This window comes from Python bivittatus, unplaced genomic scaffold (assembly GCF_059951505.1).
Source record: "Python bivittatus isolate LINGU-HERP-01145 unplaced genomic scaffold, Pbiv_v1 ctg000050_np1212, whole genome shotgun sequence".
Lineage (NCBI taxonomy): Eukaryota > Metazoa > Chordata > Lepidosauria > Squamata > Pythonidae > Python > Python bivittatus.
This window is the reverse complement of record NW_028277033.1, coordinates 11,533,204-11,604,616: the sequence shown is the minus strand read 5'-3', so window position 1 is coordinate 11,604,616 and position 71,413 is coordinate 11,533,204. Positions and strand designations below refer to the sequence as shown.

At 47.7% G+C, this 71,413-nt stretch overlaps 1 protein-coding gene across 1 annotated transcript; it reads right to left on the bottom strand.

The window, feature by feature from the left end:
• Nucleotides 1-29,829: 29,829 nt before the first annotated feature.
• On the bottom strand, nucleotides 29,830-71,121 carry CABCOCO1 (ciliary associated calcium binding coiled-coil 1). The gene is made up of 9 exons (XM_088130231.1): nucleotides 71,000-71,121; nucleotides 67,974-68,077; nucleotides 66,871-67,040; nucleotides 63,421-63,565; nucleotides 59,697-59,769; nucleotides 36,405-36,527; nucleotides 35,671-35,805; nucleotides 33,188-33,286; nucleotides 29,830-30,065 (listed from the first exon to the last, which is right to left on the bottom strand). The coding sequence occupies exons 1-8, from the start codon at nucleotides 71,054-71,056 to the stop codon at nucleotides 33,212-33,214; spliced, it is 882 nt and encodes a 293-aa protein (XP_087986357.1). The 5' UTR covers nucleotides 71,057-71,121; the 3' UTR covers nucleotides 29,830-30,065; nucleotides 33,188-33,211.
• Between the last annotated feature and the right edge of the window lie 292 nt (nucleotides 71,122-71,413).

The window sequence follows — 71,413 nt, the reverse complement described above, 5'->3', positions numbered from 1 at the left end:
ATTGTAAGAGAAGGAAGACAACTTGAATGTAGCTTGGATTGATGACAAGAAGGCATTCGACTCCCTGCCGCATGACTGGATAATCAAGTGCCTAGAAATAACAGGAGTCAGAAGACACATCAGAAGCTTTGTGCCAAGATCAGTGGCACAATGGAAGACACAGTTGCTGGTCAATGGTGATAGACCAGGAGAGGTTAACATCAAGAGAGGAATCTTTCAGGGAGACTCACTATCACCACTACTGTTTGTCATGGCATTGATTCCTCTGTCAACAATACTGAACAAGTCAGGCCATGGCTATCAAACATCAAAAACATCTGCCAGGCTACCCCACCTCCTTTACACGGACAATCTGAAGCTGTATGAAAAAAACACCACCTGAAATGGAATCACTGCTCAACCCTGTCCAAATATACAGCCAAGATATTGCAATGGAGTATGGACTGGACAAATGTGCCACCCTTACCATCAACAGGGGAAAAATAGTGAAAACTGAGGGAATCGAAATGCTCAGTGGTAATAACATCAAGGGTCTGGATGAAAAAGATCACTACAAATACCTGGGCATCCTTCAGATTGACAACATCAAGCACACTGAAGTCAAGAAGAAGGTTAGTGGTGAATACATCAGAAGAGTGAAGAAGATCTTAAAGTCCAAACTCAGTGGAGGAAATACCATCAAGGCAATTAACACCTGGGCAATCCCAGTCATTAGATACACAGCTGGAATAGTGGACTGGTCTCAAGCTGAACGAAAAGCTCTGGATAGGAAGACCAGAAAAATAATGGCAATGAATCATGCCCTTCATCCACACAGCCATGTTGACAGACTCTACTTACCAAGGAGCATAGGTGGGCATGGAATGTGGCAAGTACACCAGACAGTTGCAGAAGAAAAAAGGGCATCGGAAGAATATCTGAAGGATAGTGAAGAAGATGCACTGGAGCTAGTACACCACGAAGGCTTACTGAATACCAAAGAGACCAGACTGGCCTATAAGAAAGACCAAATGAAGAATAAAAAGCGACATGGCAAGGCAAAGTATTACATGGCCAGTACACAAAAGAACTAGCAGGCAAAGCAGATAACAAGAAGACCTGGCAATGGCCAAGAGCAGGAAAGTTGAAGAAAGAGACAGAGGGGCTAATTCTGGCTGCACAAGACCCAGCCTTAAGAAGAAATGCACATAAAGCCAGAACTGAGGAGACAGCAAATGCCGCCTCTGCAAAGAAGCCGAAGAAACAGTGGACCCCCTAGTCAGCTGCTGCAAGAAGATCGCACAGACTGGACTTCCCAGATTATCTCCATCCATGTCCAACCTGTGGCTTCCTAGATCAACTGAGGTCAAATTGGTTCCATGAAGAGGCATCACTTACACACTGTAGAACACTGCAGAGGCTGATATCCTCCTTCTACCTGTAGTCCTTTTCAGTTCATCTGGGTGGACCTCCCAGCCTCAAAGACAATATGTAATGGGGTTCTGAGGTGCATGGACTCTACATTAATCCATTTACTGTGTTGATTCGTTTGGCCATCCACTAATATCTCACTTATGTGGACATGGAACACAAACCAAAGATGATAATGCAAACTAATAAAATATGAAATAAAGCAGTGCACAACAAAACCACAATAAAGCTCACAGCAGGAATCAAAATAAAGCAATACTCCAACTGAAAATATGCTCCAAAGGATCATGTGACTAAGCTCTCTTGGGATTTCAGAGTTCAGGAAGAGCAGTTGGTTGGTTGCCCCATGGAAGGCACTCCATGCACACAGAAAACTAGAAGTCAAGGAGAAGCTAGATCAGGACCTTTCAACCTGACCTTTGCAGAACGTTTGGGGTCACTTGCTGGAACTCGTGGGAAGTCTCTGGTCATCCAGTTCCCTCCTGCATTCCGAGTGGCTGCTCCTAAAGAAGCAAGACGAGCGGCCGCTGTTCCTACAGCCCTCTGGCCCAAACTGGGCCTTGCTTTGGCTTCCTTTATTCATCGTTAGCCATCTTCCACTTGGGACTCTAGTCCTGAGCCCCAGTTCTTGCCCTCCGATGCAGAATTGCTCAATCTACATTGCTGATTTTTCTTCTCTGATGCCAAAAGAGGAAATGAAAAATCTGAGGGTGTTTTTCCTTCATCCTACTATACAGCATACACTTCAACATATTCTGCTGCTTCCAATAAATTCATAAAAGTGCTTTTAAATATTTTTATTCTCTTGAGAGGCCCTTAGATGGTGAGCTAGAAGTAAATGAAATAAATGTATTCTAGCAGGAGAGGCTTCTAGTAGCCTTTTATATTTACAGCAAGGTAAACTATGGATTGAGGGACAATTTTCATTAACTTTGGACGTCTCATCTTACCTTTACATTTCTCGGATATTTCCATTTTTAATGAGCAGTTACCTCACTTAAATTCAGTCAGTGTCATTCTTACCAGAGTTTGACATATTCAGTAGGATTATGGGCTATTTCTGCAAAGCTAATTAACCCCAGAACCCCAGCAAACACACAACAGAAGGACAACAGCTCTTAAACACCCCTCTCTCTCTTTCTCTCTCCGTATCATACCTGGATATGATAAAAAAAAAAGATTCATTTTCCAAGAAAACAGCACTGCCCTGATGGAGCTGAATAGCCTCTTCCTACAATTTTGCATACTTAGGATGAATTCCATGAACGCAGTTTCTGAGTTAACTTGCGTAGACTTGCTCTGCAAATAAGGAAAAGAAGAACACGCTTGCTTAATTGGCAGAGATCACAGGCTTCTGCTTTTCTTCGTACAGCATTGGACCTTCTCTGTGAGGGACCTACTTTCAGAGAACAATATTTGACATCATTTAAGAGTGGGCTGGGCTGGCTAGGTCTGGTGTAAGGATAAAAGAGGAGGAGGAAAGCTCCGGTGTGGCTTGGTTGCCCATCATATTCCCTGGACACAGATCATCTTGTCACAGTTTTCTCCACTATAGTACAATGTCTAGAATTTCCACTGAAATTATTGAAACCGTGCCTAATTTTGCATGGCTATGAATAAACCAGTACACGTACATTTTATGCAGATTATGCCCTTTTTGTGGGGGAAGGAGGTGATGCTTAAATAGCCACTTGAATGGGTAAAGACTTAGGCTTGTAAAATCAATGAGTAGGTGTAGCCCAGACTATGACCAGCTATAAAAAATTGTCAATTACTAGAGAATGGAAAAGTTCTTTATTAGAAAATGGAGTCCTTGGGCTCTGTCCTGGCGGGTGGTAGCCCTTCACCAGCCTTGGTGTATCTCAGAAGCTAAGCAGGTCAGCCTTGGTTGGTCCTTGAAGGAGGACCCCTTAAGGCTCCCAGAACTCTTGGCAAGACCAGGAATGGGAAAACAACAACAAAAACCTTCTATAGAATTAGGAAGTTTGATGGGAATCCTTGCAATGGTGGAGAAAGGCAGCTCAATGGTGAGGAAAGAGCTCCTCCACATCGCATCTGAGAACGCCATTGAAAGGTTTGACAGGTGTGGGTGATCACCCTTGGTTCCTGGCCAGCAAAATTAATTTCCGAAAACTAATGCTCGCAGCTGTTCTCCTCCTCCTCCTCCTCCTCCTCCTCCTTTTAAGCACAAAACCAGAGAGGCGTTCCTTCTGGCCTCATCCAGAGATGTCCTATGTGAATGAGAGCCGGTCACCCCCGCTGGACAGGAACTGCCTGGAAGACACCGCCATGTGTAATGCCAGCTTCTGGGGTGGTCATGCTGCTCCACGCAGCAAGTATGGAAGAAGAGCAGCTGCCCTGAAGTGGCTGAGTGGTTAGAGCAGGCTGCTCTTCCTCTGGCTCAGCCCAGAGCCCCCGTGGTCAGGAGTGGGCAGCTGCTGGGAGAATCCGGGGTGTGATGGCGATGGACAGTCTCTTCAGCAGGGCATGCTTTGGGCCCCAGCACCAAGGACAACCAAACAGCGACATACCAGTCGGAAGGTATGACGGTGGGCCGAATAGCTCCTTAGTGGTCAGTTGTGGCTGTGGCTGTGGCTGTGGCTGTGGCTGTTCCTTCCCTTCCCTTCCCTTCCCTTCCCTTCCCTTCCCTTCCCTTCCCTTCCCTTCCCTTCCCTTCCCTTCCCTTCCCTTCCCTTCCCTTCCCTTCTTTCTTTCCACCATTCTGGTTGCATCAATTATTCTAACATTATTCTGCTCCTCACATGACATTGTGCAAGACTGTAAGACAGATTTTTTTAAAAAAGAAAAATCTGCAAAAAGTTAATGTTTAATGGCTCACTCGGGAATGCTGTTTGATGTTTACACTTCCTTTGACTAACCTAATTTATAGAGTGAATTAAGGTTATACAAGACCCTGGCTTGGCAAATTAGTTACTAGTATTTGTTGCCCAGAAACTATTATGTTCTTCAGCGCAGCATGCCTCCGAATAAACTATTTCAATTCTGCGCTCCGCTCTCCCCCGGTCCCCAGGACTGTCAATGCCCTTCGGAGCCACATCTGCAAGCAATTCTCTGGGAGCGCTTGTTACGCCTTGGGCAAAAATGGGGGCACACAGACCCCCCGGTCCCCGTGCACCGACAACAGGCCGGCTTTCAGCCAGGAACCCGTTAGGCGGCCTCTCCCGGGGCCAGGAGTCTCAGCGGGGGAGAATCGGGTGGGGAGCCGCAAAGGTCTTAGTGGCGGCCTGCCCCTGCGAAGTGGGGTCCTGCCCGGAGCGCTCTGCTCGGGAGGCGGCAAGGGCCAAAGCGGTGCTCGCTGGGCGATTCCTGGAAGAGAGCCCCTTTCGAAGCAAGAAAATGTCCGGCTCCCGTTCAGTAATGATTTATCATTATCACTGCCTGTACTGCATCGTCATCGTCATCGTCGTCATTTACACCTATTTCTAGGCCACCACAATCAAAACAACTCTCAGCGGCTCACATAGAAAAGACACCCTGTAAAGCAGATCCGGTAAAAAAAGGACCCCACAAGAGAGAAGGAGGACAAAAGGCGGCAGCATCAGATCAGATCAGATCAGGGGAAGCCTCTCCAGAGCAGCGCAGGGGGTGGCGGTTTCATTTCACGCACCGTACACTGAATCATCTGGTCAGCCAAAGGCATAGAAAATAAAATGCAAAATAAAACAAATTCTGGAATATTTTTAAAATTGCAGCGAATTACTCTAGGACGGCTCTCTCTATCCTGGGGCTGTAGCGCTACTCCCTGCATTCTTAGGCAAGACACGAAGGGCTGGAAGTTGCCCTTCCAAAACTAGTGGACAGAGACCCACCGGTCTAGAGCGGGGAATTGGAACTCAGGTCCCCGGCAGCGGCTAGCGTCCATCCAATGCGCTAATGCTCAGGGCCCCAGGGCTACCCTCCTTTTGATGACTAATCTAACAAGAAAGACATCGATGTGTGCCCCTCCCCATCGGCCAACCCCCCCGCGAGCCCCGCCTGTACCCCCAAAGTCGGTGGTGGCCACAGCGGGAGGAGCCGGACCCACGCCCTCCCTGTCCAAGCCTCCCAGTCCGGGGGACGGCAGGGTCGGTCCCTTCACTCCGCCCAAACGGGAGCTACAAACTCCGCAATGAACAGCCATGGCGGGGGGGGGGGGTAACCAGGCCGCAGCGGGACCTGCAGGAAAGACCTCCAGAGCGCGTCTTTTCTGCACATCAGGGAGATGGAGTTTCCGGCCAAGGAGGGGTTAATGTGAGAATCATACAAAAACATAAACACAAACCATCTCATTAAGATGCACAAAGGAGATCAATTATATTTCTCCATTTTCACTGATCAATTATGCCTCTGAATAATCCATTTTTTTGCTCCAACTAGGACTTTGCTTCTGCCCACCCTGAGAGACCCATTAAAACAAAGCAGGCTTTTAGAACAAAAATGAAGGGGGCCCTGTCTACCGGCCGATGTTCACGAAGGCGAAGAGGAGGGCATTCTCCTCCCCAAAAGCCCTGTCAGAACTTCAGGTTCTGCGTTTTGAAACATTAAAAAAAAATGTTTGGCTGACTCTAATATGCTTCCAAGAACGTTTAGCCAACCTAAGAACACAACGTTTCCAGGGTTAAATTATGTTCCTTGGGAATTAGTTCCTGCATTCTCTAAAGACCTGCTCCTAGCATCCAACCACTTTGATTGCTGAAAGCCCGCTCAAAGATTTCTAAATAGCCAAGAAATTCAGGAATAAAATAAAATAATGAGGGGGGGGGGCGGAGGGGGGAGCAAACATCGACTTTTGTTTAATATACCTCCTCTGTTTACCAGAAATGCTACTTTGCAGATTTTTACAATTAACATTCCTGCCATGTGTGCAACTCTGAGATGAAGCTAATAAATTCTTTCAAGCACAGATTCAGCTTATTTTTTCTAATCATTTAATGTCAGTTGTGGACTGTAACATTCCTCTGGGTCGCTCTTTTGCTTCCTTCTCAAAATTAAGATCTTATCTGCCCCCTCCCAGAAACGCCTTGGGATCAGCATCTTGGTAACACATTAATTTTAGGTTGTGAGAAGCATCATGTAGATTATTTTGGTTTGACATATGAGAAGCCTATTATAACGTTTTTAAAATATTAGGGACTGGGAGGGGGAATTAGAGCCAATTGTGGTTTATGGAAAGTATTTCTGTTCTAAACAGTCCTCTGTGATAAATGCCAATGTGAGTGAAAACGCACTGAATATACATTTTTTCAAAGATTATTCATGTTTTAAGCCTTCAAATGCAAAGCGGTTTAGCATTTGTGCCTAATAACAGAAGATAGCTATCACATTTCCAACCTTTATTTCAACCATCTTTGAAGTCCAGCCATATAAAGTCTGTTTGTAGAACCACAGGAAAGTTAAAGCAAATATGACGGGGTGATTCATCGGAGCAGGAATTTGCAATGAAATACAGGCTGGGGGTGGGGGGACGGGAGGGGAGGGGAGGGGAGGCCCTCACTTCTGTATCAAAGGAAATGAAATGTTTGCAATATTTTCCAGTTGATAAATTTATTAAAGCATTTTAGAATCATGTAGCTTGAACACTGCTGACATAAACAATCTTTGACCTGAATCAGATTATATCAGACTCTGTGGGGAGGCAGAATTAGAGGGGGGCAGAGGAGGGGAAGAATTAGGCTTGCTAGATTAAAAAAAAATGCCAGAAGGTCATTGCGACCCTTAATTGACTGCACCAGAGCGGAAATTTTTAAAGGGGAGTAAATGCAATCCTGTGTTTGCTGCCCGGGCCGGTGCGTATCAAACTTGCTTTCTTTGGGGAGGCCTGGCTCAGTGCAAAGCACCCTGGGACATGTCCGGCTGTCCTCCTCCAGGCCGCCCTCATGGACCTGCTTGTCCAGAGAAGGCCACCAAAGCCCCCCACCTTCCTGATGCACCTTGCATGGGAAAGCTAGGGAGGGGTGGGCAGGGTTTAGGGTTTCCAACTGTCTTCTTCAAAGGAACCCCAGGAAAATTGCTGGCTAAGGAAGCAGCCTCCTTTTGGACCTTTCTGAACGGTCCTTCTCTTTCATTCCCAAGTCCTTCTGGAAGGATCTCTCCAACTCTAATACTGCAAAAGAAATTAATTTGCTGCTTGTTATTACACATTGGCAAGCTTTCTGCTGCAAGAATGCAAGCAATCGTTCTTCGTTTTCCAGATTTAGTTAATCTGGCAGTTAAAATACTTTGGAAACATTTTGATGACTTATCTGGAAAAGTAGCTTTGGTGTTTTTCAAAAGAAAAGCTTAGCACGGTATGGAGGGGGAAGATAAAAGATAGAAGTGTTTGTTCTAAGTGATACTATTCATTTAGAGATCATAATGTAACCCAGCCCATGCAATTATTGTGCAAAGAAAAAGAGAAATCTGCTTATAGTGTTCTTTGATACAGTCTTGTCTTGGGAAGTCAAACACACAACAGACACACACACACACACACACACACACAGCATCAACCCATTATTACTGTGATGGCTTAGGGTGGTACAGGACTGTTTTGATTAGAGTCAGCTGAATCCTGTTTTGCATAAAAAAGTGGCCTGTCTGAAATCAAGAACACATTTCCATTAATACGACTTTGACAAAGTAAAATAAAATCGCATTAAGATGATGTAAGTACATTCGACAATGAAATCTCTGTAGCTAACTTTGGCTCAGCAATCGACAGCCAAGTCCCTACAGGAAGGAAAACAACAGAATTTTACACCAAGCTGTCTTGTATGCTGAACATTTTTAAAAGGCCCTGCAGTGAAATCCTTTGTCAGAAGTATCTGAGGGAAGGAGGAGACACTCGGCTCGGCTTGGCGGGGCCGCGACTGAATGGAAAAGAACATCGATGCTGGGTTGAGGGTTCTTTCTTTTTCTGTTCTGGCGAAAGGTAGCAGGAGATGGAGCGGGTTAGGGCTGTATTTTTGCCATAATACAAACATGTTTTGTTCTGGGGCCCGCTCTATAATCATCCTGCTCGTTTCAAGGGACTTTCCAACAGCAAGCATCTGACAACGAGGTTTTGCATTACATGGCAATTTAGGAATGCATGAAAAACTAAGCAGTTAATATAATGAAGTGTAGTCCTAAACTTTGTGAACTTTAGAGCAAAACAAGAAGTGAAATTTCAAAAACTTGTTTTACTTAATGCTTATGGATTTATCCAAATATTTCAGTTTACTCAAGCTACGTGTGTGTGTGTTTAAAAGAGATCTTTGATGTCTTTCTTGTTAGATTAGTCATTAAAAGGAAAGTATTGATGGCTCTTGATAATGCAGTGGATTTTATGACTAATCAGCCTTGGCAGTTGCTATATTTTCTTCCGTAGTGAAACTTTAATATTCTTTTGACCTTATATAAACTCCCCTCCCCCTTTAGAGCAGTTACACAAGCTACTTACTAAGTATTACAAAAGGCAGTGCACCGAAGGCAGCGTTTTGAATTTACACCTGATCAAATGAGGCAATGGTTCTGCTTTCTTCCTCTGGCAATATCCACGGAAGGCTGCCAGTTTCATCGGTCTAGAAGTAAACACTGCCGGGCCCAAAGGCTATGCGGGATTACAGCGCTGGACACCACAGCAGGGCTGCAGGACTCCATGTCCCCACCAGGGGGCAGCAAAACGATGCAGAAAACTCCAAGTCTTGGCTGGCATCTGGTGGTTGTCTGGAGTGTTGCAGTTCGAATTTGGTAGCCCAGAGAGCAAGTACCTTTCACAGACGATCAACGAGTTAATCAACTTGATTAACTTGTGCGTATATGTTTGCACATTCAGTTTTTAAAATTTATTTATTCAATTTGGATGCCGCCCAACTCCAACTGACTCTGGGCGGCTCACAACCACAGATCACATAAAAACAGCATACACAAAATTAACCAAAACAAGTACAAAAATAGCCACAAAACAATCACCAGATGGCGATCCAACAACAAAGCAAACATAAACATCCCAAACAGGGGAGTCCCCTCCACCCTAATCCAGGGCTGGGGAAATAGCCAGAACTTTAGGGTTGTTGGACTGCCACCAGGCGGGAGCCACAAGGGTCTCGGGGGGGCTCGTTCCAGAGGGCAGGGGCCACTCCAGGTGCCAAAAGATGACGCTGTTTTAATTTTAATTAATTTAATTAATTAATTTTAACGATCAGGCTGCAGTTTAGAGAGAACTGGTCTGTTTTTTAAAGCTATTTCTACCCTATGAATTAATATAATAAGGATAAAATGAGGATAAAATATGGCTGAACCATTCATTGATTAGACTGGGTTATTGCTGGCCTAACAATGCTAGAGGCAGCCCTTTAAAGCGTGTGTGTGTGTGTGTGTGTGTGTGTGTGTATCTCCATCTCTCTTTATTGCCTATATATCCCCCCGGAACCTAGTGGGGTTCAGCCAAAGAAAGACCACCCAGGTAGGACATCCTGAGTGAGTTCTCACCGCAGGGATGTCGCAGGCCCGGGGGGTAGGGCGCGTGGTCCTGCAGATGCTGCAGGTTTCCAGCCTCGTTTGGTCCCGGCCGGCACGCCCGAGGCCAGCCGTGATGGGAGTGCTTTCCAAGGTCTGCTCCTCCTCCTCCATGGTATGAGAAGTGGGACACATTGGATCTTTACGCGTAAGACTTCCTGGCTGCACCCCCCGGCTCTCCTTCCTACACCAAATGGAAGGATGGACTCCGCTGAAGGAGCCTGCCGTGAAAGGGTGGCAGTGGTAGGGACAGCCCAGAAAAGGAGGACAAGGACGGTATGCCCCTAGCCTGAAAACTCCCCTCGGGCTCTCCCAAAGCCCCTCCAGCTCCACTGAGGTTTGGGGTAGTGAAGGATGGGGCAACCAGTCGCTGTGTGCAGGTTGTGGAGACTCATCACTCTCTTAGCATCCCCATGTTATGCCATAACAGAACAGATTCATAAGCACAGCCAAGCATTTATTGTTAACGTGAGTTTAAATCTGAAGCATTCTTTACCCCACCCATCCTAAATATGTGAACATTCTGATGAATGAAGTTGCAAGGAGAAGCAGAGGTATCTCTTCTTTGCTGAGATGCTGCACAGATCTGGGGCGGGGGCGGGCATGAGGGAGCCAGAGGCTGAGCGGGCCCTGGCCCTTGTCCCTTTCCTTCAGCTCTGGCCCTGGATGAGCAAAAAGCCAGTGAGGGTGGTGTGCCCCATGGAGGTCACCCTTCTGTCCTTACAATTCAGTCAGGAAACCCCCCTCCCAGTCAGAGACGGGAAGGATTGGGGGGGGGCTTTACAGAATAACAGCCCTTTCAATAAAGGGGCTTCCTGTGCGACATCTGAAGACTGGTGAGCACACGTCTCCCAGACGCTGGTGTATTAGCTACTATAGAGAGACCTGCTAATTCTGTGGTTACTGGCTATGTGCTATGGGAGTCGGGCCAGCCCCAGATTGCACAGACCATGTGCTTAACGTGCCCATCAGAATCGGAGGGCGCCTGTTTCCCTGGACAGTGCCCTAAATCCACTCAGCTTTCTCGGGTGTTGAACGGGGTGATGGACACGTCAATGATTCGAAGGGGGGAGCTGCTGCTGCTGCTGCTGCTGCTGCTGCTGTGCAAGGGCATTGACCACCTGAAACGATTGCCCCCTGAGCACTGCGATCTTCCCTAATCATGGGCCACTCCAACAAGTGGGAGGACTGTACCCATAACTCCTGCTGGATGTGGCCATTCCTAAGGTGATCTGTGGGGTCCTCCCCTAGTCCTTAAGCACCAAGAAACCAAGCATCTACTGGGGTTCCGGAAGGGGCAGGCAAGGTGGGCTGGAGAACTGCCTCCTAAGTGCATTGCCCCCAGACAGCAACCAAAAGTTTCTTTTGTACTGACCAGATGGTGTGCACATGCTCACCTTGCACAGAGTGAGCCTGCTAAACAATGCTTGCTGAAAAATTTGCAAGAAAATACAAGCGTTGGTCTAAAATGGAACAGATTGTGGCAGCAACATCTTGCCTACATATGTTTCTAGAAACACCAATTGGCATCCAGATTAGTTTTCTAAATTGTCTGAGAGAGAGGAAGAAAAAGAGACAGAAGAGGAAAAGGCTCAGCTGGCCTCCCATTTTTGCTGCTTCAGTACCCATTGAAAACTTCCTTCCTTCCTTCCTTCCTTCCTTCCTTCCTTCCTTCCTTCCTTCCTTCCTTCCTTCCTTCCTTCCTTCCTTCCTTCCTTCCTTCCTTCCTTCCTTCCTTCCTTCCTTCCCTTCCTTCCTTCCTTCCTTCCTTCCTTCCTTTTCAAAAACCAGAAATGGCTATGGCTTTCTTTCAGGCAGTTTCAATTAGGAAGTGCTGATAAACTCCCAGTGGTCAGAATCCTTGAATGCTGAGGACACAAAGACATTACGTGGGGATCAAATTACCCTGCAAACAGGTCAAGGTGGTGTCACCATCACATCTGATCAAACATGAGATTCAATCAGCTCCCTTTCCACAGCCATTTCCAGCTTTGCCCTGAGAGTGTGAGAATTATTTGCTTCACCCTCAGTTTTCTGCCTTCTTGTTTGTTCCAGTGGGGAAAAGTCTCACCTTCTAATTGTTGCTCCTCTTCTGGGCAAAATGCCCACAATCCGTTCCAGGTCTTTTGGAGAATGAGGGGCTCAGAGCAGGGTGGACCTCCCTTCCATTGAATCCTTTCCGTTGCCTTCCCATTTACTTATTTTGCAATATTTATAGCCCACCTCAGTTGACCAGAACTCTAGGTGGGGGACATTTAAGCCATACCTGTAAAGAAGAAGAAGAAGAAAAGTAGAATATACATGTTGTTGAAACCCCCAAGAAAGAACTGCCTCTTTGGTGCCCAATGGCTCAAGCAGCTATCAGGGCCCAAGGCCTGTTGGAACTCAACTGTTCTGGCTAGTTTGCGAGATGCCCGCTGGGTGAGGCTGCTGGGTAGGCACCCTGCAGAGAAGAACTTGGCTGCTCTGATCGCCGCCAAGGGGACTGGGGCACCTGTGCTTGGTCCCCTCCTCTTCTCATTGTTGCCATTCCTCCAGGGGTCTCTTCAGGCATTTCAGACCCTCAGTTCCTTGGCAACCCTGGAGACCTCGCTTATGCCCTTATCCAGACAGCCCACTCCTCACTCCTGCCTCCTCCCATGGCCCACTCCTCACACTCAGCTCCTATCTGCTAGAGTGCCTCTTAAGATGCCCTGCTTTTGGAACCCGAATTTCCTTTCCTCCTGATACTGCTTTCGTGGGCACAGGGCCCACTTCTGACATCCCATTGACTCATCTTGGGACACACAGCTTGGGCAGGAGAAGGACCGGTCTGTGCATGCCAGGACCAGGAGGTGGAGCAGTGGGTGAGTAGCCCCAGGCAATGGGCTCTGGAGGCAGCAGTTTGGAAAGGGTTGACCAAGACAGCCAGCCGAACCCTCGGCTCCTCCTCCCTGGCTCACCCTCTGGCTGAAGGGGTTGGACATGCGTGGGATCTGGGCCCACCTGTCCTCCCCAGCCCCTTCCTTGAGAGAAATGGCCGCTGTGCTCCTCCAGGAAGGGGGGCTGTGCGTCTCAGAGGAGTCAGTCACGTGACACGCATAAACAGCGGTGACAGAACTTTTGCACTTCATGGCCCAAAATAGCAAACTCCTGATTCATGTGTGATCACCGCTATTTGGATGGTTCTAAAGGACCGCAGGTTCGCATTTAGCCTTTTGCAGGGAAAGTTGGTCATTTTCTCTGTGAATCCACTGTTGAGATGCTTTCACTTTTCCAGAAGACCTTTGCCATTTAAGAGGACTTAAAAAAAGAGAGAGATTTCAATCATTTCCTGCTCAATTCTCCATGCAACATAAATTAGGAGTAAAGACTCAGTGAAATCAGTAGAAGACCTTGAAGCTTGAAAGCATTCTTTTTCTACGCCAGCAGAGCAAGCACTGAAAAGGAGATGGGCACCTAAGTGCCAGATGATTGGCAAACCCATCTGCAGACAAACGTGCCCAGCCCCCTCCCCAAGGATCACATCGGCAGGCACGGGACCCATCGCTACCACGGACTCAGGCCGATTTTCATGCCAAGCCACCTTCATTCTTAGGGCCGAGAAGCAAAGGATGCAGGCCTAGGCTAGGGAATAATAATATTCCAACAATAATTTCCAATAATATCTTCACCAAGATCTAAATATCTGTTACATAATGTTATTGTTATTTGCCCTTCTTTTGAGTTAAAATCAAAAACAATTTCACTCTACACTCAAAAAGGATCCATCCGTCCATCCTCACTTAGCTAAATAAATCTGCCTCTTTTTAGAAAAGATTTTCCCAACCCAGCATCTTTTGGTGGATTTTTAATTAAACATCTGAAAGAACTTACATCGGACTATTTAAAGACAAAGTTGTTCTTGTCCCATTTACACATGCAACATTGCTGGGGCCTTGCTGTTCCTGTCGCACTTCCTGGAGAGATCATGTAACCATTGGGTGCTACTTCTTGTTTAAAAGAAAATGAACACAGTTGGGGCTTCAGATCAGCCCAGGTGCCTTCAAGTCGCCCTGGAAAGATCTGAAGGTGATCCTGAGAGGTGATGGACTTTCTGGTCTCACAGCGTCTCAGACATCATTGTAGCTTTCCTCTATACACAGACACAAGTGAAAGATGGGCGCTGAAGGCCGTGCCGAGCCGCACCAACTGGGCTCGTGGTCACCAGCAGCGGAGTTCAGGTTGAAGAGAGCCTTACCTTTAGCCAGTCAAGCAGTTTCAGCCCAGCTGAGGACTTGGGGTTTTGGAAGCCCCAGGACTTATATCCAGTCCTTATTAGCTGGGGAGGCAAGCCCACCAGCTTGCCTGGCCAGAAGAGGGTGGTGGATCCTGCCATCTGTGACAGCAGCTTACAAGGTCTGGGTGGCAGGAGAAACCTTCTGAACTGGCTGGGCCAGACGGAGGCTGCCGTGCTGGCTTTGCATGGAAAGGATCTCAGATCCAAATCACCTTCTGGCTGCTTCCCACGTCCCTCTTGACCTGGAGGCCTGGACAGCCAAGGGGCTCCCAAATCGTTTGGGAAAATTTCAGATTATTCCAAACCACCCTAATGGGTCTGTGATAGTGGCAAATGACAACGTGAAACATACTGTCAGAACGCTGAAGGTTTTATTCCAGATGATTTTACCCAGTTTAATTGCCCAGGAAAGGAAAGAACAGAAACACAACAACAAAGGATCACAGTCCCTTGATTCTAACTGCTGCTCACACGAGGTTAATGCGGGATTATGGTGGTTTCTGCTGTTGTTCTGCAAGTATACAGGAGGGGGATAAAGGCCACCAGATTAAGGTTTACCTGCCTCACCATTTCTCCTTTGTCTCGGTGACCCCAGGTTGAAAAGCCATCCATTCAGAAGACAGCAAAACTCAGCCAAACGCTGCTAATTACGGTAAGTCCTGTTTTTACCATTTCAGTGTCCAGGTCATACGAGCAAGTAATATTTAAGGAAGGCAGCAGCAGATATTGGCTCATACGGAGCCCACAGTTTTGGCCTGTGATGTGCATCTTTTAAAAAAATCTTACTGTCCAGGTGTTAAGGTTATTTACTTCTAACGTGGATGTTTTATCATGGATTTACCACGATGACTGCTTTATTGTACAGGATTGTTTACCGTTGGGAGTCCTATGGGATTCAGCAGGGTACAGGCTGAATAAATCCTACAGTTAATAATAATAGGATGTAGTGTGAGGTCAGAGTTTACTGCACCAGCTGACTTAGCCTCTGCAGAGTGGGAAGTAGGTTGGGCTCAGAGATAGGAGATCAAGACTCCCAAGTCCAGCTCAGAAAGGTATGGAAGAGACCACACGAGCTCCTGTAGTAATGGGGGTGGCGGGCTGGACTAGAGGATCTTTAGACCCCCTCCCAACCCTTTAGTTCCATGATTCTATCACTCAGCCCTCATCCTCTCCTAAACGGATCTCCCGTGCAAGGTTGTTGTGAGGAAGAATGGGGCAATGTTCTTGCAAGCCAGTTTTCTCCAATCTGGAGAGCTTCCACACTCTGCAGCCAGCTTCGTGGTTTGGCCATGCCGGCAAGGATTTGGGAAGCTGAAGCCCAAGATGGCTGATGGAAGACCCCAGAAGCCATCTTGAAAACCTCAGAGAAAGGGAGCCCAGAAGGGTGGTTGAAACATGCCACTGCATACACCCTCAGCATCTGAACGTTGTATATGAACATCGACTCTACAGACTGATAACATTTGTAACCCTGAAATAAATGTGGAATGTATTTATTTTACGTGTTGGCTCAAAGTTTCAATTTACATGCACGTGTGTGATTGTGGTCAGTCAAGGTTGTACAAAACAGTTCCTCGATTGTGGGCAGGGTGTGCTCCCTCCCTGTCCCTCTGAGATGAAGGGACACCTTCTGAAAGCCTGGCCGTGTTCTGAGATGCCATCTGTGTGGGAAGTTGTTGCAGGGAGGAGGAGGAGGAGGAAGCGGCTGGGGCTGGCTCTTCTGTGTGTGAAAGTTTTCGCTTTTCCCCCTTTCCTGTAACGTTATTCTGTGTTCCTAATGCAATTGCAGGATACAGCACCTTCTCATTATACTTATCAATAATGGCCAAAAGGAACCACATTCTCTGCCCATGCAAGAGATATGGGGAGAACAAGGCATTCTGGACTTAAGGCAGATCCTGACAAGAATTTTGCCCTCAGATGCATTCTCAGAGGGTCCTTGTCCCCTTCTGCCAGCTGATGAGAAAGGAGGAAGTCACAGGGGACCAAAGAGCTCCAGACGTTGCAGCAGGAAGGAGCAGAAGAAGCAGGTAGGGACAGCCACAGCTCAGAAGGATGACTTTTGCTGTGTTCTCAGAAGCCTTCTTAGTTCCCTGGTGGACAGCCACCAGCTGAGAGCTGCAAATGAGCACTCTAGAAGACAGAAGACCTAAAGCAAGCCTGCCAGAGAAGGTGAGGTGGCACCTACAACCTTGGACCCAAGAGGACAAAAAAAAAAAAAGCATTTGGGCAGAGTCCAGAGGGCCTCCCTTCCCGGCTGTGCTCCAAACACAACTCCGCCTTCCCCTTGCACCTCAGCCTCCCTGCTCCTGCACTTACCACTCATCTCATCCTCTAATGGGAATAAGTGGGGTCTTGTAATTTGCTTCAACTGTTGATAGATGAAATTCTTCTCTAGAGATGGTTTCACGTATTCCTTTTTTGCAAACTTGTTCGTTGCTTAGTACAATAGGCCAAATTTCATGCTATTGCCTTATCTTTGGTCACCACTCTGTTGTGGCAAGGGGCCTTCCCCTGTCTGAAGGCATTTGTGGGTTTGTTTGCAACTGTGGAAATGAATATGTGTCTGAAGCTGGAGAAGAAACGTTGATCTAAAGTTGCCCGAATCAAACAATGGACAACTGAACATCACAAGCTGGGGTCTTTCCTGGTAGCAAATTGGCTTTGCAAAACAGGCTTCAGGCTTTATTAGACAGTCCAGAGCTCAGGAGTCGAGTGGTTGAGCGAAGGCACAATGGAAGTCCACCTTTGACCTTAACAACATCCCATAATGTCCCCTCCTTACCCCTGAGCATCTCTAGCCCAACTCCTCATTATGGACCCCAGCTGACAAGGGAAGTTAGAACACGCCATGCACGTCGCAGAAGCCATGTTCTTGCAGTTCCAGAGGAAATTCAAGCAGGAGGCCATCGTTTTCCTCATGTGACATCTAAGCCTTGAAAAGCTGCATTGCCAATTGCGGCATCACCTTTTTCTATCCCGCGTAATTGCTGACCTCTCCCACCTTATAAAAATACAGAAACGGCATTTCTAAACCCCTCGTATCATTGCAAAGCAAGTTAGACCATTCAGCATGATTTCTTAGAGATGATGAAAACCCTAAAACTTGCAGGGGCTCTTGATTCTCCATACATTGTCTTCAGATGCCCAAAGCAGAAACCGTTTCGTGCTCCCTGCTTCCAGGCTGCCTCAACAACTTTGTGGCGTTTGGCCTTGTGTGTCTGAAAGGCGAAGAGAGAATCCTCAGGGAGGAAGAAACAGGGAAGGGCCGCCCGCAGGGGTTGCCTTCTCTCTTCAGGACCAGCTCCGTGGAAATGGAAAAAGAACTGGAACTATTTAAGCAAATTATTCTGACAAATATGTTTCATGTTTCTGTATTATATTGATTAGAAATGGAACACCCCCCTGCTGTCCATGTGACTTATTTAAATTGGTTTCAAATGCGTTTACCTTTAGACCTGCAGTTGTGTGAAGGGGGGGGGGGTCTCTAATCATCGGCATCTTTCAGAACTAAAAATTGCAAGTCCATCTGAGGGAACGTATCATATTTAAAACAGATTTCAAACCAGTTTAGGTGTAGCTCTAAACACTGGAGATAGCCTTGCACAGAACTCCTCTTCTTGGTGCTCTCAGGCTTGTGCATTTAGGGCCTCCTAACCTGATCCTCATCTTCTGGGATCACTGTGGTTGGGCACTGAATCCGATGCTCTGGACCCCGAACTCCGGGGGGGGAAGCCCGGCAGCATCTGCCGACTCCAAGACTGGTGCTTTCTAGTGCTGAGAAAATCCAGGGTCAGAAAAGGGCTCTGGAGGACACGTCTGCTAGACCCAAGACCCGGCTCCCCCCCCCCCGCTTTCAACAGACCCCCTAACTGGGACAGCACGTGGCAGGCCTGGTGCTCAGACCGACCAGTTCCTTCCCGTGCCATGGCCGGCAAAGGGGCAGAAGCCCCAGCAAAGGCGAGGCACCAAGGGCAGAAGGGGAGGCAGGGCCGCTGCCTCTTCTCCTCTGCTTTCACCCCGGCTGGACCCTGGCTGGGCATTGGAAAGTCTGATTTCCAGACCCCCCTCTGAGCACAGCGATGGGGCTGCCCCGCCACGAGGAAAAGGCAGGTGGCAAATAATCCAGTTCCTGCTCTTTAGGGCGAGCCATCTCGATGAACATGAATATTCAGAAGATCATTGGCGGCCAGGAATAAATGAAGGGATTGTAAAGGATCTGTCTAATACCCTAAAGTGCGTTGATTCTCATACATCTGTGATCAATGACTTGTAAAATAAATGGAGAAATGATATTCATTTAATCAGGCAGCCTAAAAACGACAATGGATTCCTTTCAGAGTCGGCCTTCGGAAGGCGTGGAAAGCTTGGTCTCTCCACCCTGACATCTGCTCGCTCAGAAACCTGCTTCTCCTAAGCACTTTTGGAGCAAGGGACAAGCCCAGGTATCTCCGGTGAAGGAGCAGATGTCCCTGCAGGCCACTCTTTGCAGTTCCGTGGAAAACTGGGCGGGGCACACAAAGGATGCCCACGAACCCGGATGTGGCAGATCCATCAGGAGGGGTTGGGGTGCCTTGTGCCCCTACAGCTGGACTTGTTTTTTCCTCAGAGAAAAATTCAGAGATAGTTTTCCTTCGTCCCCTGCTAAGGAGGAAGCCTATTTTACGTGGTTTCCTCTGCACTGTAACTCTCTGCCACACAAAAAATGTTATTTTTTCGTTCTTTCTCTTTCCCTCTGTAAGCCCCCATTCCCTGGCAAATGCACGCACAATGGTTCAGGACAGGGCTGGGCACCCTCCACCTGCATGAGAACCTGCAAAATCCTCTCGGGGCCCCGGAGCCCCCCTGAGATGGGTCGCTGGAATCCAGTAACTAAAAAGGGCTGGAATTCAGCAGCACCATGTTCAAGGGCAAAAACGGGGGATCAGCACGCGTGGGTCGGGGTTAACCCCCTGAAAGGCACGGACACTTTTCACCCTCTGCCCTTTGGCTTCACCAGCACCCGTCGGAGGGGACTGGCGGTTAGATGCTGGGGCCACAGAACATGCCAGCTCTTCTAGGTATCCCAACCGTAATCCCTGAGAAGCAGGAACATTTACCTTAACTATTATGGGGAAAGAAATGTAAAAACTACAACCCTCGTCTTAAAAATCAGTGCAGCATAGTTGAAAGAAAGCAAAGTCCTGCCCTGCCCCGCCCCGCCCTGTCCACGTTTTGGATGGTGGTAGCCGCTTCTCCCACTAATTCGAGGGATCAAGGTCCAGCCTCCTCCAGTTTGGTCTGGCACTGGGGGAAGGGTATTTCTGTTCTTACCTTCACTTCCATGGATCGTTGTGAGCCGCCTAGAATCACCGTATGGGACAAGTGGCCGTGTAAGATCGGTAAATAAATAAATATTTTTTAAAAACATTCAGACAGCCAGAGACCCTGGAAATGAATATCTGCTCACCTGTTTTCTTTGCCCCATGACTGAAGGAGTAAGAGAAGATGGGTCACCTCATTCACTAATCCCCCCCCCCCATAAGGTTTTGGACCACAACCCCCATCACCTAATGGTGTGATGACAGCTATGGTTCAACCCATCTGGAGAACTAAACTGCCTTTGGAAAAGCTGCCACAGGCAATGAATATGAAAGATAGGCCGGGCAGCAGCATCCTTTAGACACCATCATGGGATAAGGTTTTCAGGATGCAATTAAGTTGGGAAGAGATCAAGCAGGATCCTTCAGTGCTAACCCTCAGAGCCACAGCAGTTAACAGGTAAGGTCTCCTTCGAGTTGAGCTTAGTTTCTACTAAATCCCTAGACACCCCTTTGTTCTGTTCTTAACCAGGAGATGGAGCAGATGTGCTACTGTCTTCTTCCAGGATGTCCATCTGACTTCCCAACTAGCCTATAGTCCTCAGATCTTCAGTGGTCTCCTGCCCAGGGGCTAACCATGTCAGGGGCTTCTTAAGCTTTTTGAGACAGCCAAGGTCAGCTAAGGGTAGCCTAATCTAGCAATACCAACAAAGAATAATTTGATCCCATCCATCCACAAAGGAGCTGGGGGGATTCCAGGTGCCTCTCTACCCCCGACCCTCTCCTCCCACAAAACCACCAACATCGGTCTTTGGGATGAGGCAGAGAAGGTACGTCAGCCACAGAGAGAAAAAGAGAAAGAGGTGGATTGCGAGAATGCAAATCCTGCAGCAGTTTCCAGAGGGCTAGTCTGAAGCACAAACAAAACAGACACGTTGAAGGCTGGCCAGTCTATTCCTGCACAAGTTCTCATGGTTCATCTTGCCCACGGAGTAATTTTGGTGAGCGGAGTGATCCACAGACACACACTCCACACCTAGAGCTGCTGTTAGGAGGGAGTTCAGAATTGAATGACTGTGAGAATTACTCAGAGTGACAAAGCAGTAGATCTGACAAGATATTCTCACACTGATCAACTGGTTAATGTATGTAATGTGATTAAAGAGAGAGAGAGAGAATTTCCCAGCCCCAAATCAAGTTCACCTGAAAGCCCGCCCAGCCATCCTTCTATAATCTGACAGGGTCCACTGTTTTCCCAGCAATTGTCCAGCAGAGAATAAGTAAGTTTCATAATCCTTTCAGGACCCCAAACTGTGAAGCTACCTGTGCACCAATCGCTTATCCCCATTTGGCTGGAAACCAGCAAAAAGGGTGGCCAGAAGCGATCACTTTGCTTGAACATTCGTCCAATATTGCCTAGCGTGTTTTAAGCAGTTGATCCTGCAGTCTTGGGGCAGGGAGGGGAGTAGGAGGAATTAAAATAGTACTGTTAAAATTTGAATTTCCTGCAGCAAATTCAGCCATGCCTGTAAATTTCATGCAGTTCCTTCAGGAGAAAATTTGCAGCCTTTTATTACTTTTCCATGACTGTCAGTGGAAATCCTGGAATTGAACTGAGGACCTTCCTAACTGGTTTGAGCTGAACCTATGTCTGAACTGAGCCATGGAGAACTTCCCACCCCACCCTGATTTCATCCATTCCAGGTTTATCTTTGCAAAGAAACACTTCCTGCTGTCTCTACTCGATCATCGGATGCCAAGCGTCCTTGGTGGGCTCTGAGCCTTCGAGTTCGAGACTGAGGATGCCTCCCCATCATCTCACAGGAAAAAGCCTTAAATGTGACACAAACTCTTTCTTTAGTCGGTTGCTCTTTTTACATCTTTTCCAGCTCGGTGGGGACAGAAGTATGCCCCCTGGCTTTGCCCCCGTGACCCCTCACCGTCTTTTCCACAGGCTGGGGAGGTGGAAGAGCGCTTCCTTTCGGGCGTCCACCGACTGGCCTCACTCCCGGTTCTCTGAGTATACGAGGATGAAGGATGAAGGATGAAAGATGTAAAAAGCAACTAGTGCCAAGACCAACGTTTGGGGGCCCTGGGCCCTACACCACTTCACCGCAAGAATTGTCCGTTTCTTCTGGCCCCTCTCCTTGCGCCGGTTGTTGATCCCTCACAGGCCTTGTCCTCGTAGCCACGATGGCTACGTTTTCCAAGAGACTTTACGGAGAAGTCGTGACACTTTGCAGCAGCCAAAAGGATATTTATATTCTTTTGAAAAGGTTCGGTCTCCTGTATGCTTTTCTTAGACTGGTCAACAGCTTCAGAAGGGTGGCCTCTGCAACACCCACTGCCTCACTGAAGCCCTCCCTTCAGATCATTGCAGCAGCCGTTGCTACCGCGGGCAGATCCGAGGGGCTGGAAAGGGGTCTCGGCAAGGGCTGCCCTGCAGCAGACCACCGAAATACACTGCAATGCACGCAGGCATCGCACGAGCCATGGGCCTCGGGTGCATCAACATCAGGCGCACACAAGGTAGCAAAAGTCAAGGACGAAGCGGAAGTGCAGCTGAGAGAGAAGTGAAGGCAGCACAAGATGGCAGGGCGGTGGCCCCATCTGGTGGAGACGTGGGGCCCGAGGAGTTCAGCTTTCCACGGCTCGGGCCCCACGTCTGCACGGGCCTCCCTCGGTCTGATACACACTGGCACAACCCTAAATGGCCGAGGGAGGGATCCTCAGGGAGCCCCGAGGCGCCATGGCGTGTCAGAGCCTGAGACAGATTCACATCTGGCACCCGGACATTCCTCACTCGGCGGGCAAGAGAACGGCCTCCTGCCATTCGAGACAGAGGACCCCCCAAAAGGCAGAAAAAGTTTGCATCACAAGAGATGAGTTGGGACTCAGAAGTAAAAACAATCCAGCTGCTGAGATTCCAGCAACGTATCCCGTTCAGTTCCTTCGGTAAATCTTGGAGAAAGAATTGGGGGCCAGGAGCTTGAGCTGACCTTCCATTCTTCCTCTGCGCCTTTCGCCTTGGCAAGCTTTGACTCTCCTTTCAGATTAACCACAGTTTTCACAGATCTTCTGCTACAGGAAAAGGTACCTGAGTTAAGGCTTCATCAAGCCGTTGTTTAGTGTTATACATGAGAATCAGCCCCCTGTCAGTTCAGATCTCTGTAGACTGGCATAGTTAGCCTGTTTTGCTCTCCTACCCAGGTATTGCAGAGGCCACGGAGGAGGTGAACGCCAAGGAGCTCTTGTGAGCCGTTAACTGCTTGAAGAGAGACCACCCCAGTCTTTCAGAAGTTCCTGTAAGAAAACAGAAAAAATTGACTAAATGCTGCAGATTAGGAAACTACACTTCTATGTCCTCATCCTTACAGTTAAGCTGCCTTTCCTCACCTCAGTCCCTTCTGTGAGAGTCCTCAATCCCCAGGGCTTCAAGAAGGGCGGAGGATGGAAGTTTTCAGCAGGAAAGGAAGAAAGGAAGCTTTTCAACTTGTCCACCTAGGCTGTTCCTTCTCTCAATTCAAATGGCAATGTTCAAAAGAGGAGTCTGATCTTGGTTAAAACGCTTGTTTAAAGCTCTCCTCGACTTCTCACCTATGGAATGATTTCCTTACAAGGCATCGGTGTTCAGGCGGAAGAAAGGCTATTGTGTGGTCCGTAACAATAGCAAGAGGGGAACCAGTGAGAGGCAAGGTCTACACAAAGCATTAAGGCATAATATGGTTCCCAGAACTAAACCACACTTAAAAAACGACAAAGCCTCCTTGGTACCACATCTGAAAATAAGCCACAGCTCAGAGTCCACTGGTCGACAAAAATAAAATACGAATATCCGTGCAATCAAATACAGACTGCACCTGCTGGAGCGTCCTTGCTCTCCTTCACGCTGGGCTTTTCTGGGCTAGCAAGCTCAACCCAACGAAGACCTCGCTGTGTTCTCTGGCAGGCATGGAAGCAGACGGTCACCAGCACGCCTTTATCCAGGAAAGCTGCAGGGGGTTTATCTCCCAGCGAAGGGGCCACAGGGCTGCAGTTCCCTCTCTGACTCTGGAGCCTGAAGGGCACCTGAAGACACACCTCCAGGCTTGGACAGCTCCAGGTGGCAATGCAGAGCCCTCTGCTGGGCTGCCCTGGCCATGCCCCTGAGGGCACTGGGCATCTGCTGCTGCCCCAGCTGGACCACCATCTTTGTCTCCTGGCGAATATGTGGGAGGGACTGGGATGGGCGAACGCTTAGCTTAGGCAGGACCCAGCACAATATTCACAACCATTCACTCCAAGTCTTTCCTTCTGCTCTTAACCTTTTTCCCTCTGGAAAGAACTAAGATATAGGGGTAAACCAGTGGAAGGTTACAAGCAGAAGAATGCAATGTGTGGAGCTAAAGATGCAACAAAGGTGGTAGGTGGGTGATTGTGCAACAAAAGCCTAATCGGAAGCGTCTGAGATCGGTACCAAGGCCTGGTGAACCATATACACCTTGTACGTGAGAGATCTGTGTATGGCAATACTTGGCAATATTGCAAAAACGCTGTTATCATGTGGATAGAAGTATTTAGACTCCCCGCCCCGCTTTCACTCTTTAATGGCTGTGCTTGCAGTAGTTTGGGCAAGCTCCCTTTCATTTGGTCTTGGTGAGAAAACATTGGCTAAAACACAAAATGAGTAACTGTCATGCTGGCATCGAAAGAGACTTCTGCTAATTCCTTTTAGAAGAACAACTTGAACTGAAGCACACCCTCCCCTGCTCTTAAGCATCAGTTTGAAGCTTTTGTAAGTTGATTACTCTCCCAATTAAATCGATTAAGACTCAAAGGCCAATTATTAACATTTCTAATAACACCTCTTATATTCAGGAGAAAAAAAATTGATCTGATGTGTTCCAAGAAGCCTGCTGCTGGTAAACAGGTGGTGGAGGGGTACAATTTCCAGTCTGATCCCCAAGGGGGAAGATATCAATGGATTAATCAAAAGAGATATTTAAACAGAAGAAAACCTTTTCTGGATTCTTCAGAGGCACTGAATAAACCATGAGCAATCAAATGCAGGGTCTGCACGCCAGTGGTGCTCAAGAAACCACGCCCCAGCACATTTTTGGCTTCAGAGGAAAGCCCCTTGGTGACCCCCTGCCACTCCCCATCACGGCAGACATATGCAAGGAGGAGAAGAGGGCTGGGGGACGCGCCTGGCCCTATTTAGTCCATCCTTCCAGTTTCAGGCCACTCCACGAAGCCACAGAATGCACTATCCCCATCTCTTGCAGCTTCTTGCAAGGAAAACAACTCTCCTGTTCTAAAAGTGGTGAGTCTAGATGTTCACGTTGGGGGATTTGCTGTGGAAGTAGCTGCTCTTCCCGCTGCCGGCATGGCTGCCCACAGGAGGGGCCTCCTGGCTTTAAATAGGCAATGAACCGACCATCTGAAAGATCAAGGGCAAGGCAGAACTTACCCAAGATTTCTTTACCCGATGTAAATATTATGCAGGTTTAACCATTCGGCACAAACTGAAAGCCAGGAACATCCAGTTAACATCTCGGCTGATTCACCTCAGCTATCCTACATCGCAGCCAGCTTTCAAAGAGAGATAATAGGGTAAGAACCTAAGATTAGCCCTGCTGGACTCCAGCATTTGGCCAGCCAGATGCTTCTGGGTGCTTCCAAGGAGGGGCAAGAGACGCCCCCTTCCTTTGCAGCCATTCCCCTGGAGGCACGGTGCTCCTAGCCCAGAAGCAAACTTTGAGTCTCCAGGTGAACAGCCCTCAATAATTCTGCTCTCGGTGAGCTCCTCCCCAAATCCCTTTTAAAGCCAGCCAAGTTAGTGGCCATTCCCAGGTTTTATGGCAATGAATTTCACGGGTCAGTTATGCAGGGTGAGGGAGCTTCCATTGTGATGTCCAAAACTCCTTCCAATCAGGCCCATTGGATGAACCCTGATCCTCGTCTGTGGAGAGTGGGGGAAAAATGTCTGTGCCAGATTTGATTTTATACACCTTGGCCATGCTCCTCCTTAGTCACCATTTTCCTAAGCTACAGAGTTGACCATTCTCAACATTTCTTGTATGGAAGAAGTTTGAACTTGATGGCCATTTTTATTGTCTTCTTCTGCAGTTTTCCCTGCGCTATCATAATATTCCTTTTTCACGTGTGATGATCAGAACTGTATGCAATGTTTCACATGAGAATTTGTATCAGGGCATTACAGAGCTGGAAGCTTTATTTTCAATGCCTTTCCTAATGATATCTAGCACAGAATTTCTTTTTTTAGTAGATGCCAAAGGAAACTGCCCAATATTGCCACTGAGCTCCCTACTATGACCTCAATATTTGGTTAATTATAGACAACTCAGATCCCATCAGAGCACATGCGATGTTAGGGTTTTCTGTCCCAATGTTCATCATTTTATGTTTACTTAAATTGAACCACATTTGCCATTTGGTTGAACATTGACTCAGTTTAAGAGATACTTCTGGAGTTCTTCTTAATCACCATTGCTTTTCACTGTCTGAATAGTTTGTATCATCCCCAGACTTGGTCAGCTCATTTCTTACCCCAAGTCTGGATCATTATGAGCAAGTTAAAAAGCAGCAGTCCCTCCGAGCAGAAAATTGCACACTTATTCCTGATGTTTCCTTTCTGGTTCTTAACCAATTAGCAACCCATTAAAAGGACAGGGCTCTTTCCCCATGACTGTAAATCCTGGTGGCAAACTTCATCAAAGGCTTTCCGAACATTCAGGCATTCAAAGTCAAGTGGGCAGCCTCCGTCATGTGCCTGTTGGCACCCTCAGAAAACTCCAGACGTTTGGCGAGGCAGGGTTTTCTTTCACGGAAGCCATGCCAGTTTCCTTCCATGGCTTCTTTTTTCTTTGATCACCATTTCTATCAATCTGCTTGGAACAGGCGTTCAGCTGACCAGCCCATAATTTCCTGGCTCTCCCCTGGGTTTCCTTTAAAAAATGTTTAGCTGAACTGTCAAAACTGCAGTGGTGCAAGGAGGTATTGCAAACAATTCTGCTTGGATTGAATTACATGAAGGAATGCTCTGCGTGCTATTTTGTCCATATTCCCTGTTGTGGGAGACCCTTCATCTGCAGACCTCTGCCAAATTCCCCACCACCACTAGTGCAAATTAGTTTATTATGGCAAGGAGGGGGGAGGGGGCTCAAGGAGGCTTGGGAAAAATGCTTAGCATGATCCACATCATGTGTCTGGCAAGAGATGGAATTGAAAACATTTCCCTGGAACACAATCAAGGGACAAAATTCTTCTCTATAAGTAGCCTGATAATTCTTGACTTAAATATTATGCTCTAGGGAAGATTACAAATCTGAGCATAACACAGAATGGAACATTTGGAGTTGATATCTAACGGCTAGAACAAAAGAGAGGATTACAGGACAGGACTGAAATGTTTTGGTATAACTAAAAACACGGATAACCTTTTAGAATTGTAAAATACAAAGTTCTTGTTCTGCAGTTATATCAGCCCAATTTCAGTGTTATTTGTTTCACTAACCTAGTGAAAGAGCCCAATCAAAGATTATCAACCACGACTGCTACACAGAACCTCCATCTATAAATTCAACAGACTTCTCAAGACCTGACATGTGAAGACAAATAACTGGAAAATACTGGGTTTGGGAGAACCCAGAATTCGGCCCACCATCTGCTGGTGGAGACAACTGGGTAGGATGAACTTTGGTCTGTCCCAGCAAATCAATTATTACATATCCAGGGCCTGCAATATAAAAGAAACTTTATAAATTACCCAGGTAAAATTAAACTTAAAAAGTCAAAATGTATAAGAGATATATATGCACAGAGCTTTTTTTTTTTAACGTGCACACAATGGAAGGTCTTGCAAGAGTGTCCACTGAGGAAGGACATGATCGACAGGGCACCAGGTTCTCAAGGAAATGCTCCTGAAATGGGGTAGTGATGCTACCATGGAAGCCTCACAGGATACCTCAGGAGGAGAGGGACCAGTGTGCGGTTCTTTAATGAGACTGAAGGCCAGCTGGCTGGAGAACATGTGGGTTCTGCTGTAGCATATGTGGGTCTTGGGGCTTTCAGCTGTATGGCCCAACTTCCATCACCCCATCCAGTTTTATTATTTTACAAGAGAAACATGAACAACTTTGCAATATTTTCAATCTCTTTCTGTCTGAACCCATGATAATTTCTTGATTTCTCTAGAAGTTAAAGAAAGGTAGCAACAGAAGTGAGAGGGAATAGGAACCACAGGGGTAGGCAAGAGGGAAGCAACTTAGGAGACCATAGCAAGAGAGAATGGGGGAAGTGTGGGGGGCAGGGGAGAAAGGAAGAGCTACCCAAGTGGCTTTGGGAATTAAACTATAATATGAATGCCACAAAGGGTTGGCCCACCTTGTGGCATTAAGGGCGTGAAGCGACAATACATCTCCACCCTTATCGCGTCTGTAGATGGCCATCCTGCAGCCCTGTTTCTGGTGACACGTGCCCTTTTGGGTAGAGGGTGCCTGTAGATCCCCTTGCAGGGTCTGCAGCAGAATTTGCTCAACATCTGTCAGACAAAGTCACTGGAATTCGCTCTCAGGTGGACTTCAGGCTTGTTGCAGGTCCGAGGTAGATGCCTGAGGAGGAGCCTTGCCCTGTTACCTGGGAACAGCTTGAGCCTGTTGGGCCTAAGGAAGTGGACAGGGCGCTTATGGCTGTGAGCTCAGCACCTGCTCTGTAGATCCACGCCCCTCCTGGCTCATTAAAGCAGTCCGGGAGTGTTGCGTAAGTGGGTTCTAGTGGTGGTGAATTCTTCCTTGAGGGAGGGAGTTGTTCCTTCGCTTCTTAAGGTTCACCCCTCCTCAAGAAGCCATTGTTGGACCACTTGTTGGCCACTTTCATCTAGTATCTAACTTCCCATTTTTGGGGAAGGTGGTTGAGAAGGTGGTCATGCAGCAGCTTCAGGGAACCCTGGATGAAGCAGATTATCTGGATCCCTTTCAGTCACGATTCAGGCAGCATTGGTTGCATTTTTAGATTATCTCTGGTGGGAGTGGGATGGGGGCTGTGCAACCATCCTTGCTCTGCTTGACCTCTCAGCAGCCTTTGATACCATCGGCCATGGTATTCTTCTTGACCGGCTCTGGGGATTGGGGGTGGGTGCAATGTATTCTGCTGGCTCGCCTCCTTTCTCCAGAGACAATCACAGTTGGAGGAGATTGGGGGGGAGAGATCCTGCCCTCTGCCCCTACTATGTGGGGTGCTGCAGGGTTTGGTGCTCTCTCCTCTCCATCATCTACATGAAGCTGCTGGGTGAGCTCATCTGCTGCCATGGGGTGAGGTATCATCAATATGCTGATGATACCCCATTATACATCTCTGCCCCTGGTGAATTAAGCGATGCTGTTGATGTCTTATTCCAGTGCCTGGAGGCTGTAGGGATCCAGATGGGGCACAACAGGCTTCAACTGAACCCTGGCAAGACTGAGTGGCTTTGGGTTTTGGGGCCTTCCATTTCTGGGACTATGCCATCTTTGGTGCTGGATGGGGTGGCACTGCCTCAAACAGACCTCATGCACAACTTGGGGGTTCTTCTAGACTCACAACTCCTGCTTGAAGAGCAGGTGGCAGTTGTGGCTAGAAGGGCCTTCGCACAGCTTTGTGTTGTGTGCCAGTTGTGCCAATTCCTAGATTGGAGGGCTCTGCTCACAGTCACTCATGCCCTGGTCACCTCCAAGATGGACTATTGTAATGCGCCCTACGTGGGGCTGCCCTTGAAGAGTATCTGGAAGCTTCAGTCCATGAAGAATGCAGCGGCGCGGGGCAGTTATGCGTGCCCCTAGAACAGCACACGTTATACCTCTGCTCTGTGAGCTGCATTGGTTGCCAGTTTGCTTCTAGGTCCAATTCAAGGTGCTGGTTTTGACCTTTAAAGCCCTTCATGGCATGGAGCAGCTTATTTGAGGGACCACCTCTCCCGTTACATCTGCCTGTCCCATCAAATCTGGCAGGAGAGGCGTGTTGTGGGTCCCGTCTGCTAAAGAGCTACATCTGGCAGGATTCTGGAGATGGCCTCTTCTGCTGTAGCACCCGCCCTGTGGAGCATCATCCCCACCCCCGAGGTCAGGCTGGCTCCATCCCTGTTAACTTTTCGCAAGTCCCTCAAGACTTGGTTATGTCGTGAGGCTTGGGGGCCGCAGGGGACCGGTGAGTTGTTGAGGTGGCTCCACTGTTGATAATATCTGTCACTCTCTCCTTGCCTTTTTAACTGCAATATTAATTTTTAAATTGTTGATTTTTTAATATATATATTTTGTGAGATGGGCGGCTATATAAATATGATGAATAAATAAATAAATAAATATTGAAATAAAGAGGCAGAGACTGACCTTTTTTGCCACCTGTTGCTTCAGTGTAGTAAGATTCATGGCTTCCAACACTGTAGTATTTCAGTAGCCCAAGTGAACAACACATTATTTATTGTACTTAGTCAAAAGACAAAACTGGGGCGGGGGGGCGGGGAGGCAGGGCTACTTGCTATGAAGAATCTCCTGTCTTCTATATCTTTGCAGGGATATTCCCAGATGGCCTTCAAAAGGCCCTGTGAAGTTATTCCATCCTTCCCTTAGTCATGGATACTTTTCCTAGGAACAAAATGGAAGAAATGGTGAGGAAAGCTCTGGAGGGTTACCAATGGAGAAGTCATCACCTAAGCTCTTCCCCAAGTTTGGGGGCTCTCTTTGCAACCACCCTGGTCCCCTGGGAATGGGAGGAAGCACCTGTTCCTGCTGGAGGAGTCTTACCTTGCTTGAGGGGGCAGGTTTGTACTCCGGGCAATGGCTGCCCTTGGTCCCAGGGACCCCGAAACTCAATTTCTACTCTCCTCCTTTCTCACAGAGTTTTGAGGGGCCTCCAATCCTGGGAGCCCAAGCCAGGTTTCAAGTGAAAATACTAGGGCACAGTGGCTAGTCTGGTTCTCTAGCGAGTGCCTTAGTTGCTCCCTGCTCAGGGATGGAGTTACAAAAATCTTAGGCATTTAATGCCAGAACCAACCCTGTGCTGGAAACAAGGTGCATCCTTCTACCCTGAAAATCAGTTTCTTTATACTGTGTGATGTTTGTATGTTTGCTAATAATTGGCGTTTAGCATGTAGCTCCTATAAACTTCCTTAACCAACTTCCAGGGTTGGAAAGGTGTTTTGAGGAATGGAAAAGGGTTTCTCTCTCAGGAAGAAGGTGACTGGGATGCAGTGATGAAGAGGTTCTGCTCAGGTGTTTCCTTTCCAGGCCTCTGAGGCTCTGGAGCCATCGCCTGATCGTAAAGTAACAATCAATCAATCAATCAATTCTATTTCGGTCATAGACCACCATAGAACGTAAAGTATTGTTCGAATGAAAACTTTTGCTTCATTTTCACCACCCTTGGAATATGCTGCCATTTGCTCAGACCTGGGAATGTTGCAGGAGGATCAAAACCACGTTCGCTTTTCAAGCTGCACAGAGGGTAACTCAGGAAATCAAACTGGGCAAACTGAGATTTTCTGCCTTGTAATTTGTCAAATCCCAGCATTTAGACAAAAGCTTGAGAAATTCTGCAATGCAGACATCAGGAGCTTTGCTCCAGCCAAGTTCCCATTCAGTCATGCTTATATCACACAGAGAAGCTCAAAACATTTTCTGAGCATCAGGAGACAACCAAGAATATCTAGCAACATTTAAATTAATGAATTATTGATTAAACACAGTAGTGTAAAATAGATTGACAGAGCCTATTGGTCATTATATCTCTTTAGTGTATGTTATATGACCATTTTACTTTTCTGAGTTAACAAAATATTGTGCATTTTATTTCTAAGTTATTCTAGATATTTTGAACATTATTTTTTGTTCTGTGTGCCCTTTTCCTCCTTGTGATCCAATTTATTCAAACAATTATTTTCAGACATGCAATTCCATTTGATACTCAAATCTGGACACCACCAACCCTACACAGTACAGTCTAAACTCCCCCAGTTCCAGTAACAGCATCCTTTGCCACCTCCAGCAAAGATGGCCAGTTGTTGTTCAGGTGAGCTTTAAGCAGCTTCGCACATCCTGCTATTGACGGAGAAGCCCAGTCAAGAGTGCTCTAACCAGGTAACTCCACTGAGGAAGCTCATTCATGGCTGGGAAAGGAAGGAAACACACACAGACGCAAGCAGAGCAAGCAAAAGGCAGAGGAAAAGGGGTCCCACTAAGACTCAACTCTAGGCTCTTGTCTTCTCTGAACAAACTTGTTCCAGTTTGTTTGGAGGTTTCTTAACAGAACCAGAGCTGATATTCAATGAGGAGGCTGACCGACACAGAAGACATTAGAATTATTAACCCCCATGATTTGGATACTACTGAACTTCTTTTCGAAGACCCTTTTCACAAGCACTACCACCAAATCAGATTTTTCCATCCTGTGGCCATGCACTTTACTTCTGTTTCCTAAATAAAGAATGCTGCATATCTTCTCCTTGGTTTGGTGAGCAATAGCCGCCATCAGCAATAGTACTCTTTCATTCATTGCCATGTTTATTTTAATCCGGATGCTCTCCACAGCATTGCCAAATTAATTCACTTTGGTTTCTGAGCAAGAATGGACACTTTGAAAGTGCAGGGCAGTTCCTCTCCTCCTCCTCCTCCTCTTTATTGCTTCAATGTATTGCTTGTATCCTTTGGTTGCTATGTTCCATCCACGCCAATCATCCCACCAGGTCTCTGCCTGTTAAATCATATATCCCTTCCTCCATGAATGTTTCAAGCTTGTCTTGTTGATTTTCCCTACTCTGAGCATTACTGTCCCAACAGGAAAGGCCATGAAACGTATGAACCAATGTTCTTTCATTTGATTTTTCACTGAGTGGTTTAACAGGTCCCATTACAGCTCCCTCTCTACTTCCTTCTATACAATGTAAGATTTTATTGCCACCCGCTCCTCCACCCCAAAGAATTTGGTTGAAAGCCTCCTAATCATGTTTGCCATGTTTTGCCAAACCCATTTTCCTTGTCTTTGTGAAGTACAACCCATCTCAGGCTAGTTGTCCATCAACGAAATCACTCAGGCCACCATGACGGAAACCCACTCTCTCCCCTTGATCCCATCTGCACAGCTAGTCATTCACGTGTGGCTCTTTCCATTTTGGCCAGGTGTAAAGGATAAGTGGAAGAAACGCTAAGGAGGAGGACCAGAACTATTCCTCAGAAGTAAGGACTCTGACTACTTCCCCAAAGGGTGATTCTGATCATTCAGGAGAGGGAACAGGTAGAGGTACTTATGCCCTGACAGCCAGAGAACTTCCCCCATCTTCTGCTCCCCTCTTGATGCAGAGGCTGGGGGAGCTGCCTCAGGTCTGAATAGCTTGAGAACAGTAGAAAAATTCACAGAAAGGAGATAAGGGTGTAATAATCAAGAACAACTTCATTTACCATCCCTACATGGTAGAAACATCTTCACATACTTGAGTCCTCCAAATATCTTCCTCCAACATACACAGAAAGAGAAACTTCACAAATCTGATGTTTTTCAGGTTTCAAAAAAGTATGAAAATTAGGGATTGTTTTAAAGGAAAGGTCAGTCTCAAGTGTCTTTAATTGTCCTCTCTAGTCTCCAGGATCTTGCTATCCATTCTAACTCTAGAGAACAATGAGAGACAAAGGCATTGATTCCCAGTAGGTGGATACTGCCTAAATTGGCTTCCCTTGCCAACAAACCCCATGAATTGCTCTGTGTAAGGTCCTACCTTTGCTCTGTTGCTCTGATGGCTTCAGGCCTTCTTCAGCTGCTCTATTCTGGCTGAATAGATGTCTTCCTGCATTTGCAGCTTCTCATAGATCTCAGACTACGAAGAAATAGGTTTTAGCAACTCTGTAGGCTTCTGTCTCTTGCATTCCATCAAAAACATACTGCAGACTGTATCGTTTTAGCCGACTTTTGCTAGCCCATCAGCAACTCTCCCTCTTAGCTTTGAAAAAGGGCAAGGCTTGAAATACCCGCAGCTCCGGTGGGGGAGGCCAAGCACTCCGTAGCCCTCTTCTTCTGCTGCCATCCCGTCTCCCTTTGCCCCAGGCCCAGAGCAGGGCTCAGGACAGCAAATGCCTCTTGGCTTCCTGAGGTTTGAACAACCCAACCTGGGCTTGCAGAACACGGGTCGTCTTCCTGGGCAGACGGCCTGGCCTTCCCCAAATGGAGACCGTGCAGATGTGCTGGACTAAAACTCCTGTCTTCCTTTCCCAGCACACAATCACAGGAGTCTTGCTCCAACAGATCTGGAGTCACCAAGCTGTGTGAGGCTGTTCTTATTCAATATACCACATGCTTACCACGAACAGTAATTCTTATGGTGCCAAACTTCTCCCCCACGTTACATCAATTTCTCAGATTAATCTAACTAAGAAATACTGATCTGTGACCGTGGGTCAAACCTTCTGGAAGATGTGTGCGGACCCTCCTCGAGGGGTTCCAGACAGAGAGTGTCCAGCACTGCAGTTACAGAAGCGCACACGGGTTGCAGTGGAAAGGAAATCGGTGAGAGAAGTGGTAGAAATGCAGGGCAGGGCTGCAAACGGGAGCCTCTGGAATTCCCTGGGGAAAGACGGTGCAGGAGGAGGAGGTGAGAGGCAAAGGGCCTGGGAAGCCTCGGAAGCCAGAAGAAAGTTCTTGGCTAATCGGGGCTTTCAGAACGAAATTAGAAGCCTTTCGCTTGTAATAACTGGATGAACGGGAACGCGGCTCAGAGTGCTCTGCACACCCGTGTGCGCGGCGGAGTTGCTCCCTTACCCAAGAGGTGGCATGAAAGAGAAAAGGCCACCGTGAGGACAGGCCTCTTCTACGCTCCAGCTTCGGAAAGCTACCTTATTGGCAGGAACCGGCTATTCCACTTTCCGGGCGATACCGATCCACACTGTGTTGCCGTGGCTTCTCTCCAACCCCCAGCCCTTGCCCGGGAAGGGACTCTTTGCAGAGAGAGTCAGACAGAGTCCCCCGGCGCCAGAACCTCCATAGGAGCTGGGCTACAGTTCCCAGAACTGCGAGCCAGGAGGGGGCTTCAGGAAGCCCCAGGGCAGCCCAGGCAGAGGGGGCTGCCGGGGTGGGGAGAAGGTTCCCACTGGCCTCGGACAGGTGGCTCTCCAGCACCCCGCTGTCAAACTATACAGAGACTTGGCTGCACTCTGGAATCCCTCCTTCTCTGGAGGGTGTTACGCAGCTCCCTAACTCAAAAAAGTGTATGGAAGAAAACTGCAAAAAGTGTGTCCATTAAGCAGAATTATGAACAAAATGTTTCCTTTTGGAGGAATGTGCACAAACCCACAAATTGTACTGTAAGCTTAAAAGATATTCTTGAACTACTGTGGGAATAGGTTAAAGGGAATTTACAAATGGAAACTATGAGAAACTGGAATGAAGGCATTTGCCCGTCTGCAGTGACAGGTTGGAGAAGACAGTTATAACAGCCGACCCTTACGCAGAATGTAAACTTTCCCAGGATTGTCTAATGCCCCCATTTAACCACTCTTAATATTTCAGTTCTCCCAAGTGGGAAAGGCTTTCAGCACTAAGTTTTTCTTGCTTAATTTTTCTTTTCACTTTTTATTATTAAACAGCACAATTTGCAATAAAAAAGTAAAAGGGAATTAAACGAGGCATTCCTTCCTTGCCGGAAGTGGTACTTTCACGGGGCTGTTAACAGGTCATTTCACACAGATTTCCAGATACAATCAACAAGATGTATCAAAACAGCCAAAATCTGCAAAGATGAAACATTAAATGAATGGGCGAGATCTTTGCTGCAGAGCACTCACTTATTTGGGGGGAGTCTCTAGGAAAGGACCCTCAGAGGCTGCTGCTGCTGCTGCTGCTGCTGCTGCAGAGGGAAGGCAGGAGAGGCCCCCCGTTTCATCCCACTTGTTGCGCGCTCCCACCGGGCCACACGGGACACAGTTGCTCGGATCCAGGAGCACAGACCAAGGAACTGTCAGCAAAAGCCGGAGTGCATCTGTGCACATTTTCACAGGCCTTTCTCAGTGTGACCGGGGGTAGTGAAACTCAAGTTTGGGAATAGCATCACACCAGGTTTGCAGGGGCAAACAATGCTCAACTTATCCAAGCAAATGTATCCCTGGTGCAGCACAGCATGCAGACAACATGCATTCTCTAATTCCCTAATATAACAGGCTGACAATAATCTAGGATTTCAGTTAGTCAAGCTGCTTCTCGCAACAATACCTGGATACTGCTGATTATTTCGTTGGTGACTTGGCCCAGCACCAAGCGAACCTCCTCGACTGTGTAGCCCATCAAAGGGTCAGCAGCGCCTTGGATTTCAGTTGGCTCTTCTGGAAGAACAGCACCTTCCTGCTCCTGAAAGAGGCCAGGCAAGTTCTCACCAAGCGGATCTGTCTAATCACAACAGCAAACTCCCTGGGTAGGGCAGCCGGAGTCCACCTGGAGCCACCCGTGGCCCCTCGGCCACAGAAAGGGGGCCTACAGAGTGCGGGAAGACCCTCAAATCTCCCCACCAGCCTTCTCAGCAGGACGGCAGGAAATGCATTACAGGCTTCCTGCTGCCATTCATGGCAGGAAACCCACCCAAATTCCCTGCCAGCAAGTTAGTCCAGCCTTTGGCAGGGACCAGGAAAGATGAGGGCCGTGTGTGTGACTACGAGTGAAGGGACGCATGGAGGCCAATGTTGCTGTGTCCTCTCAGCCAGGAAGCGGTGCATCTCTTGGGGCTGACAAGATGCCCAGGCCTGCTGTAAGGTCCTTCTTTTCCGCTACCCAAAGGCCTCCAAGCTTCATGTGAGAAGGAGCAGAGAGGGCAGCGTCTCGGCTGAGAGCAGCCAAAACCGTCCCTGGGAACTCCAGCTGAGGATCGAAAGGGCTTCGGCCTGATCCTTCCAGGAAGGGACAGCCAGAGCCACGTGGTGTCTCGCTTTCTGGCCCCAGATGTGTTCATTTACCTTGGTCAAATCCTCTTCCTCTGGAGTTAATGCTACGAATGTGGAATAGATATCACAAGGTAATCCTTCTTCCAAGGGGGCGGGAAAAGGGGTGTTGGCGGGCTTGACCAGTTCTACAACATTCTGTGGGGAAGAAATAAAACAAGCAAGAGAGCTCACATAACAGCGATGCTGTTAATGGTCGTAAGTGGCTGATGGCTTTTTCGAGACAGGAAGTCAAAGGCTCAGGATGCCAGCAGGCTGTGCTTTTTATTTTGCTATTTTCCAAAGTGCTCTGAACAGGAAGTCTTCCTGACCTCCTTCTCAGATCTGCGCTTGGGGTCTAGTAATATCTCCTGTTCAGGAGCCCAACGGAAAGGTGGGAAAGTACTCCGCTCTCTGCAGACCCGAGCTGGGGCTCTCTTTCCCGGAACAGTCCAGATCCGCTTCCCCACAACCGCCCCACATAAACCAGGGGCCAGGAGTTTGTGCCCCCAACCACTGAACAGGCTCGCCACCATCTGGCCACTGGGGGAGGCTGATGTTCAGCCACATCTGGAGGCTGTAAGTCCCCTACCCTGAAATTACGCTTATTCGTGTTAATTCATAACACACGTTTTGCTTTGTTTTTTAATTTCCTGGCTCACAAAATGAAGATGGTACCCAGGTCGTCTAGTCCATCCCCAGGGTCTGCCTGCCACCCTCCTGCCAAAGAAGGAAGCAGGAAGGTCCCCAGCGACCAGCACGGGACCGTTTCCGCGCAGAGACAGGAGAAGAGCCCCTGGACGGAGGGAGGGCTCCGGCCGGATAAAGGGCTTCCACTGTTTCTTATTTTCTGTCATCAGCACACCAATCCCAGGGTTAGGGTTGGGGCCGATGTGGATTTCTGGCGGAGCATCACAACCACCCTGGGCGTTTTAAAAACTGTTGGGTGCTTTGAGGAGACCTTTCTGCCACAGCGGGAGGTCTTTTTGTAGCCGACGGGAGAGGGAAACGGAGGGCCCGTCGCTCTCTGGACTGTGGCTTGAGCAACGCTGCTCTGAATGATCACGCTGCCGACATCCAGGAATCGGGGTGGCTGGAACAGGGCTGCAGAAGGGCAGAGCCCTCATTGAAGGCCACACGCGTGTGCGAAGGCTGCCCTCAAGGTCCTCAGAAAGGGGTAGTGGGAGATGTCAGAGAAATCCATTGCATTTCTTTCCCAGCGAAATGGGCGATCTGGCAAAACGCAATCTGTGGGGCCATAAATAAGCACAGAGTGCTCAATTCAACAGTGTCTGTCTCAAAACAGGAAAACAATGACAATGTTTAAAAGTTGCAGTCCAGCACAGTCCCTGGGTGGAAGAGCAAGTGATTAGACATAGATGATGCTGAGAGGCAGGACCCAGGTGAGCCATAAATCCCCCAGGAGGCTTCATCCTCCTTTAAATGCAAGAGGTCCCACCCTGCGTTTTCCCCTTTGCCAGGGTCTCTCAAGCACTGCCCCCAAAGTTTTGCTTGTTCCAGCTACTTCTCAGCTCTTAGCAGCTGAACTCAGTTGCCGCACAGAAAGTCCAACGATTCGGTCCCAAGCCCTGCTTGCGTGTGTCCTCCATGGGTATCTTTTCACTGCTGAGCAGGCTTCCATGATCCTGCGCTCAGAACTGTTTTTGCACCAGCCTCCTCGTCCAAACAACTATGTAATCACAGAATGCGCACGTTCTGTTAGTCTCCGCAGCACTACCCTGTAGCCAGGCTTTAAATGCGCTTGGAGCTGCAGCTCAGAATTAAAAGGAAGCCCTTTGTTGGCAGGAGGGATTTATGAATAAAAGTATGCTTTGAGGACAGAAGGTTGTGATCCAGCAAGGCTTATTTCTTTTTATATTTTGCATTCCTAACAAGTCCAAGAGAAAATCAGCATGAATGAATTGTGAAGAGAGCCTCGAGCCAAATGTATTTAAATGAATCTTTCTGATGCAATACTTTCCTTTAAACAGTACAATTAAGGCGTTGTATTTCCTTTAAACAAAACCTCATGTGTACCGCTACCATTGATTATGTAGTGAAAACTATTTAAAACCAAGGAGACAAGGTCAGCATTGCAATCCTGCTTTTATTTTAAAGTTACTTTTTTCCCCCCCGAAGACAAATTTATAGTTTTGTTCCGCACGGGAGGGGCTTTGAGGGAGGCAAGCGCACACATAACATTCTAAAAAAAAAAATCCATCTTGCTATTTTATTTAGTGGCCAGGGCAGAGGCCCCCGCCCACCACATTTTCTGAATGCTTTCCCCCTCCGCCCCCTTTGCCACTTCTCACCCATAACTCTTCAAGCAGGAGGGAACCGATGCTTGGTCAGAGGACTCTGCAAATCTCTCTCTCCCCCAGCCCGACCTCCGCGTTTCAGCAGCAGCAAGGCAGGCGCCTCCAGCCTGGCTCCAGAACGCCCTTCCGGCCAGTCCCGCTGCAGACACTGCATGCCTGGAGCACCTTCTGGCCACCTTCCATCTCGGGTGCAGCCCCCTTCGCCCCTCCTTTTTAGGGGCCCTCCGTGCAGTATCTGTATATAGCAGTTTTGTATGGCACGTGCACTCTGTTTTCTCCCCAACGACAGCCTTGGGCAGTGGGCCCAAAGTCACCCTGGCACTCCGAAATGTGGCTTCTGCCACGTTTTAGACAAGTCAGCCCTCAGCCGGGGGGATAACAGGAGCACAGAGTGACCTCACCTGACTCACTCCAGGAAGAGGCTAGTGGCGGAGGGAGGCCGGGGCGGTGGCCTTCCTTGGCCCCGGAGGGAAGACTTCTGGTTGTGGGAAATGGGCTGGGGGAGCTTGCTATGCTTCCCGTATCTGGTGCGCCTGAAGCATTTTGCCTCAGATGTTAGCCATGTGTTTACAATGTATGTCTCCTGCTGCCCTTGATGAGTTGCTGCTGAGCTCCCTTCCAGGTGGAAAGATGAACTCGAACTCGCAGGATGCCAGGGGTGATCTTCTGGGGCTGCCCAAAGAGCAGCTGAGATCCAGCATCCCCGGAAGACTCAGCTCGGGGAATCTGACGCACCCCCTCTTGCCTTCTCGGTTTGAGCACATTTGAGCCAGTGGCTGCCCTGAATTCCACCCTCTACGCATCCGGGACAAGGAGCCTTCGCAGGCGGGAGCATGCTTCCCACCTCTTGGCATTCCTTCCGGGGTGGAAGCACACCACAGAGTCCCTGGAGAATCAGGGGGCTTCTTGGCGCCTCTTCTTCGCCCTCGGGAGCTACCTATGGGCCTCTGCTGTCTACTGGGGGGCCAGGCCCTGCCTCGCCTTCCACAATGCCTGCAGCAGACCAGAGAGGGGAGCTGCAATCAGCCTGCAGGGTGAAGAGGGTAACTTTGCTGGGGCGGGGCGGGGGGCGGGGGGCTGTCCTCAGTCAGGGCCTGCTGTCGACGAAGGAAAGACAGAGACGAAGAAAGGCGGGTCCAGAGAGGTTTGGAAGTCCCTTATACGGGCGGCTAGATAAGGATCCCAGTGATTCTTTCCAACCAGAAGAGGACCAAGGCGGTCTTGGGGTAAAGGGGTTGGACCAGATCCAGGTTCAAGACCTCCTCAGCCGTGAAAACTCGCTGGGCTGACTTTGGGTCAGTCAGCATGATCTACCTCGCTGGGCTGCTATTGTGAGGTTAAAATAAAGGGAGATCCACACGGAAGCCTCTTTGCACAACTGGAGGAAAGGTGGCTGTTGCGAATGGGCCTGCTTGCCAGATGCTCACAATATGCGGGCTGGCTGCCAGAAGCAGCAGATACAGTGCCACCAGGGAGAGAGGCTCTTTCTCACGCCCACAGAGAATCCGATATTCCAGCTCCCTGTTCAGCTGGGGAAATTAAAAAAGATCTCATCCTCTGGATACTGGAGGCAGAACTCCAGCAGAAGTCTGTAGACCAAGGTGTGTGCGCATTTCAGCAGCATCTAGTTCAAATCTGGAGGAAGTCCAGATAAATGAAGCAGAGAACCTTTTGCTTTGGAAATTTGATACTTTAGGCAGAAATAGGTAACCAGTCTAGCCAAGTATTCTTTTTAATTTCTTTCCTTCTTTTTTTGTGTAATGCTGAGTTAAGTCTACTTGTCTTTTAATTCTCTGTACAAGTTCGGGAATTGATGTGCTTCAGCCTTTTATGCATTAATTTTATTTAGAATCCCCTTGTAGTTTTATAGTTGCAATTAAATCGCAACATCTCCCATCTCCCAGGGAGGTTATGTTATTTGTAGAGGATCACGGCCATCCGGTAGCCTGCTGGGCGCCCTGCATTTTATTCTGTGGTTTCCTTTTAAGCTGGCAGCTGTATCATCAGGTGGCGAGTCCTAGCCCCGCCTTGGGCATGAAAGCCTTAGGCCGGGTGGCTTTGGGCCAGTCCCTCTCCCTCAGCCCAGCCCACCTGACAGGGTTGTGGTTGTGGGGAAAAGAGGAGGAGGCAGGAGTATTGGGCACGTTCACCACCTTGACTTATATATAAAAAAGGTGAGATAATATAATAATAATACTCAGGATCTGAGTATCTCTGACATTTATCTTTATCAACATTGACTGTTTGTGCTCTAATATTTAAAGTTATAAAGGATTTATATATTTTAATTTTTAAAAAATAAAATGTGATTTTATTTATTTCCTGTGAGATTGATCTTTCCCCGGGAGTCGGAGGAGTAGAGAATGGCTGAATACTCTAGCCTCACACTTTTATGCTCTACAACCAGGAAGGGGGACTACTGAAATGACGTGTGTGTGTGTGTGTATATATATGTGTATGTGTATGTATATGTATGTGTCTGTGTCTGTGCGTGTGTGTGTGTGTGTATGGAGTTATCTTTTGATGGCCAGGAAGGTGGTCCGGGGGCGAGATTCTATGAGACTCCCCCTGGAAGTCGGCTGACCCAGAGGGCTCACAGGAAAGGACTGGAGACCAGCATCCTCCCACCCTCTAGGTTTATGTGTTTTGCTACAATGGCCTACAAATCTAGCAAATATGAATTCCTGACTTCCTCAGAAATAACTACACTTGGCCACACTTAATGACTAAACTACATAAATCAGCCTGAGGAAAGTTAATTTCACGTATCTCATGAAACAGGGCTGGGCGAGCAGAGCCGCAAAAGCAGAAGGAAGCCTGTGGCTCAGAACATCTTGCAGGGCTGGGTTCGGTCCCTTCTGGCCTGGCCTGGGGACAGCACGAGAGCACTGGGGCGAGTCGCCCCGCCCCGCCCCGCCCCACCCCGCCCTCCTGCTTTCGGTAGCTTCCGAAGGGGAGGCCCATTTCCGAGGGCAGTTGTAACTCTTCCCTGGACGGAGTACTCTCGAAAAGAGGGCCCCTGGCCCTGCCAGCAGCTCCGCTGAACTCAAGTCAATAACCGAAGAACCTCTTCTGAGACCGTATTACTGGGGGTGATGCCCGATTGAACACAAAGGATGGGATTGGGGTTGTGGACACTCAGATTCAGATGGAAGTTTGCTGGGCGATTGGGGGCTGGTCCCTGCCTTGCAGGACTGGGCTGGGCTGTGAAGACGACCTTAGAGGAGAGAGCACGACGTGTGGTGCCTGGGGGCTATGAAGGGAATGCAGGATGTCAACCTCATGAGTACACAGAGAACTAGTGAGGTCGAGGGAGAATGGGTAAGTAGAATATACCCTTTTCCAGAGTGATCTAGGCCTGGCATGACAGAAGGGCAGCTAATTCTAAAAACTTGGAAGGGATAAAGTTCTCTCCAAAGAAAACAAGCTTTTAGCACTCCTTCCACTCAAACAAAGCCAAATCCCAATGCTTACTAACATTAAGGAGTCCTCCCTCCCAGCGACATCTACCCAGCTATTAGCTACACGGGGGACCCTTGCAATCCGAGGCAGATCTAAATACGCTGGTTTCATTTCAGGGATACCTGCAGCAAGAAAGACTTAATCACATATGCCAGTATGGTACGTGCAGACTCAGGGTGCATCAACTGAACTGCTCAGTGGTAGGAATCTACCATGGCTGATATATTTACAAGTTGCTGGGAAAATAAAAAATGATCTCAAGAAAAAAGGAGGAACCTTGAGAAAAATGACAGAATTTGAAACATTCATACAAAACCAGGATAACCCATTAGGACGTGTGTGTGTGTGTGTGTGTGTGTGTGTGTTATTAAAATATGACACACAGAGATGGAACAAATAAAGAATTGTATGCCAAGTGGATGCAAAACTTCAGAATAACCATCACAGTACAACAATGGAAAGAGTTATGGTGAAAACAAATAAATTAAATTTACTCAAAGCTACTATTTAAGGGAAAACTGGTATAAAATGTTTCACAGATGGTATATAACTCCATCAACAATTACCAAGATAAACAACCATAAAGCAATGAATCTTAGAAATGCCACAGCAAAGGGGAAAAAAACGTTTTATCACATGTGGTGGACGTGTAAATAAACTCAAATGCAGTGGAAAGAAATCCCTCAAACTATTCAGAAAATTCTAAAAATGAAATCTGAATTGAAACCACAAATATTTCCATTAGGTATAATTCCAGAAAATATAAATGAAGAATATCCCCACTTACTGAGTTACATGCTGACAGCTGCAAGAACAGCTCTGGCCGACGCCGGGAAAGAGAAACTCTGCCGGCAAGACGGGGCCGGGAGGCCCAAATGGGAGGGCGCGCAGCCCTGGCGAGGCGGTCAGCGAGCGCCCACCGCGCAGGGCCAGCCCAGTTCAAGCAGGCTCGGCTCCTCCGCAGGCTGCGCGTCACGCAGCCGAGCAAACCATTGCTACACCTGGAAGGCGGCTTCTAGGAAACGTGCTATGAGACGAATCAAACACAACAGGTGAAATGGCTCAAATAACCACTAGTGATAACTCTCAGTGTTCAGTGCAAAGTACAAATATTTAGGCTAGCCGCTGGGAAACAAATGGAAGAGAAAAGCATCACTAAAAACTCTTTCTGTGATGTTTTTTACTCTCTACCTGTTCTTTCCTGCTTGCGCTTTGCGCCTTTAACTGTCTAAAAATCTGTTAAAAGCTGAAATAATAATGTTAAAAAACGACTGATTTCTAAGAAGTGAAAACACGAGCGTGTAAACCGAAGAATCATTTAGTCTGGATAAGGATGGCTTTTGCCAAGCTCGCTCAATTACTGTATTCACAAGCTCAACGCTAGCTCCACATTTCAGAGAACAAAAGAGTTCCCAGACACGTCTGTGCTTGTTCAAAGGACGAGTAAAGTGCGGTGACTCATAAGTTATAAAGGAGATGTTTATGTAATATTAAAATCTGCTCTTGATCTGCAGATAGCGAGCATTCTATTCTCTCGGCTGCCTCTTAAATCCAGATCCAGATTTGCCTCCCGCCAACAGACTCCAGATGGAATTTCTTGGCCAAGATTGCCAATTCTGGGCCTTCTAGAGGTACACAATCATGTTCTGAAGCTTTGTTTCAAAACAATAAGGGCTAGAAACTTTTTCAAAAGGAAATGAGATTTTGAGAGCTTGCAAATAGCTTGTGAGCTCGCAGATATGTTTAGGGACCATTCCACGTGCACGGCATCTGCTGCTTCCCCTCTGTTTTAATTACGAATACACAGAGTACCCCCCTCCCGACTTTCTCTGGTCTCCTAAAGACCACGATCAGCGCAAAAGAATTTTAATGTTATCAAGCGTATACCTGCCAGAAAATCATTTACTGTGTGTATTTTAATTTCAGAACTGTATTCACAATCTAAGAAACTGTGTGTCTGCTGGTGGCATCTTGGTCCAAAGGTACAGAGTCATCGAAAAGGCAGGCGTCTGTATTAGTGAATATCAGCGTACAATTTTAAGTGATGCTCAGTTGTCTATGGTTTATATTCCCCTTCCATATTTAACCCACTAATTACTACAATAAAACACACTGTCCCTGGGATAGTACTTTCCCTGAGATTTAAGATATTCAATAGCTTTGAAATGTTCTCCCTCTGGCTAAAATGGCTACTCCCTTTCTGCAATGTGTCTTCTTCACTGTCCAACCAGAGAATCTTCCTTTATCCCCAGGGTTTACCCTTCTCCCCAGAGGGACAGTTTCAGCTTCCTATCTTCTCTCTCGAGAAGAGCAGCCCAGAGGCCCGATCCAGACTGGGCCATGCTTACAGCCCCTCCGTGGCTCTGACATCAGCCCACGACAGATTTATCGCACTCATGCCAACGGGCATATTCCACGTCTGGATCCACCAAAGACAACACTGCCCCGGTGCCAAAGATGCCCAACGGTGCTTCCAGACCTGGTCAGCTGCCGCCCTTCCCCAGCTGGTACGGCCACGGCCGAGGGTCCTGGAAGATGAAGCCCACGCCCCGGGAGGTGGCCCAGGCTGGGAAGCGCTGAGGTTGGCCTTCCAGCATTTGTACTAAACTTCTTCTGAGTCCTCACAGGCACCATCCAGGGCCCCCAAAGCCAGCTCCTTTCCAGCATAGGTATGAAACAGTTCTAGTTTTTTTAGTTCAAAGAAGCTGATATGTAAAAATAAACTTAAAAGTCTCAAAACTAGAAGTAGCAGGACATAAATTCTTCAAAATTACAGAAATTGCATGTTAGAGTTTATTTTACAAATATTATGCTTTTAGCAAAATGTGTGTTTAACAAAAATATGTAAAGGCTGTAATGTGACGCTCTCCGACATCAGATACAACATGTAAAGTTCTTGGGCCTTTTCTACACAGTGCCTCGCTCTCTGTTAAAATAACCACCCCTCCTGCAGGCTGCAAATTCAATTTCTGACTTTATACAAATCCCATCCTACTACAGAAACTAGCATATATAGAAATGTGCAATAAGTCAGGTTTTTTTAACATTCCAAAACAGATGTGATTGTGTGAAGAAATTGGTTGTGAATATTCCTTGCCTGTGAAGAGCAATGTGTTTCAACCTATTTCCATATTTCTAATTAACACCAACTTAAAAATAAAACTCATGCCACAGCCCACTTTAATCAAAACAGGGAGAAATACAATATTCATTTTATCAGAAAATTGACTAGAGGTGATTTGAGAGACTTCCATTTTTCACGTTTGCATCGCTAAAATTAACTTATTAACGTGCACTTCCCTTTTCTGCAATCAATGTGGAGAATAATGAAACAGTGCTCTTTCAAACCTGACATGTTTTCAGATTTTATCCCCCTATTTATGAAGGGCCTGAGAGGTCCCAACACTTTTGCACCTTGCAATTATCGGATTCTCCTTCCCTTGAAGAATCACCTGAACGCATCCAGTAATGAGAACCTCCCACCCGCGATAAATGTCTCATTGCCCTTAGCTCTAATTTTCTTTAAAGTCAAGAAGACATCATGGTCACTCTCCCCCCACTTAGTTCCTAGGAAGTCATGGAGAAAGACAACCGGGGTGTTCACAGGGTATGGTCAAAAAAGTCAAGATGGCCACCAGGCACTGTGATTGAAGCTGGCACTCAGAACACAAGGGCAGCTTCCATCACGCCCCTCTGACCAACCTTGACAAATCCTGTGGACACCTCTGAGGAGAAGGGAGAACGTGGGACCCTCCTGGGCGGACCAGGCCTGGCGGAGTTTGTCTCGGGTCAAGGCGGAGACCACGCAGGCTCCTACGAGTGGGCAGGGGGTGTCACAGCCCCCCAGCCTCCCACTCCGCCCTCCGCTGCCTCCACATGAAGGCTAGAGCAGGGGCAGCACTAGCCCTCGCTTCTGGGCTGCTCCTAGGGCACCTGCTTGCACACCAGCCCCTCTTGGCCACAGCAGTGACCGCTGGGCCAGGCGAGCCCTTTGCGAGGCGCACCTGCTGTAGCTCCGTCCGGAGAACGCCAGCCCCCCCTCCAAAACGCGCTGCTGGGCCCGGAAATGCGGCCGCGCTCACTTTCCCCAACTGCTCCTTTCCCTTCTGCGGCTCCTGGGCGTCCTCCCTGGGGTCCAAGGAGCAAGAAGGGTGCAAGACAAGCGAGCTAAGCACGAGAACAGCCCCTCCGGTGCAGGGGTCCACACGAAGGGTGCCCCGCTCCTGCTGTTCTGGCCCGATGCCACTCTTCTGATAAGCAGGGGGCGCATCAGCCGAGCATACCCCTTCCAGCCAAACACTGAGGCATGGGGCTATTATGGGGGGTGGGGGGGGAATAAACGAAACAAGGGATTACACATTCTTGAAGGGGGAGGGTTGCTCTTTCTTTCAACTTACAAGTCTGTCTGCAAAATGCCTGGAAGCCTTAGTGCCACATCAGATTTGAAACGAGTGCCCTGAATGGTTCTCTCCAGGAATTAGAGGCCTCTGATGCAACATATTATGAATCTAATCAGCTGCGTGTTCCATTTGAAACAAGATAAATACGATCAAATAAAACTAACACGGGGATTGGGTTGGTGCAAAGCATGGCAAATGGTGGCAAATTAATCAAATTATCTCCCCATATAAGTCTTGGAAGGTTCAAATCTGGAAAAAATATGAAGGGCAATATATTTAGAAGGCAGAAGTCTGCTTTGTTTTTGTTTTTAATTAGTATTTTTCTTCGGCTTTAGACACCCTTGCAAAGGGTTATTTCCCAGCGCTGTTAGGCTTCCACTGTGACTTGCTTTGAAAACTGCCAACGAATCATGTTATTAAATCAAAGTATTTAAAATGTGTTTAACTAAGACTGGGATGAAACAGTAACCATTTTCAGCCCCACAGCTTCCCCCTGAAGTGAATGGTTACATAACACAGACATTTCGCTCTTCATCCCTCACCATCTGTAATTTAATTTCCATTTCTTCAAAGCAAGAGAGATGGCATTTGTTTAAATAAAATCTCCATAATCATGACTTTAACCTCAAGCTGAGATTCACGAGAAACAATTTGATGCAGTAAAACAGCAGATGCAGCGGGGAATAGCTGGGACTCGCTCACCTGCGCTCAACTTCCCCTCTCTGGGGCTCCCCCCCACCCCGCCCCGCCCCGTCTCCTTAAGGAAGCCCCAGTGGGAAGAGGTGGTTCCCTTTTGGGCAGCCTGCTTGGGCCTGGATTCGGATTCCTTGGGCTCGGTATCATCATTTCAAATTTCCTTTCCACATCGGGCAAGTTAAAGAACGCGGGCACAGGCGGCCGCGGCTGCAGACGCCGTTAAGGCACGGATCCAGAGTGCGAGCTGAGTTAATTAATACTGAAGCAACTGCTTAAGCACTGATCAGAAATCCCAGATTACTAGCTCACTTATTTAAAGTGGCTGAAGCTCCAGCCGGAAGTGTCTGAATCCCCTTCCTCAGTTAGGTGGACCATCCATCCTCAGCCCTCATTAATGACTCTGGTCCCCCTTCAGCATCTTCACGTCTTTCTAACAAAAAGAAAAATAGACTTTGAGGCCGTCCGCCTCCTCTTGCACCTCACTCCACCCTTCTGAACAATCACACTCCACAGATGCCGAAAGGCTCAGGGACACGGTCCCCCGTCTCCCACCCCCCTCATATTCTTTGTGCTTGTGTGAATGTGTGTGCTTTTGAGCCAGCATTGACTCCTGGCGACTGCGTAGACAAGTCTGCAATTTTCTGGCAGGAATTCGGAAGGCGTTTTTCCTGGCCTCCTCCTTCCTAGGACTGAGAGAGACTGACTGGCCCAAGGTCACCCGGCCGGCGTTGTGCCTAAGGTGGGACTAGAACTCACAGCCTCCTGGTTTCTAGTCTGGCGCTTAACCACTACACCAAACTGGCTCTCCCTCATACTCTTAACCAGGCTGAAGTCGCTCTGGAGATGAGCCAGGGGGAGTGTACCTGAGACAGGGCACTCTAGACCCTGCCTCTTCGGTCCCACAGCTGGCGCTGCTCTGCACTCGTGGTAGAACAGAACATGCCAGAGTCACAAGCCTCCCAGCACACATTCTCCACCAGACACCCCGCTCCTTGGCAGTCTGGCTGCACGGAAGTCCAACACCAGTCCCAGGTCTCCTGACCCAGGGTTTCTCTAGCATAAGCAAAAAGTAGGCACTCAGGGCTATTTGTTCCGGGTTATGTCCTGATTCAGAATGAGCAAGATGACAAAGCTGTAATAGCTAACCTGGAGGTTTGTTTTCTTTGACGCATCATGGCAATCAGACTGCAATTATATTACTCAACCTGTGTCTCCTGCAACTGGCTCCCGTACTGCAAACAGCCCTGGATGGAGGAACCTGGGCCTGAGATGGAGCCCAGGGGACCTCCAATCCTCTGAACGATGGAAAGTGACAAACTCCTGTTCTGAAACTCAGCTAGGGGCATGATCCCCAGCTCTCCCAGGAATGCAGATGGCACATGGATTTCAATGTAGTTCAACTCAAGATCCCCCAACAAAAGGTTACATGATTAAACACGGACGATTTTAAGAAGCATCTATTTTGTCTCCTCCTTCTCCCCCCTTCCAGCTTGATGAGGCTTCACAAAAATAGGACAAGTGACAGTTACCCCCACCTTTCCTCACGGCACTCTTTGAACAATCTGGCTTCTTTAAATAAGACACAGGCAAGCAGGGCTTATTATGATATGTACTTTGGATCTCCTTTGCCTTAAAAAACCCCAGCCCCATAACTTTACCGCCAGGCAAAATAAAATCACCCTAGTCACACGCAATCTCTGTCAAAATGTCCCACTCTTTGCTTCCAAGTCAACACATTACCAACAATTCTGACAAATAGCTTAAAGGACAGGAGGTCGCAGAGCAGCTGTGGGTTTGATTGCCATCTGTAAATCTTCTAATGCATAAAGGTAGGTTGCTCTGTCTCCATCTAGTGCTCAGCTGCTTTTAGCAGGAAAGTTGGGTGAAATTGACATAAAACTGACTGACATCTACTGTGGAATGAGGGAAGCATCTAGTCAAAACAACTGGTTTGCAAGGAAGAGTTAGAGTAAGCCAGGTCGTCAATGCAAAAATTATTAGTCTTACAATACGGAACCATGTTAAGTTGGACATGTATGGATCAAGTCCTATATTTAACATGTATCCTCACTAGCCCCTCTCTCCCCTAGCATTAACTTTACATCAAAGGACAGATTATACCCTCTTCGCTATAGGAATTCCTCATTTTGTGATGTACAATGAGGCTGACCAGGAACTTTGGGATCAGGGGTCAGTTCCCGGCCCAAAGTCGCAGGCTGGTGAGCCATTCATCAAGAGTGTTCCCACAGATTCCACGGGGCTGCAGTACCAAGACAGAAGAGGACAGGCCCTTATCTGGGACACGTGGCTCCTTGAGTTTCAGATACGGAGACCCTTCTCCTTTCTGCCAACTGTCATTACAGCAAAAACAGGCAGAGACAGCCCATAACATATTTTGAGTTGCAGCTGCTTTAATGATTTGAAAATTTCTTGCTTGCTTTTACAGCACATTTATGTTTTTTATGGTTTTTTTTTTAATGACTTGGCCCTATGAACTCCTGAGAGATTTTGTAATTTTGGTGGCATACAGTATAATAATGGAAAACAAATAAATAAGAATGATGATTCATTTGGAAGTTTTATTGGCGAGCTTAAATAAATGACATCTACTGTAATAATTTAATTCATGCTTTGGATTAATATATCACATTGATCAAAAAGAGAACCACGTTTCCTTCCTTGACCTGAACATCTGGGTTATTCAGCTCTACCTGCTTCTGAAAGTCAGTGAGAAACTCACAATAACTCTACAGAAGACGACCCATTCATGAATGAAACTATTTCACTGACAAGTTGGTTGAGAAGAAGAAACTGAAGCCATCATTGACCTATTTAAGTGCGGCACAAATGGCTTCCAATTTTGTTATTGCTTTGTAAGGATTTCGCCACGAGGGACTGAGACCTGCTCCACCTGCAGAAGAACCATAGCTGGTGGCCCATGCAAAGGTTGGGTTCAGCCAGAAGCAGATTTATATAGCCCTGATGGAGACTACGACCAGTTGGGGAGTGGGCAGTTGTGAGAACATTCAGCTATCCAGGTACTCCAGGCTGTGCTTGCATTGCACAACTCCGTCCTCGGTCCCTGCTCCCTTAGAAGGTCGATGGCGCACAATCCTTCCTGGTAGGAAAATTGTCACTTCAAAAACAAGAGGGATGTGCACATGGGCAAGTGGAAGGAGTGCACGTGTGCTGATGCACACAATCAGAGGAAATTACCACTTGCACACTTTCCTCCTAAAAGGGTATTGCGCAACCCCTTTAAAGCTTTTGCGCACTGCACTCTTTAACATGACTGAAGAGGGAACAGAGGCCCAGCTATTGCATTAGCCCAGTCAATGCCCCTGTCACTTATTGTCTTTCTTCTGCAGTTCTCTTTCTTCCTAAACTTATCTTTCAAAGGGAGAAAACAGAAATGTAATTTTCATCTAATTCTGATACTACATTTTCAGGGTAGTGTATTAACAAATGTGTAGGATGGGTTTAAGAAATGCAATCTCCTGAGCTTTTTGAATAGAGACTGCTGTTGCTGAAATTAGTACAGTTTATCCATAGTGTATTCATTATTTGTGTCACAGTTACTATAGTAAAAAGAAAAGCGTTGATGTCATGCTTATCGCGTCTTATCGTGACAAAGATCCACTGAGGTGGGAAGCAGGGGGAACCCTGGCAGGGGGATGCACACAGCCGTTTTCTCACTGGGGGGGCTCCTGTGCTGTGAAATTTGGCAGACAACTGCTGGCTGACAGCAGAGGAGTTCCCCCGACAGGCAGTTGCAGAAAATCTGAGGCCCTGGACTTGAAGCGTATTTAAATAAGACCTGTCCTCAAAAACAGTGGGCGGGTCAACACTTTTATCCCATGCATACACTTGGGCATCATCATCATCACCATCATCTCTTGCCACCTGTGAAGAGCCAATGGAACAAGGACAACAGATTAAAATCAGGAATATTTTAGCTGTCTATGAGCTCATGATCTTTATGACTATACACGGAAGTTTTGCTACTATTGCCCCGAATTGTAATATTCCAAAGTTTCGTTTTATTAATGAAAATATTTCATTTATTAATTTTAAAAGATACATTTGCCTCCTTTATTATGTACCTGTTTAAATATTATTCCCAAACAACAGAGATTCTTCATTTGGAATAATAACATTCAGACCTCTCCTCTGTGGCATTTTAATGCCTGGAGTTAAATTCCCTGTAGCTAGTAGGAAATGCAGAGATAAGGCTGAATTGTGCCCTTACTATTCCCACCGCGCAATTAAATTTATTCCAGGCTTCTTTGAAAGCAAGCGGCTTGTCTAATTTTAGAAGGACACCCAGATTTGAAAGCAAGAAGGACACAAAAGACAAAACTGTTTGAAGAAATGGCTTTTTAAGAAAAAGTTGCTTCTTGATCTCTGCTTAGCCCAAAAGATAATTTCTAAATATTACACATGCTAACCACCACACACACAGACACACACCCACGCGCAACACACAGTCTGAACTATCTGGCCGGTGCACTAGCAGAAACCCTTTCAGGGAGGAACAGCACAGGGAACGTGCTGGGACTCCCGCATGAGGGCGCTCAAGGGCCCTCTGCTCAGACCACTTTTGCAGAACGAAGGAGGCTCGATGCAGTATTGCCCTTAAAACCCATTTCTGGAGTGCTGAATATTTAAATTAAAAAAAAAAAAACCAAGGAGGAAACTCACACACCGACAGATCTCTAATAACAGATGCAGGTGAAAGAATAATTCTATGGAAGGCTCTCTTTGAAGCGGTATTACTACGGGTTAATTTAGTCTCCCCTCTTTGAAAGGGAATCCAAAACTGTGCACAGGTTCAGCAGCTAATAAGCAGCCACTCTTAGAACAGATGAAAGACAATTACGGGTTAAGATGCCCTTAAGACAGTTGGCATAACTGCGAGGAATGATGACGATAAAGGGCCACCGTAAATAATACAGTGAGAGAAATAACCCGAGAACGTTAAAGAGATATGAAAAGAATATTAGCAGTGGCCACTTCAGCTGCATTTTGAGGAGAGCGCACATTTGCCTTCCTGAAGAAGACAGGTCCAGAGTCCTGCTGGGTCTACCTTCTTCAAATTCAGTCCAGGGTCCACCAAATTCAGTATTCTGGGAGATCAGGAGCCTCCTAAACAGGCAAATAAAGCTTTGGGGCCCAGAAGCTAGGGAGGGGCTGATGATAAAGAGATATCAAGAGTAATCCTCACCGAGAGTCCAGTCCTCCACAAACTTGTCTAGACTGATGGCCCCGGTCATTTCTTGTGATGGAAGATTCCAGTTCATTCAAAGCAGAAAACAACCCACAAGCCTGAATTGTCCTTACATGGATTTTGAACGAAGGACCCGAGAGAAATGCTTCCCTTCTCCTCCGTTCCTGCACTCGGCATGATCCGGGGGCCCCAGCTTGTCTCCCCAGGCATCTTCACTCCAGCAACAGCGCTGATCCTGCAGCGCTTCCTCGTAAGGAGCCGTTCTAGCCTCATCGCGTGGCTTGCCCTGTTCCACAGCTTCTTCGTCTCCAAAACCTCCTTCTCCAGGTGTGTTGGGCAGAACCTCGCGCACAGTACTCCAATGGCAGTCATCTCGGCGTCAATCTAAGGCCGTGGCTGGATCGGCGCTTCAGTTGGAATCCCAAGCTTGCAGTCACCCCTTCCTACGGCGGTGCCCCTCTCCCCCAGCCTGGCATTTCCCAGAATGTCCCAAACCCAAACCCTGATGTAGTTCATACAAGAAGCTCAAAGCCACTTCTGATTACAGGGCAGCCTAGCCGAAAAGAAGATGGCCAGTGACACGCTCTCTTCTATCCTGAGGAAAGATTACAGTAGCTACCTCCTTGGACTCACCAACTGGTTCAGTAAGACAGTCCCTGTCTGCTTTCTTCTCCAGATTCAGATCACAGAGAAGAGCTTTTTCTTTTTCTTCTTCTTCTTTTGTTGGCCAACGTGGGATTTCCAAGCACAAGGTCAAGTCATGGGCACTGAGAGGTGTGGAAGCCCTGTTGCCCAGGCTAAGGCCTCACTTCCTACCACTGTCTGGCCTCTGCACAACCCTCTTCCCCTCTTCTTGGCAGATATCCTGGGGGAGCAAAGTGCAGGGGCGAAGCACAATTCTTTACTTTCCAGCCCAAGTGCCCTAGCAGGGCCTCGTCAGAGAGGCTGAACCTGGTCTCATTATGGATGAAATGACTGGATCTGCGAGAACTACATCGCCCTCTTGGTGGGGACCTCTCCAGGACAGACTAGTCAGTCTCCTCCTCTGAGGATGAACAGGATCAGTGTTCCAAACTCAAGGGGAACGCCCCCCCCCCAGTGCTCTCCTAGCATCGGTCAGCTACAAACAAAGAGTATCAGGCTGAATTTTGGGCTCCCTGGCCTTTCTGTGAAACCCATTTCCTTAATTAGAGAAAAGAGAGGAGAATTGCTGCTCTAAAAGTTAAAACATACTTAATGAGAGCTTAAAACTTGTCAGGTTTCTGCATGTCACTCCTCCTCCTCCTCACATTCCTAAGCATTTCCATTGACTTATGTTTTGATAATTCAGCCAGTCAAAAACCACCCAGGATTAGCAAACCACAAATATTTAACTCTGAAAACACATTTCTTTTTCTTTTTTTAAAGGGTTCATGTTAACAGTTAGTGTTCATATTACATATGTTCCTATAGATCTTTTATTGAAATACAAAAAAATATTTCAGTAAAGTTTCAGAGAAATATAGATTTTACAAGTGAAGTCATAGGGTAGCAGTTTAAGTGGTAACTCACAGTGTTATTATCTAGCTAAAAGTTATTCAATAGGTATTTTCACATTTAGTACACGAGAATACATTAAGTACCGCTAGAATAATTTCAGCTGAGTACAGGTAGTCCTCACTTAATGACCAAAATCGGGACCAGCAACTCCATAGTTAAGTGATGTGGTCGTTAAGTGAAACTGTGTCCTAATGCTATGAAGCTTGCAAATGGTGATCATGTGACTGTGGGACGCTGCAACTGTTGTAAATGCATGCCGGTTGTGAAGCACCCAAATTGTGATCACATGACTACGGGGATGCTGTGACAGTCATAAGTTCGAGGACTGGTCATAAAGTTACTTTTTCAGCACCATCATAAGTTTGAACGGTTGCTAAACAGGGCAGTTGTTAACCAAGGACTATCATCATCATCCTAGTATTTTTCCCACAGGTGCAGGGTCCACTTTTCAGATCAATGAGTGCCATTTCATGCGATCAAACGTAGCAACCAGGCCAAACTGTGTAATTTTCATGTCCCCGTTAATTGTGTCCTATCTGTACACAATAAAATATCCACAAGCAGCAGGGATAAGACAACAAGTACTTTTATAAAAGATTGGAAACCTCTTATGTACTTTTTGCTGAAAATGGGGAAAAAATGAAATGGTGATTTATGGATTTGCTGATTAAAAAGAGTTGAATATGGGAAGAAGGGAACCATGTTGTAACTTTAAAGAGGGAAGAGAGATAATGAATTTGTTTGTAACTGCTGTAAAGAAGATCAGAAGTTGCTTTGCTCTTCTCTTTTTTTTCTACCCCCACTGTCTTTTCTACTTCTTCTTTTATCTTTCATCTCTCTTTCTTAATTTCACTCTATATAATTTCATGTTTATCTTTTATTTCTGTGAAAATGTTTAACAACAAATTATATTTCAAAAAATGCCCACAAGCAGCCGCCGCCGCCTATTTAGCAAGCTCCCCCCAAATTTAATGGCATGTTCTTGCAGGTAAGCGTTCGGCAGACTGCAAATTGTCTGTACCAGCACAATATCACGTAGCTTATTTTCATACTGTCCACGTGTTTAATGGCAACTTAAGTACAATGGGATTTTGTTAGGAGAACCATAAACTCTGGAGGCCACAGGAAGGGAGCGAAGCTGGCAAGGCGGGAACGAGAAGCGGCTGGCCTCGCAGACCAGGCGCCTCCAGCAGGGGAGCAGCTCAGGACCCACGGTCTGGAGGGCGCGGAACCGGAGCCCAGCCTTTCTCCGTATACTCCGCGTATACGTTTAGACGGATCAAGTGCCGGTATGCGACCTTGGCACACTGGGTTCTCCGTTTTCGGTTTAAGCTCTTCCTTCCTGGCCATCGCAGAAATTCTTCCAGAGGCAGAGGAGTCGTCCATTACACCCCTGCTTTTCAAGGCAACCCACAGTCCACTGCAGTCCAAACAGTCAAAGGTCCTTGTATAGTCAATAAAGCAAAAGCAGCTGTCTTTTGGGAACACTCTTGTTTTCCCCATTTTCTGTCAGATGCCCCTCTGACCTCTGAATCCAGCTTGCACAACTGGCAAGGTCTCGCTCCGTATGCCGGAGATGCCTGGACCGCAGAATCTTACCCTTCTAGCGTGTCTGATGAGAGCGACTGTTTGCAGCTGGAGCGTTCTTTGGCAGTGCCCTTTTGTGCTTATAAACCAATCAATACAAATTGATCTTTTGCAGTCCGTTAGCCGCCGTTTATAAGTACTGGCTTACAAACTTCATTTACCACTTTAAATGCACCATCATCCTGCAAGGTTTTGACCAGCTCTGCTGTTATTTCATCTACTCTTGCAGTAGGTTGTCAGCAGTATTTCCTAGGACCCCCGAAGCTTCCCTGTCCAGAATGTCTGGCTCTAGAGCAAGGATCGAATGTCCACGTGGATCATCGCTTTGGTCCTTCCATGTATGCACACCTTCTCTCAATTAAACCTTAAGGCCTTCCTTTCTTTGTGTTTTGCTGTGCCCATAAGCCCTTGATTTCTGCAGATTTCTTAGATTTTTCTCTTGTCCGTCCCATTTGATTGTTCGCCTTTATTTCTTTGCATGGCTTACTTCGGGAGAACTCCTACTCTCGCCTATTCTTCTCTGGAACTCAGCGTTCACGTGGGAAGCTTGCCTCCGCCCCTGTTGCCCTTTGCTTTCTGCCCCTTGGCATCTGGCGATGCCCCCCTTGGCTTCCTCTGTCCTGACGGTGTGAGTTGCAGCCCAGCGGTCTTCAGGGACCTTGCTGAACAGACCTAACCCGTTCAGTCTATTCTTCACCTCCGCATCATCGTACAGAATGCTGCGAAGGTCAGGTCCTGCTGACCGAGTGATTTTCTTTTCTTTAGTTGAGGTGTATTTCTACAAGAAGGAGTTTGTGATCTGAGCCAAAGGGAGCACCAGATCTTCTGTTTCTTGACCGAACAGAAACTCTCCATCTTTGCTTGCAGCGTAGATGGTCAGTCCGCTTTCAGTGTGGTCTGTCCAGGGGCACCAATGCACAGAATCATCGCTTAGGCAGCTGGAAGAAGGCATTTACCATAAACGCTGAATTTCCTTGGCAAAACGTGATCAGCTGTCACCAGCTTCCTTTTGTAAGCCGAGGCCAGGTTTTTCCATAATTCCAGAGGTAGCTTTACTTCCAGCCTTGGTATTCAGGCCTCCTGTCATCAGCATGACAGCTTTCCTTGGTGTTCTGCCAACCGGCTCTTGCAAGCCACCAACTTCCCAGAGCCCAACTTCCCCTTCCTCTGTGATTGGAGCACAGACTCCGACTGCCATAATCCTGGCTGGCTTCCCTGGGCGATGCCAAGATTGGTGCCCACATTTTGCTTTCTTCACTCTGCTGTGATGTAATCACTTCCTGGAGCTTTCCCTGTTTTAATTCTTCATTTTATTTCATGTTTTATCTCAGAGACTCTGCCAGGTGGCCAGTCAGAGCATTGCTTCAGAGAAGGGCAGATGGATTTCATTACTACTCAGGGACCCCATAAAATAAAAGGGAAATACTTGTTATTATTACTTTATGCTTTATTTTCAGGAAGAAGAGCAGGACAAACGACTTTTTAAGACTCGGGGGCCAGAACGATTTGGCCAAACCCACGGCCTCCTTGGCGGGACCGCAGCAAAATACCCTCAGCTGCCCTTGACTTCCCCTGCAATACGGCGGCGTCAGGCCCCGTCCATGAGGCCACCAGGCCTACAGCCCCAGGACCCACTCACCTCTGCCCTTCTGCCCCCTCGCGGACCAGCCCTGCCTTCTCAGCCAGCCACGAGGGCCTCAGCCTGGATTCAGTCACATCTGGCGGAGCAAAATCATCTGCTTTGGGAGAGGTTGCCTGTTGTATCTCTGCATGAATTACTGTCCTGGGCCAACTGGTTTCCTTCCATTTATGAACCACAGTGAGAACAGCAACTCATGCAGAAAAGCAACTGTTTTTTCCCCTGGGTTACATCTTCAGGGTTTGGCATTTATCAAGGTATCATGATCAAAGTGAGCTCAAATAATTAGGACACAATGAGGAAAGAGAAACCCAATTGTTTATCAACATTTGAATAATTCTTTTTTCAACAGAGGGTTAAAGAAAAGGACTTTTGAACAATCTGGTCAAGTTTTCTGGAGTTTGTTTTGCCTAAGGAGAACATTTCCAGGCATGTTTCTCTTTTATTTTATTTTTCTTTAATGTTATACTATAGATGAACTTTTAATACTGTTAATTCAAACCATACTGTTTGAATTAGCATTCGTATGACATTGGAAAATGAATTTAACATTTACATTTCTGTTGGTAGGTTATGATGTTACCAGCATTCTTATGTTTCTCTGAAAAGCAAAAAGAAAGAAACAGAAAAACAAAAATAATGGCTTTGTAAGCAGATAATTCTTCCAAACTCTAAACACTGGTTCTACAAGTGAGATCATCTCCATTTAATTCAGCAAAGTGTGACTCTAGTAACAGGCATTTGGAAAACTGAATTGAAATTGCGTGCGAGCCAGAAAGGAAGGAAACTTGCTGAAAGCAACATATTGTGGTGATGGTGATAGCACCAGCAGCAGCAGCAAAATTCTCATACCGAACCAAATTCCATAACTTTTAAAATGAACTCTTTCTTTGACAATTCTGCCCCATCAGTGCTTTCAGGAAGGAGGGGGGAGCCCCTTTCCCCATCACAGCTCAGAGAAACGGAGTAGCTCCGTCCAAAGGAAATGAAGTCCAAGTTGGAAACAGCCCAAGTATGCGAGCAGAGCAATAAGTTAATGTAAATAGTTTCTGTTTTGCAAACTGAACTCCAGCAGATGATATTGGATGACTATAAATTTTATGGCAGAGTGCATTTAATAATGTGTGTGTCTCTGAGTGTGTGTGACTGAGAGAGAGAGAGAGAGTCAGGATCCACACCGTGTCTAAACACGGAGTACAGCGCTCTGGCAAGCTTTCCTACGCCAATAAATTCCTTCGGCAGAGGCCGGTCGGAGGCCACAGAACATACCTCCAGTCAGCTGGGCCACGAAAGACAAATCGTTCCATGATGCCGATTGAAGCCCAAAGGGATAAAGCTACATTTACCAGCCACAACGTACTATTAAGACTTGTTTCAAAGCAAGAACCAGTCCAAATGTTTTCTCCTTGTTCCCTCAAAGAACAGCAGGACTACATCACCCTCAAGGTTGTATTTCTGAATGTCCCCCCGGCTCTGTAAAAGGCAGACAGGGACACACCACCCTTACTAAAGCAAGTGAGGTGCCCTCCCCAGCACGGGTAACAATAAAAGCTTCTAGGCAGCTAATGACTATCCAACGTCAACATTTGTTCCTGGGTCTGACGTTTTGCTGGAAATAGGCCTGCTGAATTCCTGAATTTCGCCTGCCTCCATTTGAGCTCCCTGGGTACGTAAACTGCAACTCCATTAATATGGTAAATAAGTTGAATCAGTTGATCAGCAATGCGTTAAGCAAAATTTCACATCGAAAGTACAGAACACCTCGGTTGTATTGTCAAGACGCAGCACAATTTTTCTGCATAGTAAGACAGACCCATATTATGATCAGAATCACAGCCCAAGTGGACAATCCACTGGGTTAATGTACACAACGGATTAAAATAAAATACCAGATCACACATTAAAAATTCAGTAATCAGCAGATGATTGGAGAGCACCGGTTTGCAAAATGGCCTGCTGGCTGGCCCCCCTCGAAAGCCAGGGAGTCCCGCCACAAGAGGCTCTTCTCTGGAGGGACGGCCTTTTGGCACCGCCATCCGCTGCCCCCCGGCAATGCCACAACCACTTCTCAGAGCACTCACTTCCCTGTTAACCACTTAGACACTCCTCGGGCTGGGAGCCACCACAAAAGGAAAAGTGCGGCTGCTTAGCCCATCTCCTCCTTAACTACAGTAACAACACAAATGTGGTGCGTTGCCCTTACAAATGTTGTCAGCAAATACATTCTTAACAGCGCAGCCAGTGGTCGAACCAACAATGGCACTATTTATTCTTGTTAATTTCAAATTCCAAAGGAGACAGGCTTTACTATGTTCCTTCTTATTCTTTCATCTGCTATTCTATGCTTTTAACCCTCGAGCAGTTTTGACATAAAGTTGCTTTGAGCTATAGGAAACAGATGCCAGAGAACCTGCATTAAAATATTCCACTTAATCAGTTCCAGCCATATGAATTACTTACCTCATCTCCAATCACAAGTTCTTCCCTGGGACTGTGGAAAAGATATTCGTAGAGTGCATAATGCTGGAATAAACTGAAAGACAAGGAAGTGGAGATGGTTTGCTGAACAGCGCGTTTCCAGGAGCGCACAAGGTTCATTTTCGTTTTAAAAAGAGGGTCCTAAGCCCCTAAAGTTCTAGCTAGCTTTGATCATCCATACCTGGTTTTGTTCTCATTCCCTGTAATAAAACCCTGTGGGGAGATCACAATTTCCACTAAATGCAGAACTAAACGTGCAGCAGAAATTGTATAGAATTGTGGGTGACAGACCCCAGACATGGGGACATCTGCATTCGCCATTCTGAGTTCAGATTTTTTCCACGCAAAATTGAGCCCAGAGTAAAAACAGTCTATCAGAGGAGGCACCTCCCAAACCAGACCCAGATCAACAGTACTGAGGTTTTTGAATATTACCACAACGTTACTTCTGATCCCAGAATTCATTAAATCTGTGCAACTTGCACCACTTCAGACATCTCTGTCCTTGGTTCCTCATCATGGTCCAATGCCTGCCCCACCGATGGCTCTTCTGCCGCCCTCCTGTGCTTTGTGGATAGGAGGCATTCTGAGCGGCAGCTGTTGCCCCAGCCACGTCCCAGCCACAAGAAAAGACGATGACACCACAGTGCATTAGCCCCGTTGGCAGAGACTCATCGACAGTTGGAGAAAAAAAATCTCTCTTGCTTGGACGTGCTGATAGAAGGAAGCAGCAACTACGGCCTGCTATTTCAGTACCATAATATAATGTTTTTGTAATAAAATTGCCAATTCTGCAGTCGAAAGAAGCCACCACTTCTACTGGGGGCCCAACTAACCAAGACTTCATAGCCATTTTTCTTAAACTACGTTCAGTAAGACACCAGTGTTTCCCAAAGAGTTTGTTCCATGAATTGTTTGCACATCTAAAGAAGTTTCTTGCTAAGTTTTGAATCCATTAAATCCCACTAGCCATGAGTGGGATGTTTGCAAAAGTCAGGTCTAGGACTCTTAGATCAACCTTTCTCAGAGGAGATGAGTTTTAAAGTGAAGAAATACAAGTATCTTTTCTCTCAATGTACGTTTTCAAACTTTGCTAACGCCAAGGCCAAATATCTAAACAGGGTGAATGTTACCTGACTCTGCAGCTTTCTTTAATATATGTGACTCCAGATATGGATTAAATATATTATATATGAAGCTAATATGTTCCATTAAGATTTATAACCATCTATTAAATGAAAGGAAAAAAATGGAAGATTTTAAAAACTGGTTCTATTCTATATTTCTTTTATTTATTTCTTCTCTACTTTTAAAAAAAGACACAGTGATAAATGCATCTTATTAAAAATATATTGTTTAATCCTTTCTAGTCATGAATAGTTTTAAGAAACAAAGACTTCCACTGCCTAAAAATCTTGCAGGCTGTCACACAGCATTCAGCCTCTTCAGATGGACTGGGTATGTTTTGGAGGCCAATGCAGCCTTCTGTATATTAACAGCTTAGTCTTTCTCTCCATCCCATACTTCAGACACCTCAAGGGAGCATTAGTTGTTTTAATTAATGCCTATTAATAAATTGATTCCTAAATGGCTTGCCAGGAAACCGCAAGGTACGGAAATCTTTGGAGAGGTCCAAAGACCAGGAAAAAAAGGGGATACGAGGACATTCTTTCAGGTACGACACCCCGGCTCCTCAATAAAAGACCCTCCACCAAAGGGGAATTAGAAAGAGCAACTGTCCTCACAGCAAAGTGCAGAACAGTTCCTTCCATAATCTAAGTTCCCAGGCTCTTTATTCCCTTTTCCAACACTACCTCCCCTCGAGGAAGCCTTGTGGCGTTAGCGTCGAGAGTGCCAGTGTCCTAATACCACACCTGTCCCTACCACGGAAGAGGGCTGGGGGGAGTTCAAGAGGAGCCGCGGCCCCTGGCCCCGGCAGCAGCTTGAGGGGTGCAGGTGCCCTTGGCCAGGCTGCAGATTTAAATTTGGCTGCAGGGGTGATGCTCCCCCCTCGGGGGACGTTTCTCCAGCCGCGGTTTCTCATCCTGGTCTGCTTCACGAAGCTGCTGAGATGGTAAAAAACTAGATACCTTGGAGGGAAGGTGGGGCATGGGAATAAATACATTTTAGTGGAAAAAGGCGAGAACCTTGAAATGGAACAGTGCCGTTTCCAAGGTGCCAAGAATTCACCGTCGCTTTGTCAGCCACGCTTCGCTGGCTGTGGAGAGTCTGGGTCGACCCCCTCAGGGTGGCCCTGGGATCTGGGCTCCTGTCAGGGGTGGCGGCGGGAGAAGAAGCGGACGCGTTGCCAGCTGATGACCGCCCTTGCTCCCTCTCAGCCCAGGCCGGTCACCCGGCTAAGAAATTACGCCGCCTGGGTGACACGTGGGTTTCTCCCGGCCTGAATAGGAGACAGTGGAATATACTTGGCGTACGTTCCTGCCGTTACTGACGGTGAGATTTTTGGCATAACGTGACAAATGATTACACATGTGAACAAGACAACAAGGTAGGCTTTTTCACGACACCATGCAAGCATCTGAAAGCGATAAATGCAGACAGATTTTCCTAGTTTAACTGTTTCCTGGAAGAAAAGGCCATGGAAGAGGCTGGTGTTGGGGTTCGCTTCAGGTGATACAAAGGGGGGCTGGGGGGAAGGGACAGTCACCAATTTGACCAAACCCGAACGCATCATCTGCCCTGGAAAGTGGGCATTTCTCCTTATTTTTTGTACAAGAACATTTCTCCACCAAAGCTAGAGGAAGGAAGAAATTCTGGATATTCTTGAAAAAAATACCTCCACTCCATGACTGGAAAGAGATCAAGAAAACCTCCTGGCCAAGGAGTCCTGCTGTTACTGCGCTCGCAAAAAGCCTGCACCAAGAGTGGGAGAACAACAGCCACGTCCAGAACGTGCTCTCCACACCCAAAGCTGGTGTCGTGGGACGGGGAGGGGATTCTCCTTTATTCTGCTTTCGGAAATGGGCTTGCGCTCAATATTTCTGGCTGAAAATGCCACTGACGAAGGGGAAGATTTACTGATTAAATTCCACCAGTATTTTAGCTTTATGCTGCTGTCTGAAAGCCAACCCACCTTTCATTTATCAAAGGTAACGGGCAGGGAAGGGCCACAGTCTTCCATTTCTGTTGGGGTCATCCGGCCAAGCCTTTTCTAGGCACTTCTGTGAGCTGAGACCCACCACCCTTGAGGGGCAGAAATTAAAGGGGGTTTCTCCCTTTTAGGCCAATATTAAAGGTTTGGTTTCACCATATCAGCTGTAATGCCCAAATGTGCTCTCTCACAATATCTTTTTAGAAGAAGTCTCACGTTCGCATGAGAAATATTAGGGTAATGCATATAAAAATTTAATCAGTTAATCAATTCATTAAAACCCTAATGATTAATTGATGGTTTAATCCGTTATCCACCTAAGGCTGTATAGCGATAAATGTATCTGCACAAGGCTTTCACGTGAGGGGAACGAATGCCACCAACTGGGCAACTGATACTCACTTTCTTTATTAGTGTAACTACGGGGGGTTCAGAGGGGCAAGGTGCCACCACCAGTGGAAATCCAAGGCTAATCCATTCACGGAACAAAAAACCGACCTACAGAAGTCCCTCACCAACCTCAGCTGGGTAACGCCCTGCAAGCACCGAATGGCCCCCTTCCCACAGCCTGCTGAAAGATACGGAAGCAAGTACCTGCTCTTCAGGTAATTGATGATGGCTTTGGCTTGTCCGACAGTGAAGAACTCAAACCCGCCACTTATCTCTGAATGAGCCTGCCCGATGCCAGCCATCGCATCTGCGAGTTCCTGGATGTTCTCTTCCAGGGTCATGTGCCGGGCTGCAATGCAGAATGAAGAACAGTGAACTCCTCCAGTTTCCCACGGCTGCAGAGTTCTCCTGATGCAAGCAAAGCCCTCCCCAGGAGCGGGGCCTGTAGGAGCAAAGCCTCCACACAAGCAATTCTGTGCATGACAGGCACTGGCGTCCATGGGACCAATGCTCTGGCTCACGTAAAAACTAACATGCACACTGAAGAAAAGCCTTGGCACACATAACCATCTGCACTTGACTTTTACATCATCCAGGATCTTGCCCGCAACAGGTGCAGAACTGTAGGCACCCACGGCTGAATGGGTAGATGTTTGCAGAAGGCTATCATTTAAGCGACAGTGGAGGGTGTGGCTTATCAGGATAAATACATACATACATACATACATACATACATGCATACATACATACAGGCATACATACTCCCAAGCATGCTGGGAAATTCCTGTGGTTACCCCTACATTTGCTTTATTCCTGCCTGGGCTCAAGGGAGGAATCAGCTCCTGATCTGGGTGTAAAAAGCAGGGCCAGACCTTGACCAAGCAGGATACAGCGGAGAGCGGCTTTCAGCGGACTGGAGGGTCCGTGCTGGCCAGGAGGTACATGAGTCGCCCTGCCTCTGAGCCGCCCACGTGAGTGAACAGTGCCTCGAGATTTAAGCTCTGCGGTTGCTCACTGGTGCAGATCGGGGTGTGGGTCCAGCATGACAATTCAGACACAACCATCAGGCTCAGGCCACACGCTGCACTGAGCTACCACATGGTTGATTTGGGCTTCCCAAAGCATTTGAGCCCAGCCATTGCGACTTGTAAACTATGATTTACAGTATGGTTAGCAGGCTGTGTGAATCCAGCCAATTATTCAATAAATTATGCCTAAACAAGCCATGGTTTAACATGAGCCATTAAACATGAGCCAGCAGTATGCCACGCCTGCCGCTTTGGGCTGCTTCAGCGGAGGTTATAGCGTCAAGATCACGGGCAGCGATAGTACCACTCTAGGCTGGACTGGTCAGGCCACTCCTGGACTACTGTGCCCCGTTCTGGTAGCCACCCTGTAAGAAGGATGCTGAGGAACTGGGAAGAGCGACAAAGATGGTGAGGGATTTGGGGGCTAAATCCAAAAATGGTTAAAGGAACATGGTCTGTTTAGACTAAAGAAGGAAGACTTCAGGGCAGTCTTCCAATACTTGAAGGTCTGTGGGTTTATTTTCCCTAGCACCGGAGGATGAGACAAGAAGCAATGGGTGGAAGCTCTTCAGAGGGAGATCCAACCTGGAAACAAGGAGGAATTTCCTGACTGTGAGAGCTGCGAAGCAGTGGGGCAGCCTGTCTCTGGAAGTCAAGAGGGCTCCAAAGCTGGAGGCTCTCAAGAAAAGACTGGACAGCTGTTTGTCCAGAATGGGATGAGGAGTCCTGCACTGGGCAGTGGGTTGGATTGGAAGACCCCCAAGATCTCTTCCAACCCTAGGATTCTATGATGTGGACACATCTGCAAAAAGGGAATTTTATCTTGGGCTGGGCCTCCTTTCAGGTTTCGCGGAACTTCTCAGCCCTTGATATCTCAACAGATGAGATGCTCTGGATGTCAAATGTTCTCATGATGGTCAGTCTGCAGTGATCTTAGACTGGAGGATCAGCCAGTGAGGCTTTGGCTCAAAAGGAGTTGAACGGTGCCCTTTCCTCCTGCCCACTGCAAAGGTCAGTTATCCTCTGCCTCAGCCACGGGGCAAAGAGGGGCTGGCCTGCCATACTTCTGGCCCATCTCCGAGTAAGTTGGGACAAGTTAGATCTAATGCAGCAGCCTGACCTCAGCCAAGAGCTGAGAAGCAAGTCTTTAAATTGCGTGGATTTGTTCATTCAGTCTAAATGGATATATACAAAGGAGATGTAAGATGATGTTTTAATAAACTAATTTTAAAGTAAACTCTCAGAATATAAAGCAGATGTGAGCAGCCAGAGATGCTCCAAGCTCTTTAACCTAATGGGTATATTCTTGTTTGAATCTCAAGAATTCAGCAACCACTGAAAGATGTTTTTATCCCTCCTGATTCGTCAGATAAATTGGAAGATGAAATGTATTACAGCCACAATACTGTTTCCCTTATTGCTGATAGAGATGCTCTGATACTTTCCATTATATTACAGTTAATGCTGAGATTCATACATTAACAAAATTATACACGTCATTTTAAAAATACAGTTCATTTTGTATATGCCATAGCAACCCTTTTTTGAAAACAAGCACCAGAGTGATTTTGACTTTCCATCCATGGTTCCAGATGGGCCTTCTTCAAAAGACAAACACCACAGATAAATCCTAATCTATTACAGACTTTTCAATTCAAGTGCCAAAATGCCTTGTCACAAATTCCTTCATATGGGAGACAACTATCTTCTAGGAGAAATATCAGTTTTCACTATGAAATGATGCCAAACTGCCTTTGTCAAGGGCCGGCTAACCCGTGTCATGCAATTCTGGCTTTGCTTTTGCTAGAACCCCAGGAGAAAGACCGACGCGCCTGACGCTGGCCAAGCACGAGTGCAAACAGAGGACTTGCTGACTGGAAGGTAACCCTCTCCTGGGCGAGGGGATCCAGGGAGGGCAATCTGTGGGGTCTGAAGCTGCACGACCCTGCGGGCTGAACTAACCACGGATAAGAACCTATGTCTGTTTGAACTTTGAAATATCTCAGCAGCAATCTGGTTAGACCATCTATCTTCTTTTGGCCTTTTTGTGGCAAGCGAATTTAAGATTCAAGAGCAAATTAAGGTCAGCACAAACTGTGGTTTGCAAATCAGTATTAACTGGATTCATACCCTGGAATGCCAGCTCTAAACAAATCATAATTTGTGGCCAGGTTCAGATCTTAAAATAAGACATTGTTTAGCTTAGATGTAAGCAACTTCTGAGGAGTCAAAGTCCCCAAGTGAGGCAGGAAGCCATCTGGGGACAGGGTGGGGTCACCGCTGGAGGCATGCTTTGAGGACAGGGGCTGATGTTTATTTAATGTAGCTGTACACCACTTCCCATTATTACAAATTCAAAGAGGTTGGAATGTGAGCAAACTTCCACCGCTTCCACCCACTATGGGGAAAAGCCTCTTCTGGTAGCCTCCTCTTCACTCCAGGAGCCACAACAGAAAACAGTATACAAATACAAGAGGTAAATAAACATATTGTCCTTTCAATAACAGCAGCTTAAAGGTAAAACTACAATTTTCTGGGGCTGGGGACATCCCAGAACAACCTCAACCCTAATATACTTGTCTAATCAAATGGAAAATGTCAATTCCTGGAATACAACTGAACTTACTCTCCAGATTATCCAGCAGCAAATTTAAGAGAGCCAGGAACCCTCCAAGCTGCACAGACGAGAACTCTAATCCTCGGGCCCACCAAAATCCAGAGACGTAATAATCCAGTAATGCAGCTTCTTTCAAAGATGTCAACCGGTGCTTCAGATTCAGAAACTCTTCCATACTTCTGTAGTTGAAAAATGTGGTTCATGAAAATCAGGACACAAAACCACATTAGTCTATGTAATTGTGCCAATTTACTTTCAGAAGGACAGAACAATGAGACACATTTTGCAAAACCAGGAATGGGTGGCAAGTGGATGGCCCTCCGAACCATGGAGAAAAACCAGTGCCAGAAACTTAACCAGCACCTCCAATTCAGCTGCTTCTGGAGGACCAGATATTCCCCACATGGGTTCTCTGGCTGCATATGAAACAAGATCATGGAATTTCTGGAAATGTTTTAGTGTTACAGCTAGGCAGGGTCAATATCCATAACTAAACCCACACTGTATTTGTACCAAAAACTAAATAATATTTTCAAAGTTGATACTAATGACATTTACAGCTTATGGAGTAGAAAACCGGAAGATCTGATAATGGAACATGAATGGTTGCAGGTCTTAAAAATGTCAAATTTGCTTTATTGGATTTGAGATTAAAATTGATTCATCAAAATATTTTATTCTGAGCTGACTTGACAAAGAAAACATTTGAAAGGATGGAACATCAGATTTTCTTTGTGGGTGGTGCAGACAAAGGAGGCCTTCTTGCATTACTCCTCCCTGAGCATCACTTAGATGGTCTCATCTCGAGACCTAACCTGGGCCAAAGCCACCGAGGGCCTTTGAGACCGACTTGGAAACCAAGGGATAGGTCTACGGACTGTGGAGCGTAGGGCAATAGGGCTCTGTTCCTGGATCAGGGATGAAGAATGACACCGCAAACCAACCGAAGTCCCGTCTCCTTTTGAAAGGGAAGCCCCATGAAGAACACACACGTCACAAGAGCCCAAGCCACAGTATTCCACCCCACACACACCCCATACGCAAGCGGCCCCAGCTGCCGTCTCAACAGATGATAACAACAGCAAGATCTGTTGATGTTCCAGCAAACTTACTTCTGAACTCCTGCTACGTCTTGTTCCAACATAATGCTAACCTCAGCCAGGGAAAGAAAATTCCAAGCCATTGCGTCTTCGTCTTTATTATTTTTTTCTTCATCCTATAGCAAAACAATGAATTACAGTATAATAGCATTCACACACAAACAATGCATTCAATCTCAAGGATTTTTTTTTTAAATCAGTGCATAAAGAGAAACTATGGCAACTGTCAACACCAATTTAGCTGATTTGGAACAGGAGCAATAACAGGCAGATAAGAGAAGAATAATTTGCCTTGCATTTGCAAATGAATTATTATTTTTTAGATAATTCAATGCAGCAGAGCAGAAATTCTTATTTTTGCTAGATCACCGCTGGCCCTCGGCCAAATTTCAAACGCACCCTGCAGGCCCTCAGCCAGACCTCCAGCAACAGCTCTCAGTTCCTCCTCCTGCAGCCACCAGATGGGGACAGAAAGGGGGGTGGGTGCAAAATTTCAAAAGGCAAACATTATGTTCTTGTAGTTGCAGTATTGTTTCTGGTAGCTTTTAGGAAAATTCTATACACGCCTCTCAACATGCCAGAATCAGAATCAGGGATGTGGCTCTGCAGCACACCGCGCATTTGCTTGTTCTCTCTAACCCAAATCCAGCCTGCTCCCCGTTGCCTGCAGGGGCCGCTTCTGCAGAGCCGCTCTCGATGTGTTGGCAGCTCCACCGGCCAAGAACATCGTGCCGAGGGCCAGGGCAGCCCCGGGAAGATTAGGGATGGCTGTCCTCAAAGGTGCCCGGGGCCACACGATGCACAGAGCTGGGGGCACCCTGCCTTTCTTGGCCACTGCCACAATGCCAGCCTGTGCAGGGAGCGTGTGGCTGCAGGGCGGCCATCCTGCAGGTCTGCTGCAGTCCAGCCGGACCCAGATTCCTTGTGCAACTGCTGCTTCTTTGCTAGTTTTCTTACGGATGAAGCTACTGTCCTCTTCCGCAAGGGCATTTATTCCTCCCTCACCCCCAACTGGAAAATGTAGCCCTTCCTCCTCATCAGCATCGCAGCTCTTCCTCTGAAGCGGCCACCTGGAGACCACCTGTTTGCCTCTGTGGAGCCCCAACGGGACATCCCGCACCCACTGAAGAACAGCCCCAGAAGGGACAGTGCTAACCGCCACAACATTTTAAGCTAAGCGAGTCCTCTGCTGAAGCAACCGCTCCCCAAATCCACACTTTACCTTTCCTTGTGCTTGAGTGCCTCTACAGTGTTAGATCTGGCTAAGCATCTCTCTTTCATAACAATACATTTGTCACTGACTTAGATGGCAGGGAAAGCATGCCTGCTCCATTCATGCCCCGAGTGCTCCAGTCACACCAGATATCACTGAAATGCCGGGGGCCGCCTGGATTCAAAGGCAACAAGGGACCCCGAAGGGTGCAGGAGGCTCACCCAGCTCTGCTGGACACCTCTTAAGCACCTGGGATCACACGGCCTGTGTGACCTGGAACAGAAACCTTTATTTATCTATTCTATTCTATTCTATTCTATTCTATTCTATTCTATTCTATTCTATTCTATTCTATTCTATTCTATTCTATTCTATTCTATTTATTGTATCTATACAGCCGCCCATCTCACACAAAGTGACTCTGGGCGGCCTACAACAATTAAATTATTTAGTAGATTTATACGGCTGCCCATCTCAAATACATGACTCTGGGCAGCTAACAATATTAAAAATTATTTTTGAAAATTATTTTTAAAAACCCTTAAAATATATAGCGCATCCAGGAAAAATTACAGACGCAAGAATCAAACACTCAGCACAGCCAAGCAAGGGGCACCAGGCCATGTCGTCCAGACCTTGCGGAAAGCCGACAGCAGCGGGGCCAACCTGATCTTCAGAGGGGTGATACTCCAGGGGGTGGGGGCCACAACAGGAAAGGCCTTCTACCTGGCCCCACCAGCCCAGCCCAGCCCGCCTCCTCAGCCAATGGACCTGAAAGGCTGCCTCCCGCTGGATCGGATGGGACAGACAGAAACCGCCAGGGAGCGACAGGCCCGTAAATAACCCGGGCCCAGGCCATGAGCTGCTTTAGAGGGGACCACCAGCCTCTTGAAGTGCACCCAGAAGCAAGCTGGTAGCCGACGCAGCTTGCGGAGCGGTGGCGTCACATGCGCTGAGCAACAGACGGGCACCGCTAACTGCTGATGCGGCTGCAGCCTCTGAGCGCTCTTCAAGGGCAGTGGGCTGCAGTAGTCCAGTTGGGAGGTCACGTGGGCAAGAGGGACCTTGAGTAGGGGCTCCCAATCCAGAAACGAACGGGGGCAACTGACGCACAACCTGAAGCCGCGCAAAGGCCCTCCTAGCCGCGGCGCCACCTGCTTTGGTTTTGGAGCAGCAGCGAGGGGTCAGGCGAGCCCCCCAGCAGTCAGATGCCCGTTCTCCCTTCCTCTCTCGAGCGCTGCCCACCCCGTTCAATGCCTCGGTCTGCCCAACCATTTTGGCACAGATCAGGCAATGAGAAATCTTTTCCTGCCGGTTGCGCAGAGCGCGCACGAGAGAGGCAGGCAGGGAGGGACGGAGGGGCGGTTCTCACGGGGCGCCCCATCCTGTCCCTGCAAAGGCCCTGCCGGGCAACGCAGCTGCTCAAAAGCAGAAGGGGCTGGGGAGCAGCCGGCGCTCCTCCGGGGGTGGCCCTCATATTCCACTGCCGCGTTTCACATCGGAGGTGCTGCCGAACGCCGTGAGCCCGCAGCGCTCCCCTGCGCGCCTCCAGAGCGCGCGGGGTCCGGAGAAACGCCGCGCCCCGCGGCCGCGTCCCGCGAGGCGACCGGCGCTCAACTCGGGGGCCAAACGGCGACCCCGCCCGCCGCCCGCCCCGCCCCCCAGCCCGGCAGTTAAGAGGGCGGCGAGCCGCAGCCAGCCCCGCGCCAGCTCGGCCGGGAGGAGCTGGCGGGGCGCCGTGGCGCGCCCAGTCCCTCGGCTCGCGGTCCGCCGGCCAGCAGCGCGGTCCTCCTCCCCGGGGGCTGCCCAGGGAGCGGGCTCGTACCGCCGAGAGCGCCGGGCCGCTCCCCGTTTCGCGCTCCCCCGCCGCCTTGGCCGCCATGCCGCCTTGGCCGCCCGGTTGCCGGGCAGCCGGGCGCGCGGAGTCCTCGCGGGAGAGCCGCCCTCGCGCCGGCGCCGGGGCCGCCGCGCAGCCTCCGGCTCGCCGCCTCCCTGGACCCGGCCCCGCGCGGAGCCCTGCGGCGGCGGGACAGCGGCCCGGGGGCGTCGAGGGATGGCGCGCGCGGCTCTGGGGCCCCCGGCGGGGACCGGAGGGGCTCGGCGCCGGGAGGGGATGCCCCGCGGGCTCTCCAGCACCCCGGCGGCAGGGCCCCCGCTAAGTGGATTTTATTATGTTTAATCATGGTATTTTATACTCTATTATTTCTGTTTTTATTGATTTTAAATTGCTTTGTTGTGA

What these genes read in the sequence shown, in the direction of transcription:
- CABCOCO1 (XM_088130231.1), bottom strand. Translation starts at nt 71,056, where the DNA reads ATGGCGGCCAAGGCGGCGGGGGAGCGCGAAACGGGGAGCGGCCCGGCG. An exon ending in GCGGCCCGGCGCTCTCGGCG is followed by an intron (nt 68,078 to 70,999) that starts GTACGAGCCCGC and finishes GTTTTGCTATAG; the next exon opens with GATGAAGAAAAAAATAATAA. An exon ending in AGGAAGAGGATTTGACCAAG is followed by an intron (nt 35,806 to 36,404) that starts GTAAATGAACAC and finishes GGCCTCTTTCAG; the next exon opens with GAGCAGGAAGGTGCTGTTCT.